This window comes from Stegodyphus dumicola, chromosome 6, assembly GCF_044657685.1.
Source record: "Stegodyphus dumicola isolate Sdum_Otavi_A_Nest chromosome 6, ASM4465768v1".
Taxonomy (NCBI): domain Eukaryota; kingdom Metazoa; phylum Arthropoda; class Arachnida; order Araneae; family Eresidae; genus Stegodyphus; species Stegodyphus dumicola.
In genome coordinates this window covers 193,023,747-193,095,835 of record NC_140773.1, presented here as the reverse complement: position 1 = coordinate 193,095,835, position 72,089 = coordinate 193,023,747, and the positions used below count along the sequence as shown (strand labels likewise).

The 72,089-nt window shown below is 32.1% G+C and overlaps 2 protein-coding genes across 5 annotated transcripts; both read left to right on the top strand.

Annotated features, from left to right (window-relative positions):
- Positions 1 to 18,567: 18,567 nt before the first annotated feature.
- LOC118199681 (uncharacterized) lies at positions 18,568 to 66,178 on the top strand. 4 transcript variants are annotated; one of them, XM_085819296.1, is made up of 2 exons: positions 18,568 to 18,698; positions 63,665 to 66,178. In XM_085819296.1, the coding sequence occupies exon 2, from the start codon at positions 63,751 to 63,753 to the stop codon at positions 64,234 to 64,236; it is 486 nt and encodes a 161-aa protein (XP_085675422.1). In that variant the 5' UTR covers positions 18,568 to 18,698; positions 63,665 to 63,750; the 3' UTR covers positions 64,237 to 66,178. The 4 variants fall into 4 exon arrangements, with proteins under 4 accessions (XP_085675422.1, XP_085675421.1, XP_035227476.1 ...); XM_085819295.1 differs by lacking the exon at positions 63,665 to 66,178 and adding an exon at positions 59,615 to 60,973 and having other exon boundaries at positions 18,574 to 18,698; XM_035371585.2 differs by lacking the exon at positions 63,665 to 66,178 and adding an exon at positions 48,058 to 50,759 and having other exon boundaries at positions 18,574 to 18,698.
- On the top strand, positions 38,002 to 67,304 carry LOC118199680 (uncharacterized). The gene is made up of 2 exons (XM_035371584.2): positions 38,002 to 38,044; positions 66,160 to 67,304. The coding sequence occupies exon 2, from the start codon at positions 66,177 to 66,179 to the stop codon at positions 67,299 to 67,301; it is 1,125 nt and encodes a 374-aa protein (XP_035227475.1). The 5' UTR covers positions 38,002 to 38,044; positions 66,160 to 66,176; the 3' UTR covers positions 67,302 to 67,304.
- Positions 67,305 to 72,089: the final 4,785 nt, after the last annotated feature.

Here is a 72,089-nt window from a genome sequence, read left to right as displayed (position 1 = left end):
TGCATCTTTTATCTAATGTAAATTTGACAGATAGTTTACTTAAAATATGATTGAAATTAAGTGATGCATGATCACATACACACACACACACACAAAAAAAAAAAAAAAAAAGAGAACAAAAGACCATGCAGTGCAAGCCAAATTAAAGCAAACTTGATTTGAGCATTCTCTAAGTGAGATGAAATCCCTCATCATATATGATCAGTTGTATATTATATATTTATGTATAACAAATATCAAATAGATGACTTAAGTCTTATTTTTAGTTTTTTATTATCTTACACTGATTATATTGTTTAAAAATATGCAGTGAACCATTACCCTCCAACAAATGCAAAAGCAATAAATCTTATTTCTGCCATGGTAATAAAATTATATGCAGTTTGTCACAAAAATCACAAAACACTTGTGATTTCTAAAAATATAAAAAGTTTTAAATGCATTAAACTGAAATTATAAATGTAATTGCTATCGAATTTGTAGCATTATAAGGTTTTTTGGGAAGAAGAGTACAGAAAATCATGCAAAGTTAGTTGTACATTTGTCAGAATTCAACCTATTTCTCTAATTAGCAGCCGAATTTGGTAATTATTATATTACTAGATGGGGGATTACCTTTTAATTAATTCTGAGTTTACTTTTTTTTAATTGCATTACTACTTATGTCATGCAGTTTTTGTAGTAAAATTTTATATGAATAAGAGCATTGCAGGAAATTTTATTATTATTTACTATCCTGCCGAATTAAAAGCATGGGGTATTATGTTTAAGAGAGTGTCAATATAAAAGTAATTTAAAAAAATTATGTTTCGTATTAATTAAACTATATCAAAAGTGCCACTTACACCTTCTACTGAGGCATGAAAATGCTTTCATCTGGCACTGATTAATCATACTGAAATGGTGCTCTTAATGATGAGGCACCATCAATGGCCAAATGGTTAAGACCGCTGAATACTGGGAGTTTGATGTCAGGTGAATGTGTCACACCTGCTATGGGTTCCTAATACTTTGTCAGTTACCATAATCATAAGGTGTTACTCTGATCTGTGCCCTGGTTTATCACCACCAGATCATCTAACCATCAAACAAACAGACACAAAATTAAAATGCTTCAAGTTTAATCAACCTTACCATTTTTAAGTGTTGAAATTAAAAATGTGCTAACATAAAATTACCAGCCAAGGAATAAGTTCAGCAAATTAAATCTAACTTAGGCTGGGATTACAAGATTTCCTAAACCACGACAGAATTTCGAATGCACACTTACCAAGCAGGATATAGTCTCTGTCTAACGTATTCCCCGCAAAAACAGCTTTAACATCGCCAACAACCTTTCTTTGATAGGTACGGCATCAAAAGCAGGCTAAAAATCTGAGGCTGTTTGTAAAATTCTATATTTTGGGCGTGAGCAAACCTCGTGGCGAAAAAAGGCAGGAAGAAAATAATTAAATTAGATAAAAATTTTGTTCCTAAAACTTGAACATAAATGCTACAAATTAAATAGCATTAGCATAGTTAGGCTGCATAGTTGGTTTTTGTCGTTTTTCCCATATGTAACGTGAGCACGAGCCTGGCTCTCTTGGGAAGTCCGAAAGCATCCTTCCTGTTAGGCAGATAATCCTCATGTGCTTTTCCATATTTCCAATAACCTAACTTAGTGTATTATTGAAGAGGTGCCTTTTGGGGGAGGCACATCTTGCACACACACACAGGCAGTCCTGCTTACTAGTTTTTAAATATGATTTTCGGTGCAGACAGACCATTTGTCATATTAATTGGACTGGATTGATTGGCCACTGAGGTGTCCGGCAAAAACATCGCGGACGGCTAATAAACTCATTCTTCGATATGACTCATAAAGTGTTCGAACTTACAAAGAATCAAAAGTCGGAATCATTACGCCGGGATAGCGTCTACACGCGGACACCCGTATTTGCGAACCTCATCGATTTTGCCTGAGCTGACGAAAATGTCGTGGTACAAAACATCGTGGGAGAAATTATTGTGGTAGAAAATATCGTGGTCGAAAATAAAGCGGTTCAAAAACTTCGCAGTTTAAAAACATCGTTTTCAAAAATATCATGTAAAAAAAGTACCTACAAATCATCGCATGACGATAAAATCGCACACATGCGTTTTCAGGTTTTGAGGTTTTGAAAGTTGTAAATGTACCAGGGCTATCCAGAAAGTAGATTACGTTTTGGAATAAAAAAATAAACAAAGTATAGGAAACAAATTTTATTATATACAGATGAAAGCCACACTCAAATACTACTTTTCTACATAGTCACCATACAAATTAAGGCATTTATCGTAGCGATGTACGAGCTTGGAAATTCCTTCGTCGAAAAATTCGGCCGCCTGCGCCTTCAACCACTTCGTTACCTCTTCTTGCAGCTGTGCGTCGTCATCAAAACGCTGCATAGCCAGCCACTTCTTCATTGCTGGGAATAGGTGGAAGTCGCTCGGTGCCAGGTCGGGACTGTACGGCGGATGAGGAAACAACTCCCACTTAAAAGATTCAAGAACTTTACGAGTGACATTTGCCGTGTGGGGCCGGGCGTTGTCGTGAATCAACAAGATCTTAGAGCTCAACATTCCTCTGCGCTTGTTTTGAATTGCTCTTCTGAGTTTTTGGAGAGTTTGGCAATACCTTTGAGAGTTTATTGTAGTGCCTCTTTCCAGGAAGTCCACCAAAATTACACCTTTTCTGTCCCAAAAAACAGTCGCCATCATCTTCCTTGCCGACATTGTTTGCATGCATTTCTTGGGTTTTTGGGGAGAACTTGTGTGCCCCCACTGCATTGATTGCAATTTCGTTTCACAGTTCACATGTTTCACCCATGTTTCGTCACCAGTAACGATGCGATCGAGTAAAGAGTGACCATCCTTATGGTAAGCGTCCAAAAAGTTCAACGCTGCAGCCATTCGCTGATTTTTGTGGTCCTCTGTCAAGATTTTTGGAATCCATCTTGCACAAAACTTGTGGTAACCAAGCTTTTCGCTGATGATTTCGTGCAACAAACTTCGCGAAATTTGTGGAAAACTCAAAGAAAGTTCCGTTATTGTGAAATTTCGATTTTCACGGACTTTAGCATCGACTTTTTCGAGAAGTTCGGCGGTCACTATGCTGGGTCTCCCACTTCGATCTTCGTCGTGAACATTGGTTCGGCCATTTTGAAATCTTATGACCCACTGACGCACTCCACCTTCAGTGATAATGTTGTCCCCATACACTTCACGAAGCTGCCGATAGATTTCTATCGGTTTACAGTTTTTTGCAGTCAGAAACCTTATTACTGAGCGCACCTCGCAGCTCGCGGGATTTTCAATTAACGCAGACATTTCAAACCGTCACAGTATCTGAACGGAGCACAGCACGAACCTCTCACTAGCACGGCTAGATGCAGACTGAGCTGCGCAACGCTCTGACCCCAAGATGGCCGCGCTAGCCCCGCCCCTAGCGGACACAGACGGAAACGTAATCTACTTCCTGGATGGCCCTCGTATGTTCATATAAAGATTATAGAACGCAAGAAGGAAAAAGGGATTCTTTCACTTTTATACTTCATATATTTGAACGAACTAGCAAATTTTTGCTGAAAAAAATAAGAAGGAAACTTAAGCATTTAAAAATTGAAAATAAGTAGAAAATTAATACAACTTAAAAAGCTTAATATACCTTAATAATTTATATAGTTAATTAAAAAAGGTCATTAATAAATTAAGCTTTTTTTAAAATAAAGTTTAACTTATTTAACTTTAATTTTAGAACTGCGATGTTTTCTCTTTGCAATGTTTTCTCCCACGATGTTTTGTACTACGACGTTTTCTCCTTGCGTTGTTTTCTCTGCGACGTTTTCGTCCTCGATGCTTTTGCCGCGATGTTTTCGGCTGTAACCGACACTGGTAGGTCAATGCAAAAATGAAGGTTAAAAATATCGAAGAAATTACTTAAAAATGAAATAGAAATAATTAATAGACATAGATAACTACCCAAAATAGTCATAAGAACTTTTTAAGAGAAAAATTACTTAAAGACTTGTTTGTTTAACTTCTTTCTCTTCAATAAATGCTTTTAAGCAGTTTGGTTATCTTTCTTTTCTTAATCTTAATTTAAGTGACAGCATTTTGTGCACTTTTTATATTTTCTTTTCTTAAAATTTCCTTTAGTCACACATTTATGCATCTAAATTATTCGTAACAGCACTGACGTTCTGAAAGTAATATTTTCTTTTCATTCTTTTGAATAGAAAATCGTTGTTACATATTGCATGACATTAAAAACGTAAAAAAAAAAAAAAAAAAAAAACTTTTAAATCATGAACTTATAAAATTTTCTTACATTACTTTCATTGTTTAATACGGTTCTTTTAGTTTTATCACTTCAGTTATGGTTCCAACATTTTGCGTGTTCTTGAAAAATGTATTTACGAATTGCTTTCTATGAGGTAAATAAATGAAAGCCTTCCGGATTGAACTTTCGGCTGCGGTTAGTGTATTCTATTGTATTCGTCGGTTGGGATAAAGATGTTTAAAGTCAAATCGTATTGCGTGCTAAGAAACCGTTTAGGTATTCTGAATTCGAAAGCACCTTATGTTAATGCTTACACATGCAAAACATGCTCTTGAATAATAGTCTGTTAGTGTGAAAAGTTCCATGATATTTCTTTACCCAACGACCTTTGAGCTCAAAATAAAGAGGGTATTTCCATTTTCCGTTTTGTTTAATCATCATTCCTCTGTAAATACGGTATTAGGATTTTTTTTTTTTTTTTTTTAATTTTTCTTTTACTTCCTTTTCAAAACAAAGAAAGATGAGAGCTTCAAAATTGAGTCAATAAGTTTGCTTATTTTAATTAAGTTGAAACCTACGAGAGCTATCTGCTAAGAAAGGCATTACCTTCGTAGATGGTATTCAGAGTAAACCCAGAGAAAACCACAAAATCGCTCATGCAACGTATTCTTTCATTGGGATCCGAACCCGGATTGAACTTCAAGTGTGGAGTGGCCTTATCCATTCTGAAACGGATCAGGCTTTTATATTAGTGGGTAGTCCCCCCCATCTTCTAAAAGCCGGATACTTGCTTATTAAGTATTCGTCAAAACAGCTAAATCCATCGGTTATTTAGCTTTTCGTTTCGCCGAAATGCCCATCAGCTGCCGAGTGATAAACGCGCTGAACACTGGTAGTTCGGTCCAGGACTCGAATCTCGGCGAACATGCTGGCTGCATGGGCGTTTGCGTGGTTTTCGCCATATATAACGTGTATACGAACCAGTTCCCCTTAGAAAGTTCTCCACGAAGGAATGCTTCTCCTTAGACAGATAGCCTTCGAGTGCTTTGTTATAATCAAACAAACCAAACGAACCGTTTCATCGAGAACACTGCCGAAAGTGCGTCACAAGGCTTGACCGATATTACACTTGCAAGAAAGGGAATAGGCAACTAGACGCATCTATTCCTTCTGAATTCGAATCCGTTCCTAATGATACAGTAGATAGCATCACTAATCATCATAAGGAGCATGGTCTAATACAGTGAAGCCCCGCCAGTGGCTACGTGGTTAAGAGCACTTAATACTGGGAGCTCGACCTGGGTTTAATCCCACGCTAACGGCTGGCTGTATGATTAGTTTTCTTCGGTTTTGCCATGTGTAACGTGAATACGAGTCAGTTTCCCTTAGAAAGTTTTCCACGAAGACATCGCCCTTCTTAGGCAGTTCACCTTAGAGTGCTTTGTTGTATTCAAATAACTTAATCTAACATTGTTAAGACGGAATCATTCCCTTAAAAGGCTGTATAGTCTTACTTAACTTTTCTAACAATTATTTTTATTTTAGAAACAGATTTCCTTTACTTCGTCATTTTCCTAGCTGCGCTTTCCTGCCAGAATGAGTTTTCAGTTTTACGCGTTATGCAGAATAGGGAAGAAACTATTATTTAAGCTGAGGTCTAAGCTACTTCAGACAGAGCGTATTCTGCTTTACGGCCACGTTGTTAGTTACTAGTTAAAGCTTGCTATTTTACGCCCGTGCTTATTGAGTGCCTGTTACTCTACGCCGGTGATTTTAGCTATGAGCCAACTGCGCGGTAAACAACTGTGTGCAGCTTATTCTACTTAACTTTAGTTTTTCTTCTTATTATTATTTAGTTATTAGCTACATTAATTAGCTTTAGTTTAGAATTACGTTTTCTATTTTTAAGTTCAAGCCTAAAGTGGTGTCTTCCTTTACGCCCAAGAGAAGCCGTCTTTGAATACCTGAGTTAAAATAAAAGGGTATTTTAATCATTCTTCAGAGTAATTACTTACCCAAAGCAGAACTTGGCGAATAGTCGCTTCACAATCGTACTAGATTCTAGCGTTCAAATAACTTTAATTTAACTAGAGCAGTACAAGACAAATAATTAAAATCTAAGAAGCTTTTAAAAGAATCATGGAACATTTTTATATAAGCATAAAAATAACCAAAAACACATAGAAAAGTCATTAATTTTAATATCATTGGCCCAATATTAGTGAAATCGAAAATGATAAGATTAAATATAAGTGCTTTCGACTTGATCGTAATATCATATTAGATAATGTTCGCTTCGATCTCAGCAACTCTAGAAACATAAAATACTTATTTTTTTTTATAATATCATTGATATAAATTAATAAACGGATTAACAACAGTTAGGAATTTCAACCAAAAAATTTGAAACTTTTCTTACATAAATATATTTAAGGATTAAAAATTATAATAGATTTCATACATAACAAACTGTTAAAATTACCTTTCCTATTTTGTATGAAATAATTTATATCGATTAGTTAGTTCATAGAATATGCTTTATTTTTATTTTGAAAATGAAAATATACTGAGCAATTTACAGTTTATTAAATTCTAGCCACAAATTAAAATTACTTATCTGTCAATATTCATAAGTGCAAATATGTTTTCTTTTGAAAATCCTCTACGAAGAAACCTTTCGCGTGTTTACCGTAATCGAGTTAACAAATAAGACAATTTTTTTTTAGATCATTGCTATTTCGCATGTTCATCCAAACTTCGTTATATTACGTGTGCAAATAAGAAATTTTGAAGATGCAATTATAAAGAAAGCTACCGACATTATAACGCAAGTAAATCACAAGTTTACTTTGGTATCGGACATTGTAAAGCAACACATAGTTATATGCCGAAGCCTTTCGCATTTTGATCAAGAAATTTAAAGTATCCGATTTGCATAGATAGTATTTTTAATCTTTTAAAGAATATATTGTGCATACTAAGAGTCATATATTTGTCACTTTGCTGTTATTTAAAAAGGTGCGCATGCATTAAAAAAAAAATCTGATGTGTACACCACATGACTTCCTTGTACGGAATATTAAATTATACGCTTTTTTTCGTGCATTTCATTTAAACTTATTGGATTGAACTAAATCTACTTCCGCGACAGCGCATAAACCACAATAGAATAAATGCATTCTTTAAAATTCACTCTAGCATTTGTTTACCATAGCGACACTCTGGCGCTAGCTTCACTTAAAAGCTTTACATTTCGTCCATATTATAACTTATAATGCACAAAATTTATATAATTTAAATAATAGAATTATCTAATCATTGCCACATGTTCTATTCAAATACTATAATAAAGCTAGAATGATGTATAAAAGAAATTAAGCAAATAAAACAAAAAAGAAACAGTTTTTCACAGATGATTGAATATTTCTCATTCAATTAATTCATTTCTCACTTCGCGAGAAGGCAAAAATACATAAAAACTCAAAATACCTATATTAAAAATTACGAAGTAAATCTTAAACATTTATTTCCTCGAAAAAATTCCAGAAAGGATTAAGCATGATTTAATTGGCAATAATAAATGAAGGCGTTATCTTTGTTGTTGCGAAGCTAAGTTTCTCTAGATTGGCAACAAATCCACTAGTCTGCTGTTTCAAATGTAAACAATCAATGGCCGTCATAAAAAAAAGGCTTAGCGGCACTTAAACAACTTTAAAATTGTTGATAATTCTAAAATTATTGCATATAGATTTACTAAAGACATAAAAACTTTAAACGGAAGATAAAAACAACATAATTCAATCATTTTTAAAGCAAAAAATGTACAATTTACAAACATATAAGAGTAAAGAAACTGAGATCACTGAGCCGGGTAACAGAGTGGATATATAGATAAATATATTTATATACGTTTGGTGCGCCCGATTGCAACCAAAATACATATACAAAATTTCAACAATCGTTTTTGAGTCAGGCGAGATACGCACGTACGTACATACGTTCGTACAGACGCCACGAAAAATTCTCTTCAGAATTAATTTTAAAGCAGTTTTATAAATTTTTGGGAGGAAACGAGTCTTTTATTCTGTTCTTACGTACAGATATCACGCAAAAACATCGTTAAATTGCATTCGATAGCGGTCAAAATGGATATTTTCGTTGAAATATGCTGCCTGAAACTTTTCGCGATTACAATACTTCCTTTTTACTTCATACAAAGAAGTAAAAAACACAGGATTTTTAAAAATTCCTAGCTGAACAGGGCAGTTCTATACAAAATCGAATTTTATGATGCTTTGCTTCAGTTTTATTTGAAGCAATTCAGTTGAAATTTTATTTTAACATCACGGAAGACTTTTCTTCTTTTACTTCAAAAGATCTCAGTTCAGGCCATTTTATTACAAAGTACAGAGGTCAATCCTAAAAGTCATCGTACCATCTTATGACAGCAGCTCTTTGTCCTTGCCGAAAAAGCAACGCAAACCTTTTTTTCTTGAAGCTTCTGCGTTTACGACATCAGTGTTACATCAACATACTGACATAAAGAACAAGTTTCTTTAACTGTCTCACAAAGTTGAAAGGTATGACGAGTGTAGTAAATCTAAGTTAAAAAAAAAAAAAAAAAAAAAATCAGTCAGCTGATGTGTATTCGAAAAAGCGTAAATATTAAGCCAGTAGGCGAAGTTTTCGAATGATACTGTACTAAGCAGATACTTTGCATTTATATGATAAGTAGAAACTTCACAAAAACAATATTAATAAATGGAAAATTGCTAATAACACTGAACATCAAATATCGCGTGATGTTCGTTTTCTTAGAGCAGTTTATAGCACGACATGAATAACGTTCTGTATTTTACCTGCTATTATGACGATACGATCGTTAATTAAATGTGGCCAACCAAGCAAAGGTCATCTTTTTAGGATAGATATTTTGAACAAGGCTTTCCGAAATTAATTGATTTGTATTCACGTCAACGTTAAGAGAATCCTCGGAAAGTCCACCAGCTGCTGAGCAGCAGCATCGCTAAATATTGGTAACTCGATCAGGATTTAAATGAGCTGGGTTCATGGTAGTTTTCATAGTTTTCCCCGCGTAAAATGTGGCGATGAGTCACTTTCGCTTACAAAATCCTTATGAATGCATCAACTATATGTATATATGGCTCTCAAATGATTTGCTATAATCTGAATCAAGGTTTCTTAAACTGAGGGTCGCGACACCCAAGGGGGTCGCCAAAAATTTTAGCAGTTTTGATATTTCTTTAACTTATTATAATAATAATTTTACAATTACCAAATATTTTTACACAATGTATCTGAAAATAGATAAAGATAAGACAAAGAAAAACACGAAAACGTTTCGACGCATTCTTTTTATAATATAAACATTCATTTTCCTTGCTTTGCACCTGACGCTGTCATTTCGTTTGCTACTTATTTAAAATTTTTACATTGTTCTATGTCTTAAAATTAGAAATTAAAGTTAATGACCTAAAACCGCAGTAGTATATTACAGTGCAAATGAAAAAATTGACAGTTTCACTCACGCGTGTGTCGGATTTGCGCATTACTTATGGTGTCCCACAAAATTTTTGTGAATATGTGGTCTTGGGGGTCGCGGAAAAGTCTCAGTGATAAATAGGGGTCGTGAGTGAAAAAAGTTTAAGAAACCCTGATCTAAATAATTTAATCCAGTCCTTGGAATTGCAACATTTGTTGGGAACCAAGTTCAGGATGAACTACCAATAGTTAGTGATATGATATACTCAAATTACGAAATTTAATATTTATACCTTCCTCCGGAAATGTTGAAATTATGAGTCCAGTACGAGGATTAGTAAAAAGCTAAAAACGTTTTAACCATTTTCTTACAACTATTATATCACCATAAATTTAAATTCCTTTAGATCAAACTTTAAGGGTATTCACGATTTCCGGATCAACAAGATATGTCAAGACTTCTTGAAAATGGAAATAAGGTAATTGTGACAGTTAAGTTAGTGATTTTCTTCCAGCTCAAAAGGTCTTTCTCAACATAAGACCACGATATGAATATTTTCAAAATGGAGATCTTGTTCATAGAATCTTATAAAACTAGTATTCTAGAAAACACTGGCAGGTTTCAATATTGGCACGTAGCCAATTCATAGCATTATTTGCAGTAATTTTTAATGAAAAATGTATTTGTAGTTTAATGAATTTTTTGTATAATTGTCTGATTATGATTCTAAAGTAATAAAACTTCATGAAAATATTAATGATGTAATTTTAGACTGAAAATTTATAAATTACTTGCTTGAAAATTCTTTGGTATGAAAATGTAGCAAAATTAAAGCTTAAACACACTAGTAAACCACGAAAGAACGTCACTGAATGGCTTTTAAGAGGGAAAAAATCAACTTCGAATTATTCTAACTATTTTAACGAATTTATTAACTGAATCTTCAAACTGAAAATGACGTTCCCCCCCCCCCAAAAAAAAGCCAAATTTTAAAAATTAAATATCTGGGTCAATTTTTGTCGCGAGGGAGACTTACCTTTTAATGTTTTACCTGCTATTATGTTACCTGCTATTAATGTTTTACCTGCTATTATTTGTAATGAGTTTAACATTTTCGGAGGAAGCATAAAATTTAAATTTCGTAATTTGTACATGACTGATTGTTTTTAAATTTAAAAATGTCAAAATATGAATATTTGTGGCATTTAAAACATTTTTGTATCTAGAAGTGTATATCTACCTCCAACGGTTGTGAAAATGAAGGTATGGTAAAGACTACTGTGGACTGGTGTATGTTATAGACGGTGCTGGTATCGGTTGTGTTATAGACGGTGTATGTGTTATTTATAAAAGTAATTACCGTATTTTCTGGCATATAACGCGCACCAGTGTATAACGTTTATCTATAATTTCAAGCTACATTTTTTAATTTTTTCGTTTATTCGCCGTATAACGCGCAACCAATTCATGAAGAAACCTAAAAGATACATTTGCAGTGCTCTTATCTTTTGAGGTCACTTATTCGAAGATTTGTCCGAGCTTCCGAACAATGGTATACCGCATCGACAAGCGATAATCAGTACACTCGGCGCGTATTCGAGAGGTCCAAGGTTCGAGTCCCGGCGAAAGCATTGCTCATTTTTCATGTCTCCTGCTTCCAAAATACCTAATGTCTCTACAGTGGCACCCGAAATAAAAATGGATGATGGTTCTCCACTAGGATTTGTGATCGGAGCAGCTCTCATCATCGACCACAGTCCAGTCCTGTACTAGATTTGCTAGTGATGCTGCTTGAACAGAGGGTGAGATCTGGCCAGCCCACATGATAGGTATTGTCAAATGTAGGTGGGGAATCGGGTGTATTTAATAGATGATTGGGTCCCCCTAATCCCCATCCGCCCTTTAAAAGGGGGAGTATGTAAAGTATTTCGCCCACCTTCTTAGCATGCCTTCGGGGTGTAGTGGTCAGCATACAGAGAGCGTATTCGAGAGGTCTGTGGTTCGAGTCCCGGCGAGGGCATTGTTCATTTTTCATGACTCCTGCTTCGAAATAACCTAATATCTCTACACTTTAAATGCTTGAGGGAGTAAATATTCCTGCAAAGAGGGTCGATTGTATTCAAGGCAAATGTCCAAAAGAACGCTATTGCTGGGTTCCGAGAAAAGAGGGATATAATTTGGAGTAAGAATGCATTTCCAACCTGAATGAATTCGTGGAATTAGGAGTTAGATGTTTTCATTTTCTATAGTTATTTGAAGCCGTTATTTTGAAGTGAAAAATCGAAGGCTTTAGCAAATCCCATTTGCTTTAGTTGAAATACTGTTGATCTACTGTTACTTTTAGTAATAATATGTCTCCCGCGAAAAGAAATAAAGACAGCGTTGGTTTCAAATACAAAGCCATTTATGAAAGGTGGAAGATGTTCGTGAAAGATGGAATGGGTGATGATGATAATTTATTTATGGATCAGAGTAACAATGATGTTGAAGATGAAACAGATTTCAATAACGGAAGACGAAGATGATGAACTTTTTATGTTATCCGATAATAAAAATTTTTAAGTTCATAAGATATGTCATTTCTTTTAAATAAACAGCATTTAGGTACATATAAAAATCTAATTTTTTTAATGCTCATTCCTTTTTTTAAATCTATCATTTTTATACCCGGCGTATAACGAGCACTCGTAAATTTCGATCTTACTTTTTGTATCGAAAGTTCGCGTTATACACCGGAATATACGGTAAAATATACAGAGTAAAAATTTTTATAAAAAATATAAAACCATTTCATTGAGTGTAATATTAATCATTATCAGGAATTATTAAATTTAACTGTTAGAAGGACGTTAGGGCTTAGCTGTTTTCACGAACATATGCTTTATGTTTTGTTTGTGAATTATTTATTTCGAAATACATCATTTTTATTCATAAACAGTTTTATGATTACTGTATACAATTATTTTTTACCCTACAAAATAATTGGTATTCTGGAAAACTGCTTTTTTACTTGTATTCTAAACATCACGACAATTTTAACTAAACATTTCGAGATTGCATCTGAAAATCAACGCATGTAAAAGCTGATCTTAAAACTGAGATTAGCCTGAATATTTTGCATCTTTGTTATCGTATTATTTGGTTCAGACTGCTTCTGAAATAATCTTAAAGGATGGGACATTTATGAAGCTTTTCGAAGCAGAAAACACACACACACACAAAAAAAAACCAGCTATGCCTTCGACAGGATTCGAACTCTAAGTCTTCCAGACATTAACTGGAAAAGCTGACACGCAATACAGAAGGTAAAAATTCCTTATATTCTCTACTCTCCAATTTAAAATGCGAGTAGGGAGACGAGGAATTGTCGTCGTCTCATATGGCACCACTTGTAGAACTATTTGATAGTTATGTGCGTTGTCTCATTCTAGGCAACTAGTAAACAAAAGATTGATTATTTCCAAAATAAAACATTACGTCTGATATTAAAGCTACCTGGCTCGCGAGAAACAGATAAAATTCATCTTTAATTGAAAAGTACTTGTACTCATGATTGTATACTAAACACAGCTCATAAATTCTTCGATAAAGGGAAAAGCTCCGAATTTCAGCACAAAAATTGTGGACCCTACTGTTGAAATTCTCAGTGTAAAAAGACCAAGAACTAACTATTCACGACAGCAGTGGTTGGTGAAAACTCATCTCACGTGTATATGATTTATTTAGCAGTTCTAAAGCGATTTTAAGTTATGGACTTCAAGTGTTTTAGTTTTGGAATATAAAATGTTTTGAACAAGAGAATTTCATGTATGTTTTGTTTTCAAATATTTCCTCAAGAGTTCATATTACATTTTTAAAGTGTATTAAATTAACGAATTTCAAGTGCACGTTTTCTTTCATATGCATTCTTCTATGTGCTCAATATTTGGCTTACTTTTCAAGCTGTATTTCGTGTTTTATTTGTTCAAGATTTGTATTTGTAAGTACATTCGATTACGGCGAAATTTTCAAGTTTTTTAGTGCCAATTAATCTTCAAAGCCGTCTCCAGCGCATTATAGGCCACAAAATGTTCAAATGCATATTAGATTATTGCTGCTTAATTAATCAATTTGAATCCAAAGCCTTAGGGCATCTCTGGAAAAGAAAGTAAATATTTTCATTAATAAACAATTACAACACCATGATATGTTACGATCTACAGCTATTTGGCCTTTTCGAAGTCAAGAAACTTGATAAATGAATTGCAGTCTGGCCGGAATTTGAACTCCCTATCTTAGATTTACTAGCCGAACATGCTACCACTCACACCACCATTTCACGCTATGGATTACACGAAAGTTCCTTATAAGGAAAATAATGACTAAATAAGCCATGGAAGTAATATATAACTTTTGTAAACAGTAAAATATATACTGGTATTTAAAATGGTAAATTATACATTGAATTTCTAATTATCTTCATTCAAGTAATTTATATGTACGTATTTAAAGTAAGTAAAGGAAATACGTATATATATTGCTTTAAGGCATAACGACTTTACTTATCAGTGGCACATAAATTATTATTACAATATGATATGCTGAAAGGAATATCTTTTACTCTAAATTTTAGGTCTCTTTCTACTCCTAAGTATTAAATGATTTTTATTTGTTAGATAAAATACACTACAAGAGTTATGAATTCTAGTATGGCAGATGTATTTTCTTAAAACATTCATTATTAAAATTTAAACAATTTTAAAACTGAAGCATGGAATACATGGGGGATATTTTAGATACAATTTAGCCTAAATGAAGGAAGAAAAATCTATCGTTTTTAACAGAGAAATCTGAGACATTTTCATTGAAATAAATAAACTGGTTGAATAGTCAATGTAAAAAATTCAAAAACTTAAATGTGCCTTTTGATTTTTATTCATTTAAAAAAAATTAATGCACTTAATCCTTTCATGTTTTCCTTTTACATTTAAAAAAAAATCATTACATCAAAGTAATTTATTTCGTAAGTAACGCGCTACTACGCGATGACTACTATTTTATTTTCAGAAAAAGATTTCTTGCATCATAACTTTACGATTTCTATCTAGATTTAATTCTAACTAGTTGCCTTTTTTTTCTTCTTACTATTGTTAAATCGGTCAGCTACACTTTCAGTTTATGAGATACTGAAGTCACTATTTAATTTCACAAGAAAATATTAAGACTATAATGTTATTTGCAAGTTCGGATATATTGTATTTCTGCTTGGCCTACTTTGCGTAGGAAAGAATGATAAATTCCATGCTAAAAAGTCAAGTTATTTATTTGACTCGGAAGTCGTTACTCTATCTGAAACTGTAGTAAAATAAATTAAAAAAACATGTAAAAATTTTTTGTGGGTGTGTTTCATACTTAAATTTAGTAACAAATATTACATAACATACATTTTCTCAAAATATTAAAATATTAATTAATAAAAATACAATTGTATAGAACGGAGCAAAAAATGGCTCACATAAGTGATGGGACACTTACTTTTCCATCAAATATTTATCCAAAAATTTTACTTTTTAAATGTTTTTAATATTTTGTTGGATTTCCTTTTACTTTTAAAACATGATTTAATCTTCTTGGGATGGATTTGATTAATTTTTTTTTTGTGATTTCTGGAGTGATTTTACCCCATTCTTCTTGAATCACCGATTTTAATTGTTGTTTTGAAGAAATGGTGTGTTTGCGAATTCTTGATTCCAATTCTTGCCAAATATTCTCTATGGGATTTAAGTCTGGAGATTCTGGTGGCGTTTTTATTTCAGGACAGTTATAGAGCAGCCAGAGTCTAACGTTCAAAGCAGTGTGCTTGGAGTCATTGTCCTGGTAGAATTTAAAATCGTTATGAAGGTTCAATTTTCGTGCTGAAGATTTCAAATTTTGATTTAAAATGTCAATATACTTGTACTGATCCATTATACTGTCAATAAAAACAAGATTACCAACTCCAGCGGAGGACATACACCCCCATACCATAACTCCTCCTCCACCATGTTTTACTGTTAGCACCAAGTTCTGTTTGCGAAATTCTTCCCTGGGTTTTCTTCACACCAACATTCTACCGTCAGAACCAAATATATTAAATTTACTCTCATCAGCAAATATAACTTCATTCCAGTAATCAGAATTCTTATTTATGTTGGATTTTGCGAAAGCCAGTCTGAGTTTTCTATTCTTTTCACTTACGAAGAATTGTTTTTCCTGGCTGCTCTACGGTGATATCCAGCAGATCGAATTACTCTTCTAATAGTCCCAGGATTAACAATTACTCTATACAATGCTTGTAAATCAGCAGCAACTTTAGGAGCACTCATTCTTGCATTTTTTTTAATATTTCGAAAGATAATTCGCTTTATTGCATTGGATAGCTTTGATGGTCGGCCAGGTCTTCTTTTATCCTGAAACATATGATTCTTTTTATATTGTTTAATGATATCGAAAACTGTTGAATGACTCAAGTTACCTGTTTCAGCAGTTTCTCTAATAGATTTTCCACGTTCAATATGCAAATTAATAACTAATTTTAGAATTTCAGGCAAAGTTTCTTTTCGTTTAGCATTCATGGCTGCACAGAGCTAAAAAACACGAAAATTCCGAAACAAACTGGAGAGGAATACTGCAGACAATTTTATTAATTATTGCCAATTGCTTTTGAGTAAAAATAAAAACGAAAAAAATATTTTTATTGTAGTACTTAGTAGTATCTAATGGTGTCCCATCACTTATGTGAGCCATTTTTTGCTCCGTTCTAAACAATTGTATTTTTTATTAAATTAATATTTTAATATTTTGAGAAAATGTATGTTATGTAATAATTGTTACTAAATTTAAGTATGAAACACACTCACAAAAAATTTTTACACGTTTTTTTAATTTATTTTATTACAGTTTCCTTTTGTAAAGCACAAGTGTCCCATTACTTTTGTGAGACACTGTAGGTGAAACATAAGTACCTTGCAATCGATGGCGTATATTATAGCAAAATAACCAAAGAAGTTCTTGTTTAAATAAGTGGTAAGCTGGTTTTTGAGTGTTTCCTTACATTAATACTTGACATTCGATAGAATTTGAGGTCATATCAAAAGAATTAAAAAATATTTCTCAATATGTTAAGATGGATTTTCTACCCTCGGGAAAAATATTCGGTATAATATAATACATGCATAAAATTGATATTTTTTTAAGAATATCAAGAAAAACTAGAAATTTGGGAGCAGAATGGAAATTGTGGTATCGAATTTAGGAGTGGGAGTTTTAGTATTAATTGTTTTTTATAATTCGATAACGATTCAGTAAACAGTCCGAATGAGAACTATCCCCGTCCCGCAGCAGCATTTTATTAACATTTTCTTTAATATTGGCTAATGAACAAATGTAAGGCTAAAAAAGTAATAAGAAAATAAAATCTCAAAGGATTAACATTTTAGAGTAGCATCCCAAAAAGTTTAAAGTTTTATAGTCCTGTTGAGCTCGCAGTTTATTATATCTTTTCTTGGACTCTCTCCTGTTGACACAAACATTTTTTGTCTTTATTATTAAACTTCATTTTCTTCGCACTTATGCCACATAAAATTCAATAGCATAATCACAAAACTTTTAAGAACAGCATATCTTTAAAAATTTACTAAGTGACTTTTCTGAAAGGTAGAATTCAGAAAATAACGTAGCTCTTACATATTTATTAACAAAGAGATTTTAAGTAACTTTTAAACTGACACATATTTATTATAAATTACATTTTGAATCAACTTATTTAACACAACAATGCAGAATGTATTTAAACAAATATGCCGCTTAATTTACGAACTTTCATGTTACGAATTTTGTATTTAGTTAGATTTTTTAGTAGAATTACAATTAAAATTGTTGTGTTTCTCCGTGCAATGCAGCGCGAGATAAATTTTAAGAAAAAGCTACGCCGGAAAAGTAAAAATATAGGAGCACATGCATTCAACATTGAATAAATGGATATCTCTTTTATCTGTATTGAAATTGAATAAATGTAATTGACTACTTTGTTAGCTGTAACCGTAATTCCATCCTCTTGCTGGTTTCCAGAAATCTCAAGAAACAAAGAAATTACTAGAACTCTCTCGCGATCGATTGAAAGCTTTAAAAAGCCGGATAGAGACATCTCAGCTCAGTTGTTTGGTTAGCTGCTGTTGTTATTGTTTATCGGATTATCTTTCTCTGTGCTGTGCTTTGCGTTCTTATTAACATTTTTAGTAGTTTAAAGTACAATTACTGGTTATTACTGCGTGATATTGTGAACACTTGCACAAATATTGCGGAGAAAAATGCCAGCGTTCTTTTATATTTCTTTTGATAAGAATAAATTTTATTAACCTTTTATCGGACTTTTGCATTCAGTCTGTTAGGAACCCGCAGGCATGCAACAGTATTTGCTAATAAAGAGATTTTAAATAAGTTTTAAACTGACACACATTTATTACAAATTACATTTTGAATCAACTTATTTAACACACCAATGCAGAATGTATTTAAATAAATATGCAGCTTAATTTAGCAATCAGGGGAAATGAATGGATATATTTTCAAGGTATATAACGCAAACTTGTACGTTTTGATACCGTTTGAATTAAGTTTTAATGTATGTGTATGTCTGATATTCTGCGTGATACAGCACGAGTTATAATTAAAGCAGAATTCTTGGCTTCTCGCCATGAAAATAATTATGCAAACCTTTTTCCTCCTTCATATTTTTATTCTTCAATGGAAATTCAAGCCGGGATTGTGTCACCGCGTTTCACAGATGCGAACTAGATTGTTAATCAGACTTTTATCATAGAAGCAAAAAGCGCTTAACCACTGGAATTATTGAAACACTTGTTTGTTCTTTTAGAGGTAAGGCAACTAAGGTATTTGCTTTTTCGTAGTCTTAAGAGAAACTAAAAAAATGTCAAAACTGAAGAATATAATAATAATCTGTTACTGGAATTTAAAACTACTACTTACATGGTGAAATTGTAACCCCCGGAATTTAAATGATTCGCAAATGAATTTCAACAAAACATGCAAAACATGTATTTTTCAGTTACATTATTTATATATATATTTTTATTCAGTAATATGTGTATATATTTTTACAAAACCTATAGATATAATAATAAGATGTTTGTGTAGATGTATGATTAAAGGTCATTTAAAGAAAATCTTAATGATAGCAAATTCATGCCGAATGAATTAACATTGTAAAATGTTTATCTGAAATCAAATAGCATTGTGCAGTATTCATCAGCATCAGGTAAATTATGTTAGACATATATATTGGTTTTAATACCTATGCGTAAAATTTAGAATTATTTATATCTAAGACTTTAATTTGTGCCCACCAGCGACCGAGCGGTAACGTCGCTGAACACTGGTAGTTCGGTCCGAGGTTCGAATCCCGCGAACGGGCTGGCTGCATGGGCGTTTTCGTGGTTTTCCCCATGTGTAACGTGTATACGAGCCAGTTTCCCTTTGAAAGTCGTCCACGAAGGCATCCCTCCCTTAAGAAGAAGTCCAACCTCTCTTCGGAGTAGGCTCTGGCAAACATTATTCCATGTAATATGGACAAGACAACAACTTTAATTTGTAGTAGCCTTAAAGGTCTGTTTTTTAATGTGCTTATTTCCCTTTTACATGATAAGGAAATAATTAAATAATGAAGAATCTGTATGAATGTATGTATGTTTCTCACATGTATGTATGCATGTAAAAAAAAAAACAGCGGTACCTAGAGCCATTAAATTTTGAATAGCGTAGTCCTGCACCTAACACTATAACCTGGAAGCGCGAATTTGGAATTCGCTTTATTAATCTATTTCATATTTATGCAACTTTAACGAATTTTTGATTAACAAACTCAAAAATTTCAAAGCGAGCAAACACCGTACGAAATAAATCAATTTTGTCTCCATTTTTGTCAGAGAGCGAGACTGTCTATCGAAAATTCTAAAGATATGTTGTTTTTAAATATTTTGTGATTTTTCTGTTGAATCGAATTTACGTGGCGTAATCGCTAAGAACAGGATATTTAATAAATAAAGTAAACACAGGAAACGTTAATAATAAAAAGACAAAGAGAGTTTCGTAAAGCCATCTTACTAAGGAAACTGAACATTGATATTGTTACGTTTTTCTCTTCTCTGACACCAGTTGTTACGTTATATCCTTCCTTCACGTTCATACGGGGTTCGTAGATTTGGAGTGAATAACGACGACACTTGATGAAGTATCGAAACACACTTTATTAGTCAGTATTGTCAGGACAGCTCCAAAACACGTTTTACAGTCGTCGATGAACTACTATAAACACGCTGGAACAATCAGCGACACAGTCTTCACACTGTCAGGCAATAACGGTGGAGACAGTTTCCTGCAAAGCACCAGAGTACAGCTCCTGACTCTGCTTGGTCGTTCTCAGAACTCCACGTACTCTCGAGACTGTCCACGCTACAACTCGCGATGCACTCGACGACACACGAGCACAGTTCCTGACTCTTCAGTTCAGTCGTTCCCGGAGCACAACACGCTCTCTCGACGATGCACTAACCGCGATACACTAAGAGACTCCTTCGGTGCACTCGACGACCCACTCGCTGTCAACTCAATCGATTCCGCACGGCTCGCTAGACGAGGCACACTCTCTGAGACACACTGACTGCTGACCAACAGGGTTTATATAGCTTTCGGCTTGTGTTCGAGAACATTCTGGGCTAAACCATAGAGCTGTAATGTACTAGAGAGAGAAACGGCAACCCTGAAGGGGAACAGGAATGCGAACCACGTGACATTTGGAACATTTCCCAGATCGTATTTCCCGCGGATCTTCCTTCCCATTACAGTTCTATGGAGAATTTGTGAGAAGCAAATGTTTTGCGTATACGCGCATTGTTTCGGACTTCAAAAATGGTACTTTCGTGCTCCGCATATAGATGAAATTCCAGATACGTGAAAGGTGGAGGAGTAACATTTCACAGCTGGGCTTTTTCTAATGTTTTAAACGTAATTATATAAAATGTAGAGGTTTTTTTATCCACTCTACTTGCCGTTTTCTAACAAAAAATAGATTTTCTAATTTTATATAATATATGCATACTTGAAATAACATTTAAATAAAAGTATCTTAATATATACGATTGTATGTTTCTAATAACTGTGTTCCGAAAAAAATGTTAAAATTTTAGTAATACAATATAATTTTAATTAGTCTAGTATTCTGCTTTGGCGACATTTTTCATACGCCAACAGACTGCTTTGAATGCGTTTGTTTATATATTCTTTGTATGCGTTTGCTTATGCGGACATGTGCGAAGTAGTAATGTATGTATTTAATACTTGGTAATGTTGATGTAACACTGTGTAAGAACTGCATAAAATTATGTTTTTTTTTGGGGGGGGACATGAATGACTTTATTTTATCCCCTTTTCTTGCATCCAAATATAACAAATATGTTTACTTTCAATCACGTATTTTCTTTCTTATATCATGTTTCTGGCATTTATTCCAATATTAAGAATTCGTTAAGTATTAAGAAAATAGAAATTATATAGCAGTTAAATTTCAAAACTTTAATAGTTTTAAGTTTCTTTTTAAAAATAATGAACATTATTTAAATTTTACCTTCTAAAATTATTTAAAATAAGTGCGACTACATTGTGCAACGTGCATAATATATATATATATATATTTTTGCTAGTAAAAGGAAGTCTTAATTTACCACCTTTTAGTTTCATAATTTAATTATTTACCACTCTCTCTCTCTTCCTTTTAACTTATATCTGCTATATTGACATTCATTTTTAGTTCAATTAATTTAATATCTTTCTCACTTTGATTCGCCTACTCTGTAGTTCTCTGTAATACACCGTATTAACATTAAATTTTCTTTTCGTATTAATATTAAATTTCCTTTTTGTACTATTTTCTGTTTTCACTCATTTTTCTTATGTTATCTATTTTTTTTTTTTATTCTGTCCTAAGTACTAAAAAACCTTCTTTTTTATTTATTTATTTTTTAGTTTGTTATTAGTTTATTATTTATTATTTAGTTTATTATTTATTATTTAGTTTGTTCTCTCCAGTTTTTATTATTTTATCTTAAATTTTGTAGACGCCGAGGAACATATTACAAAATATTATTCTACAGCATGAGAATTATTTAAATTTTAAAAATTAAAAATTTAAAATAAAGTTAAATTTTAAAATAAAGTGTCCAATTTTAGGGAAATTAATAATTTTGGCTGTTTATCGATCTAACCTCTTCTGCAAATTCAACGGCAGCTTCTGCGAAATGACGTCTTTCCAAGTCCGCATTTCGAACTAAGAGAAAAGAGAGGAAAAAATCGCCAGCCGTGGCGATAGTACGCCAAAGTCTGGGTTCAGTTCCATTTCATGCCCAAACTCCTGCAGCTCATTCCTGTGCTGCTTTTTCACCCGGTTTTGAATGGCGATACTCCGTCTAGTATATAACAGGTCTATGGGCTAAACCGGTAAGAACTCGTTCCAGAAGGTTCTCCATCCGTCCAAATGTGTCGCCAAATGGGCGTTTTCTCGCCAAATGTGGCAACCCTGCTTTCTGTTGCCATTTTATGGCAACCCTAAAACTGCTTTTCGGGGAAGCTATCTTACCACGCTTGTACATTTCGTAACAATATGATGAACTGAGAAAAGACTAAAAAAACCCCACAAAAAATATATGCCAACACTTAATGCCGCATCAGGAATTCTAAACGTATACTGCTATTCTGCTTTCAGAATTTTTGTAATTTTGCTATTGAATTGTGTTTGGCGTAAGTGCGAAAGAAATTATGCTTAATAATAAAGGGCTAAAAAAAAAAAAAAAAAAAAAAAAAAAAAAAAAAAAAAAAAAGATCAGCTGGAGTAAGTGTAACAGCAGGCTGGACAGACAGCATGCTTTTCGATACAAGCGCTTTTCTATGAAACATACATTTACCATGTTTTTTTTTTTTTTTTTTTTTTTTTTTTTTAATTGGGAAAGATTTGTTTGACTCGGCCTTAAAGTTCACTGTGTTTTCATATCATGGCACGAGCTCTATCACTGCGCACCACCAGACAATTTTTCCACGAAATATTGTTTTCCGTGACGTAAGAATTTACCAATTTAAAAATTCCTTCACCGAAGTAGGCCCACCAGCGGCCGAGCGGTAAAGTCGCTGAACATTGGTAGTTCGGTCCGAGGTTCGAATCCCGGGAACGGGATGGCTGCAAGGGCGTTTTCGTGATTTTTCCCATGTGTAACGTGTATACGAGTCAGTTCCCTTAGAAAGTCCTCCACGAAGGCATCCCTCCCTTTAGGCAGATAGCCCTAGCGTGCTTTGGCATAATTAAATAAACCAAACCTTCACCGAAGTTCTTTATATTTCCTTGCAAAAAAGAAGTGTTTAGCGAGTTAATTTTTGTATCATATTTTGCAAAACAAATAAGTTGTGCAACGTTTTGTCAGTTGGTAGATTCATCACAACTGAAAACGGAAAAATTTAATTTTTTTAATTGTAATTATAAGTTTGCTTTCCACATTATTTGCCATTTCTTATCTTCTGCGATAAATTTTTGTATTGAAGAGAGATATTTGATACATTTATTGCTGTTCCTTTTTGCCAAACATGACGCATACCATATGTTGGGCTGCTGGAACAATTAATTCTTCAGCAATTGTGTGCGGCTTGCCAGTAGTTATCGGTAACAAGATATTAATGTAATCAGTAACAAGATATTAATGCTTTTTTTTTTTAAATGTTAATACCGGTAAAAGTAGACATAAAGTTTTTTGCTTGCATTTTATAGCCCTATTTTGTTTTCTGAAAAAATCCAGTGGTTTTATTTTTGGATTCTATGTGTATGGTTTGAAGATGCCTCTGCAGTTTATTTGGTTTCAGTGACTTGTTTGACAATACTACCAGGCACAGAATGCATATAGCTTTGGTTTATCATCTTCAGTACATACAAAAGCGTATTTGGCTCTTAGTGTAGAATTGGGTGCCCCTTCGATTAGCGACATTTTTTAAAAAATTTTGGCTATGAACCCTCACTTCTGGTTACCATGATAGTTTTAACTTTGTTTTAGCTTCTTGATTTTATTCAAGTAAAAATAGATTCATGTGTACATGGACAAATTTAAGGCAGAGCGCAATGCCTAGTTTGTGCAATTCTAGGATGTTTTTAAGTGAAAACAGATCGATGTGTGCATGGACACAGATGTGCAATTCTTTGACTTATTTTGGTTTTGTGTAGCGGCCATCTTGAAATTGTGCCTTCCTGGAGCCGATGTTGGCGTCAAAAAAGAATCGCCAAGAAACAAGGGGCACCCAATTGTAAACTTTTAACGCGTATTTTATAAACTCATTGTTAAACTTACGGTCTTGATTGTTTGCTTTTACTTCTTTATGTCTCGATTCTGTAGAGGCAAAAACCTCCAAGCAGTCTGTTTAACGCAAATACTAAGTTAAATACGATATTATACACCAATAATAATTAAACTTACAAATGAGTCATGATGACGGTAAGCGGAATATGCTGTCTCATCATTTGTTTATGTGCACATCCTTTGAAAACGACTGCTTGAGATTGCCATAGCCACAGGGTTAGTATACTTCAAGTAGGGTTGATCCCAGTGGTTGGCCGCAGAAAAGAGAAAGTTCAGAAACAGTCAATTCTTCATTAAGTGGCCAAGATGGCAAACTAAAAAGCAATTCTTCAAGATACCTCTGCCAAAAATGGGTTAGAGCTCGTTTCTATAGTAACAGACAGCTGCAGACTATCTGTCGAAAGCTGTTCTTGTTATAGACAAACAGTAAATGAAGTCGTCCGAGGCATATCCGAACCAAACTAGATTTTAGAACAACGATTTCAGAGACCATCTCTCTGAAGATGGAGTAATCTTTCTAGAATTTAATAAAATTTCCCATTTTAAATACCAAAATTTTTTCTCGAAAGAGTTTCGACCCATGGTTTGAATACCACTGTTCTAGAGCCATTCTTTTGGGATGTGTGAAAGCAAGGTATAGCCTAAGCTTGTTGATATATGTTTTAAATTAAAATGACCAACCAATGTGCTTGTGTTCTGCCCAACGTTCAATCTTTGTTCTCAGTCCTGAATGATCTGTCTCCAATAATTTTCTTGATGCGTCAAAATTGATGTTAACCCGTCGAGAGAGATCTAAAATTTTTTGATCAGATTATTTTTAATTACTCTAACTTTTGAAAACATTGCTTTTAAACGTAATCATTGATCAGCTGAATGCGTTTGCGTTGCACGCATTTTGTTTTCTCTTGGCCATTTTTTTTTTTTTTTTCTTCGCCATTCTTTCCTCTTCACTTTTTTGAATTATATTAACCAAGACGCTGATGTGAGTACTCACACTGGAAATAGTAAGCAAAGTATCAATAAATAATAACTAATGTCATAAAAGCTTATTAATCTCATAATCAAAACAGTTCGCGGAATGGAAATCATAATACTAAGGCTTGTTGGAATCTTAAAATTCCCAGTTTTAAATATAAAAAAAAAAAGAACATCTTCTTACCTGTTTTCCAAATTAAAAGCTTCGAAATGTATGATTTCATTTTAAGTTGCTAATGTACGAGGGCCATCCAGGAAGTAGATTACGTTTCCGTCTGTGTCCGCTAGGGGCGGGGCTAGCGCGGCCATCTTGGGGTCAGAGCGTTGCGCAGCTCAGTCTGCATCTAGCCGTGCTAGTGAGAGGTTCGTGCTGTGCTCCGTTCAGATACTGTGACGGTTTGAAATGTCTGCGTTAATTGAAAATCCCGCGAGCTGCGAGGTGCGCTCAGTAATAAGGTTTCTGACTGCAAAAAACTGTAAACCGATAGAAATCTATCGGCAGCTTCGTGAAGTGTATGGGGACAACATTATCACTGAAGGTGGAGTGCGTCAGTGGGTCATAAGATTTCAAAATGGCCGAACCAATGTTCACGACGAAGATCGAAGTGGGAGACCCAGCATAGTGACCGCCGAACTTCTCGAAAAAGTCGATGCTAAAGTCCGTGAAAATCGAAATTTCACAATAACGGAACTTTCTTTGAGTTTTCCACAAATTTCGCGAAGTTTGTTGCACGAAATCATCAGCGAAAAGCTTGGTTACCACAAGTTTTGTGCAAGATGGATTCCAAAAATCTTGACAGAGGACCACAAAAATCAGCGAATGGCTGCAGCGTTGAACTTTTTGGACGCTTACCATAAGGATGGTGACTCTTTACTCGATCGCATCGTTACTGGTGACGAAACATGTGAACTGTGAAACGAAATTGCAATCAATGCAGTGGGGGCACACAAGTTCTCCCCAAAAACCCAAGAAATGCATGCAAACAATGTCGGCAAGGAAGATGATGGCGACTGTTTTTTGGGACAGAAAAGGTGTAATTTTGGTGGACTTCCTGGAAAGAGGCACTACAATAAACTCTCAAAGGTATTGCCAAACTCTCCAAAAACTCAGAAGAGCAATTCAAAACAAGCGCAGAGGAATGTTGAGCTCTAAGATCTTGTTGATTCACGACAACGCCCGGCCCCACACGGCAAATGTCACTCGTAAAGTTCTTGAATCTTTTAAGTGGGAGTTGTTTCCTCATCCGCCGTACAGTCCCGACCTGGCACCGAGCGACTTCCACCTATTCCCAGCAATGAAGAAGTGGCTGGCTATGCAGCGTTTTGATGACGACGCACAGCTGCAAGAAGAGGTAACGAAGTGGTTGAAGGCGCAGGCGGCCGAATTTTTCGACGAAGGAATTTCCAAGCTCGTACATCGCTACGATAAATGCCTTAATTTGTATGGTGACTATGTAGAAAAGTAGTATTTGAGTGAGGCTTTCATCTGTATATAATAAAATTTGTTTCCTATACTTTGTTTATTTTTTTATTCCAAAACGTAATCTACTTTCTGGATAGCCCTCGTATTATTAAAATCTTAAAATTCACAGTTTTAAATATATAAAAAACCAATATCTTCATACCTGTTTTTCAAATTAAAAGTTTCAAAATTTACGATTCCATTTCAAATTACTTTACAAATCGTTGCCATCCTCAGCTTCAAAATAAAGAACAATAAATTAAGCATTTTGATATTTTCCAGTCTTTTCAAATACTGAGTTAGTATTTTAGTGAGTTAAAAGTTTTCATAAGCTAAAAAGTTGTCGTTAAAGTTAAAAGTTGTCGGAAGAGCCAAAAAATTAACTAGGAATTTTGAGCATCAAGCTGTAACATTTTTACAGATGAAGATATCCGAATATCTTCACCAATATACATCAAAAATTAAAATACTATAACGAATATGTAAAAAAAGCAACACTTAAAACTCTGTAAATCTAAACAATAATCAGCTGAGTGCGTCCATATCACACATATTTTTTTTTCTCTTCATCTTTTCTAATATAAGATTATATGAATTTATGATTTGATTTATTCCTATTAAAAGTATGAAAAAATGTTCAAGGGTTACATTTTTTTTCCATCACTTAAATTAAAAAAATTATTACAGCTATTTTATAATTTAATATATTTATGCGTGCATGCGTGTCTCTCTGTGTATGTGTAATATAAATTTCATAGATACTTAATAATGCTTTATGGCGTATAAAGAATGATAGAGTTGCGTAAATTCGTAAGATGTTATTTGTAGACAGACAAGACAAAAATAACACATTAATTTATTCTTGGACATTCTTGATACATATCATTAATTGCACATAATTTTGGATGCGATATGTATCCCACAATCCCACAGTTTTTTAGGGTATCACATTTTCTAGACAATGGACGACATAGAGAACATAGCGATGCAGCAGCACATCTTAGCACATCGAGAGGATTGCGCACTTCAGCAAAGGGCATTCAGCATTTCAGCATTTATAGAATGAATTCCTTTATTTAAATTTTGGACGGTGATTAGACAAGAAGTATCAATGCTACTGTTACTAATAGCGCAACGCGGATTAATTTTTAGATGATGCACACAGGAAGGGACGTAACCAAATTAAAATAAGGAATTAAAAGGGCTGTCGGGAAATTAAAGCTAGTAGTTTCCTATCATATATACTGTGTGTTTATGTTTAACATGGATTTAAAATTATTTAAATTATTTATAAAATTATTATAAAAATTATTTAAAAAGATTTAATATATATAGTGTATATTCATGTCAATTAATTAAATTGCCATTGGTTAATTAGTTTCTAATACAGTGAGAAATATGCTCGTTAAGATATTAGTTCCACATTTCGTCATTTTATGCATTTCAAACTCTATATTTTAACCTCATAACTATAACATAAAGTATTATAAAGAGAAAAATTAAAAGATTGTATAAAATTTTCTTCTTAAAGGAAAGATCTAATCAAAATGCTTTTAGGTTTCTAGGTAATGCAACTTTTAGGTGATGCATTCACCATTTTAGGGCATGTGCCTGTTTTTAAGCTAATTCTGTAGATACTTGATAAGAAAAAGAGCATTTAATTACAAAGGACAACTCATTCTGAGGTGCTCTTTAATTTTATTTTCTCATAATAGTTTTAAAGAGTATATGCTTAATAAAACGCAGTAGAATGCGCTTGTTTCATGTACTTCCTTTTATAATAATTTAATAGAGAAGTAAGAACATTATATGCATTATAATGACACCTTAAAAAAACATTTATTATAATACTCAAAAGAATTATTTTGTTAAAACTATACGACATGAAATAGAAAAAACAAATATTTGTGTAAATTTCGTGAGATAATAAAATGTTAAATACCCATAAACATGCAAGGTTAACGAAATTATAAATAATGTAAAAGTTACAGAAAATAATTTAAAACCTTAAAAAGAAATAATTTAAAACCTTAAAAAGCTTTCAACATTTTTTTACATAACATGCCCTTTTGAAAATCATAATTTAAATCCTGTCTTGGCAATTACATCCACCAATCGACCCTCTTTAAAATCAGCAGGAGTCATGGAAACGTAAATAAACATCAATACTAAATATACTTCTTTAAGATAACCGTCTCTAGAAATAACGAAAATCACTTGGAACCATAATAAATTGTCGTTTTAGAGACAGTCTATTGTATTTTAATAATTAAAATATTTTCTGAAGTGCTAATATTACAATTAAATACATTTTAAGTAAACGACTTTAATATATTGCTTTCTAAAAATATTGCTATAAAAATAAAAGAAACATTAGATTCCAATTCAAACGGCTAATGGCTTAAATACCAAAACCTAGATATTTGTAAATAAATAAATAAATAGATTTCAGTTCAAAGTATATTTGGGAAAAACGTATTATGAACAACAGATATGAATTCAAGATGAAACTTAGTAAGATATTTTCACACGTTTTTATCATTGATACCCATTACTTAACATCACTAGAATGTTACATTAATGCTTTTAGAATTCTTGCGCTTTAATGGGACGTAGTATCTACATTTATAAGGTATTGCTCTCGCCTTCTTAGCATACCTTTGTGGTGTAACGGTTAACACATTCGGTGCGTATTCGATAAGTCCGAGGTTCGAGTCCCGGAGAGGGCACTGCTCATTTTTCTCATCTCCTGCTTCCAAAAAATCCTAATGTCTCTGCAGTGGCTCTTGAACTAAAAACGATGGTGGTTGAGGATTCTCCACCACCAGGATTTGGCGATTAGGTCCCCTAATCCCCATTCGCCCTTTAAGGGGAGTATATAAGGTATTTCTCCCGCTTTCTTAGCATGCCTTCGTGGTGTAATGGTCAGCACGCTCGGCGTGTATTCGAGAGCTTTGCGGTTCGAGTTCCGGCGGGCACTGCTCATTTTTCACATCTTTAAAATAACCTCTTTCATTGATTTTAAAAAAATCTGCAAGGTTTAAATTTTGGTCGTCTCTGAAGCCTTTATTATTAACTATTACAAGAAGTTTAAGTCTGCATTTATTCTCTGTCTAAAAGTAAATTACTTTATTTCTCGCCAAACAGTGCGCATTCATCTTTGTCAGAAGACTTCAATGATAAATTCATTATACCACAAATAAAGAAGAGTTTGAAACAAAATGTTATGAGTTACTAGTATAAAACATTTTGTATGAATTTTGTTGGATAAATAATTTCAATATCACTTTCTAATTTTGCAGTTATTTACTTCACTTAGTTTTTTAGAATCATATGATTATGACATGGAAAGAGTAACTATAAATAAATTTCTAATTTTAGAATTTTAGAAATTTGAATGGAAATTTCAAGTGCTTATAAGGTATTTTCTCCCACCTTCTAGCATGCTTTCGTGGTATAACGGTAGCACACTCGGCGCGTATTCTAGAGTTCCAGGTTCGAGTTCTGGTGGGGGTATTTGCTCATTTTTCATGTTTCTTGCTTCAAAATAACCTAATGACTCCACGAACTAGTACAAATTAAGATTAAAAATTTTTCTTACATATTATATATACTGTGTCTCAGAAGAGCTATTACTATCGAACTTCACTTTTGCGTCGAATCATTTTCATTCTTTGTTTCACTTTACATAACTAGCCACTGATGCCGATTGCCTAAAATAGTTACTAAAAATTAGTGAAAAAATATATAATACTTTTAGTAAATTCAGTTAGTGTAATTTCATGGATCCAGCTATAGTAATTAATAATAATGTAAACAAAGAACTGCGTTTATTACTTTTAAATTGCTCAGTTTGTTAATAAATAACTGATAGATTAAATTTGAAAAAATAAATAAATAAATAAATATCTTAGCTTCGCCAAATGGCAACAAATTAGTCCGTGGAAGATTAAAATATTTTTATACCGGGTAATGGCAACACATTTCTATTCAACCTTTGAATTTTCTGATTTAATTTGAAATATAAGCATCTACCGCTTTGCCGACAGGCAATATGTTGCTTGAGTCATCAGGTTTAATCAGAATTGCATTAAATTAATTTAAAAAATGAAACAAATAAAAAAAATTCAAAATTCGTGTTTCGAAGTGCACATATTCGGCTGGAGGACTATGTATGTTCAAAATTTGGTGATTCTAGGTGCCGCTGTTTTTCCACAATGCGAGGAACATGCATACATATTCTTCATCTCTTCTCTACATATAATAAAAGAAAGAGTCTGTCTGTGTGTGTGTGTCTTTCGTTCGCGCTGATAGACCCACGGCTACGAAATTTGCTACATAGGTGCACCTAGAAAAGAGCCAGTGCACTTCGAAACGATTTTTTCGAAATTCGAATTTTTTTTTTTTATTTTATGTTTTGTGACGAAATCGCGTTATTTTGAGACATAATGGGCTATAGGAAAGCGAGATTTTACACACTCCATTTTCACATTGTCATGAAACGTAGGCACTTAGCTATTTTACGAACTTAAAATAAATTTCGTATTTCAATAAATCGATTAAATACGAATTTGTTTAACAAAGGGAGCTTAACACCTTTTCAACGGGATTTTTCTAAAAAAGTTTATTTTTAAAAATGTACAGTTTATTTTTCTTTGATTTTTGGACACGTTAAACTTTCATCCTTGCGACTGCTTTTACAAAAAGAATTTTGGAAAAATGATAATACTTTGTATTTTAAAAAAAATGTTTAAATGAAGCTTCCGAGTACACTTCTCACATCTCAAATCTTTAAAACCGTTATTTTGGCAACAATTTTCCTGTCTTATTGTTGTTGATAGATTTTTGATGAAATCGCATCATTTTGAATAGTTTCATTCTTTTAGAAATATGGATATGGCAACAATTTTTCATCGTATTTCTTATGTCACTGTTTTTAAGAGATTGGTATATTTCATTGTCGTTTATATATATATATATATATATAATACATTTCTGCGCGGAATTTTATGTTGAGTTGCTTTCATGTTATTTTTTGCTTATTTCACTGTTTATAAGATATTGAAAAGTTTTGCAAGATTTTTTTCCTTTAACGGAAAGTTGATTAATTTTTTTATTAGGATAATTAATATTTGCATTAAGGGATATAGCTTATTTGATTGTAATTTTTTTCTCTTGAAAATATAAGATAAAATATCATTAATTATACTTTGCTTTTCAGAATTTTTTATTTTTTGTATTCTTTTATGTTATTTATTGCTCATTTCACTGTTTTTAAGATATTGAAAATTTTGAGTGATTTTTCTTTAGGAAACAAAGTTCTTAACCCCCTTTATACCATTTGAATTCTTAAGATTTTGCAAACGGAAGTTGGTTAAGTTATTTGTTAGGATAATTAATATTTGTATTAAGGGATATTTCTTATTTTATTGTAATTTTGTTATACGTAATAACTTTTTCTTATGAAGTTGTTCTGCAGAGTACAATTCTACGCAGTTTTTAAATGTAACGTTTGGTGTTCCCTTCAGCAATTTTCCCGGTACATTTAAAAGCCAACGAAGGCTGGAGCGAAGCTGCTAGTTATTTAATAATTCACTTACCCAAAGCATGAGAACGGATGTATACATGACCACGGTTAGTCATCATTTTCTACTGCATAGGAGAAATAAAATAATATTAATAAAAAAGAGAAGTCAGCGAGAGTGAATCAAACAGCAAACTAATGAACCGTCACCATAACGAAAGCACGTAAAAACTTAATTTTTTTTTTTTTTTTTTTTTTCTGTTTTTACGACAGAAATGGGATATAAGCATACTTAAAGATCTTTAAATGGCTGTTACAAATAAAGATTAATTTTTTTCCTCACATATATATCGTACCCCTTAACCAGTAACGATAAATTTTTTAGCATTAATACTGGCTTTAGATTTCTTATAGTCCGTATAAAATCAATAAATAAAGTTTGCGATAAAATTGCTTTATCGATACTGAAACTAATTTAAACAGAGCATTGAACATTTGAAAACAGTTTTAATGAAAATGAAGAGAAAGAGAAAAGTGATGCGAAGTCTAATAGATTTCGTGTCTTTAGTTAGTTATTGCGAGCTCCTTCTTCTTATTGCATTTCGTTTTAATTCACATATTGTGTTTTACTTTTACTCATACTTTTCTTTAAAATTTCACAGATTTTAAAATGTGATTTTGAATTTGCTTAATATGACAAAGTTTTGTAATATGATAAATTATAAGTAATTGCTGAAGAAGGATATGACCTGTTAACCTTTAGTACAGACTATTGTCAGATGAACGAACTGCTGGTAATCTGTACTGCGGCATCTATTGCTTCATTACCATATAGTGACTTCATACCGAATTTAATGTCGAATAGTTGCTATTTTGTTAGTTCGCTTTGGATTAATAGTTTCAATGCTATGATATCAAGAGTTGAAAATTTTAGATTATTCAAAGATCTTAGAACGCTTTGACACTCAGAGTAGATAATTATGGTTCTTGCTGAATCTTAGAATTAATCATTCACCCACTACTTATCAAGAGGTTTGCTTTTAAAATTACAGCCGACTTTTCTTTAAAGACCATGGCTGAATTATCTAGTCTGTATTTGTGTTCCTTTATAATGTCCTCCGTTACTGAAAATCATTTGAAAAAAAATGTTTCTTTCTGCTTTGGCAAATCAATGAAGATCTCGATACCAGAATTATGCAATAGATTTCTACTTCATGAAACTGTTTTCTTATGAGCTATATGAGCATTAAATTGAGAAAATTAATTTACAATAACTTGACGTCAAAGTTCAAGATCACGTTTTACTATAGTTTCTTTACAACTTAAAAGCCTAAATATCGCGAGGCCTATCAACGGCCTCTGAACAATGATATCGATTGGGTTCGAATCCCAAAAAACAAGCTAGCCGCATGAGTGTTCCCGTGGCTTTCCCAATGTGTAATGTAGATACGAAGTCAGGTTCCCTTAACATCCTACACGGAGACATCCTCTTTAGGCAAGTAGCCCTTGTATGCTTTGCCATCTTAAATCTAACCAACCAATCTAAATATCTTTGGCTCTCTTGAGATTTAACAGACGTGCTTGCTAGAATTTTTAATGCATCTATGAGTGTGATTACAACTGCAGAACACTGAGTGTTGCGAAATCATTGTATGTTCACATAACTATGCAACATTTAGGAGGTACGATACTTTTCAGAGGTTCGATACTTTTACTATTACCAATATATTACGTCAGAGACTCTATGAGAGCAAAATGGTAGGTTAAGATATTCTTATAGCTGGCAGCCTTTATATTTTATGAATGAACAAGCCTTTAAATAAACCATTAGTTAAGGCTCAGTTATAATATTGCAAACAACAATTGATCATTGTCCAGCTTGCATCTTTCTTTAATACGCGAGTCTATGCCTTAATTAGAGTCATATTAGAAGCATAATATTTTCAACTGTCCTGATATAGTTGAAGTGTAAACTAATATATTTCATGATAATTCATCATCATCTAAGGTTTAACTTAAGCTATAATTCTAACAACTTCAAATAAATTTGTCCTTTCATTAAATTTTCTGAACTTCTTTAAACATTCTAAAGGAATATGAATAAGATAATATATTAGTTCTCAAATGCTAAATTCGAGAACCTTTAGTGATACAAAAATTTACTCAAGAATATTTTCTCCGCCAGTTCTTTTAATTTTAAATTTTCGCTTATTTAACTGGCTTGTAAAATCTCAAGTAAAAGCAAGGATATGAATCTTTTTCGGTCAATAGCAGACATCTAAAAGGAAACAATTGTTAAAAACAGTATGCGATAGAAAAAAATATCTCTCAAGATAATAATAGACACAATCTGCTGGACCAATCCACTTGATCTGAAAACGGCCGAATTCATTTGGGTCAAGAAGGATTTTTGCAAAATAATTTTTAATTAAACCGAATCAAATGCACGAGAAACACGCTAATGTAAAATTTAAAATTAGACAAAAGAGTAGTCTTAGCTTGGCCTAGCTATTGAATAAAATTCTATTGATTTCGAAGGCGAGTAGAAATCAGAAGCTTCTTTCCCTGTTGGTTTGCCAAACTAAAAAACAATCTACGCCACACTAAAACTGTGTTTTGTTCCAATTTTAAATTAGCTTTTAGTGTTATAATATTTTACTAATTCTTGTTACGATATGAAAACTGGATTAGATTATTTAATTTAAACAAAACACACATATTACCACCTGAACTCCATCATAATTATCACCGATAACACTTTTATTATTACCACTGAGAGGATGTTGTGCATTTACGTAGAGCAATTGGAAAATCTCCGTTAAGTCTTAGATCCCGCTATGGCGGAAGGTCGACGGTGGCAGATCAAGGAACATATATTGAAAATATTCTACCTGTGTTTCCTGTGCTTGAAGCTGATCCTGCCTCAAGAACGTTAAGGTAGGAGATCTGCGTTTTTCTCCGGATTTTTCTAGTTCTTTCTCCAACTACTACGATAAGAAAGTCATCGGTGTAAGCCTGAGATATGATGAGCTACGTTGCTAATCACATTTAGTGTCGTGTACTTAATGTTCTATAAAATGTGCTCATCCTTCTGGGCTCATTTAGTTGGTCATGCGCTCGAAGGGTTTTCTGTCTGCGGTATATTACATTAATTTTTCGGAAAGATGGCCTGACAACGAGAAACAGCATAACTTGATCTATTATAAGATTTGCTAATGGAACGAGTCGTAGGCTTCTTTTATAGCTAGTGAGTGGTGGTGTTTATTAGCTTCGCTGTTATAGTATAATATAGTACGTTTCTAAGATAATACAGAATGTGTTCAACTTCTATAAAGCCAAACTGCATTTTACTCAATCCATATAATTAATTTTTGAGTCTCGTGCTGAAGCCTTTCTAGGACGAGATTTTTCATCAGTTTTGTAAGGTGGAAAGGAGGTAAAATAGGTCGATACAAGGAGGGCACATTCAGAATTTCACCCTATAGCTTGGCTTCGTTCCAGTCGTTCTTATCTTATCACCATATTCTATCTCGTTCATTTGCACTTAGGCAGCTGAAGAATTTAACACATCGAAAATAGTCCTGAAAATCTAAAAACATATTACACTGGTTTTTCTTATTCAACTTCTTCAATAATTTCAGCCTATTTGAGGGCAATCACTAACTGTGAGTTAACTCTTTTCAAAGGAAAATTCTAAATTCTCAACGTTTATCGAGGAAGGTGTATTGAAAATGAGGGAATGCTTTATGGACATCTATCAAAATTATGTTATTCAAGCCGTCTGGACTTGGAACTTATTTCTTGTTTAAATAAAAGATTACAAAGATTTCTTTGTAAAAGAACAGACAGCTGTCGAGGCGGACGGAAATATGCAATTCTCTTTACCTTATCCCAACTTTGATTGCTGCAGTATCATTGCGAAGGACGACAGTATCTCGAATAAAAAAGAATCGACAGAAGACTTGCTGCAGGGAATGATGCTCCATTCATGACTATTTTGTGAGCCAAATTAAAAGCGGTGGTGAACTGACATTTATATCATTGGGGGGGGGGAGGAAACTTCCCATATTTATCTTATGATTCTAAACTATTTTTAGACCAAAGGGGCAATTTGCTCAGAAGGGCCAAATTGCATTTTACTTCATTTTGGCATTTTGCGTCGGTTCACTTTTCAAATTGTTGTCAGCAAACATTAGAGCCCTGCATTATATTTAAAGAAATTAAATAATGAAGAATCTGCATGAATGTATGTATGTTTCTCGCACTGTGGAAAAACAACAGTACCTAGAGACATCGAATTTTGAATAACGTAGTCCTCCATTCGAGTCTCCATGCGTCTGGAAGCCCAAATTTGGAATTTGTTTTATTATCTATTTCATATTTTGTCAAACATTAAAGAATTTTTGATTAACAAGCTTAACGATTTCAAAGCGACACTGTACGGAATATATATATATATAATTAAAAAGCTCAGCATGCGAGACTGTGTTTCGGAAACTCTAAAGATATGCTGTTTTAAATATTTTGTGATATTGCTATTGAATTGAATTTTATGGTTTAAGTCATGATATTTAATAAGTAACATACAAAACGTTAAAAACATCCCTTTCGGCGTAATATAAAATCTGGAAGCTTTCAGATTATTGTTGTTTTTACTATGCTCTTGCTCGCATGTTCTGGAGAAAATGGGGTTTAACACCAGTTGAATGAATCTGTGTGTTCAATATTCCTTTTTCTTTACTATTAACCTCTCTAGAAGATTTTCGAATAGACATATTTTAAATGCTTCTTTTCCACAATAAGGCAGACGTAGATAACCATGTTCTCATTTGTACCTTAAAAATGTATGCAGTCAGTTTCCGCTGTTACTAAACCATCCCGAAAGGCTAACGTTACAAATGAAAACTATCCATGAAAATCTGTGCAAATATTCCTGATATAAAAATTCAATAATTGTTTTCATTTATTTCTAATTTTTTTTTATATATTTTATTAAATTTCTTACTCTAGCCATTTATTTTGTCGAAAATATGGGGAATTATCTCAATTTACACATCTCTCAGTTAAAAAAAAATATTTAAAACAATGTTTTACAAAAAAAAAAAAAAAAAAAAAAAATCTTAATTAAATTTGAAAGAAAAAAAAATAAGTTGTAAAAATTCAATTTGAAATCATAACGTAATTACAGAATACATCGCCATGTTATCAAATTTAAGACTTTTCAATGGCGCTGATTATTTAAACATTTATATTTACGATTTTTAAAACATTTGCGATTTATTTTAGGAAATCAATAAAATTTTGATTTTATATTCTCTTACAATAATACAATAAAAACATAAGTGAAAGGTTTGCTATTAAGAACACTAAGGAATTAAGGAGGAATAGAGAACATTTCTGTTGAAGAAGGGAAGTGGATAGCTTGTTAGAATTGAAATTTCGATTTCATTATTCTAGCTTTCTGCATAATAATAAACGGGTGCGTCCTGTATATTATTTCTGATCTTGAATTCTGTGACATGCTCGTGCTAAAGCATCGGCGCGTTCAGATGGGCCATTCAAAGAAGTCGAAATTTGTCTTCTTTTTACTCTGAACAAAGATGTCGTGTGCCAAGGAAGTGTCGTCCGCCTTTGTCCATTGCGGCGTAACATCGTGATGGCGGGAATCTTATTGTGCGAAACCCATTGTTTGGCTTCATATTTCGATATAAATTATGCCCCAGGAAGAAGACAATTTGACCTGACCATTGACTCCAAGAAACTCACTTATATAAAGCAGAACGTATGGTTCCGAACTCACTTCGCTTTCACATTCCAAACCTTGATCTTGATCTTTCAGCTTATTTCAAGCTAGCAGGTAAGCAGACTTCCAGTTTAATCCTTTACTGACTGTATCAGTATATAACTTGTTTGAAAAAGGTTAGACGTGGTTAAGAAATGAGTATAATAAATTACATTAAACCTCTATAAGTATAATTATTTTTAATTAAAGATTTATAATGTTACAGACCAGGTAGTCAATTATCTAAGACATGATCTATCTAATTTTTTGCATTTTTGCAGAAAAAAAAAAAAGAAATATTAAAAATTTGGACGAATAGTTATTACTTAGTGATAAGTTTATTTGAATTTTAATAACACATTTTAAAACAAAGAGAATTCAGTTATAGTATAAGATACTTAATTCTAAAGTTTCATTGAAAATATGCGTTGGTGTAATGACTTTTAAAGAAGTAGGAAAGAACTAGTTATTTTAGTTTCTTTCTCAACGGTATATGGTTTTAAAAATGCCTTAATTAAAGTTTAGAAATATAAAGTTTTGTAAATAATAAGTTATTTAGTAAGAACATTTGAAACTTTCTAATATTTATTTTAAATCGAAATTAAAATATCGTTCATACAGAAAGAAACAAAGCCTCAAATCGAAGTATAAGACAGCAAGTAGTTGGTTCAAATAATACATATCAGCCTTCGCAACGGAAAAAAAAAAAATTAATTCAAAGTTTGAGAAACCTGACCTATATGTATCAGCTTATGTAGTAGCACAAGTAATTCATACATACAAACTTTAGAGAGAACCAAATATTATGTACTTAAAGAAATCGGGAACTAAAACTAATGATTTAATTGTCTGCCAATCTAAGATAAAGTAATATTTCTTACTGTGAATACAAGACCATTCCCTTTTTCGTGAAATATTTATGGTATTAAAAATTTCTTACTATTTTCATGTACTAGCGTTTTACTTAACTAGATTCAATATATATGTAGAAGGATTTGCAGAATTTTTAGTTTTTCATGAATTAACTTAAAAGTGAAAGATTTCTAGTTTGTACGATTATTGTAAAATTATATTAACCTTTTATCAAAAAATGAAGCTTCAGAGCCTATTCTAGTTCAAATTCCAGCTTTTATACATTTTTATAACAGTTATGAACCGTCTCAACTTTATAAGCTAAATAAGTATATCTTTCTGGACATGATATCCAAGTTTTAAAATGATCGTGAGAAGAATAAATGAACTTCATACCAAATTATGCGCTTCTAGTGCAGAAAATTTTAATGAAAAATAATGTTTACAACTGTAAAATAATGTTTTTAACTGTAATTTCATTGTCATTATTATTTTCACTAATAGAATAGACGGCATTTGTCGATTAAGCAGTTCTCAGTATAATAAAATTAACATATTTATTACTTCTTAGCTAGTTATAATTTCCAATTTGCTTCTAAAATAAGACATACAATTCCTGAAATTTCCTTAGCCAGCTATAACAGCTAAAACAATATCGGCAAATTTGGCTGTTCACGCTTCATGTACATATACATATAAACCTATGAAATATCATCTTGTAATATTTACAATATCATATTAATAATTTTATTAATGTCATTTTAATCAAATAAAAAAGATTTCCTTCCAAACTGCTTGTTCATGCATATGTAATTTGCTATCACGATCCCGTAACTTTTGAAATTATTCCCCTGCGAGTTATTCCATAGAAGTTTAGTCCCAAATTTTAATAATTTTTTTCAAAATGCCAGGGACAAATCGAGAAATAGCAATGAATAAATATCCTTCGTTAAAAAAAAAAAAAAAAAAAAAAAAAAAAAAAAAAATAGTTTCTCGAAGATTAATCACGGTTACACAAATCAAAGGTGAAGATCTTGGGTGTCTTGTGATGTTATGCTTATCCACTACTGGCGCTAAATCGTACTCAGACAATTTTTGTTTATTGATAATAGTCGGCAGAAAAATATATGAGTACGGATTTTTTAAAAATTATTTACATGATTCTAGTAATTAATGCCTTTAATAACTTAGCTTTTTTTTATTAATTATTTAGATTTTAAAGCCTTTTTTTACAATCACTTTCTAATAACCAATAAAAAAGCTACTTTTTAAATGCTAATATTGCAGAGATATTAGGCATTTTTTGGAAACAGGAAAGATGAAAAATTAACAAAGCCTTCACCGGGAATCGAATCGCGGAACTCTGGAATACGTCCCCAGTGTGCAGACCACCACACCACGAAGGCACGCCAAGAAGGTGGGAGAAATACCTTATATGCTTTCCCTTTTAAAGGGTGATTGGGGTTTTTTTAGGAGACCCAATCGCCAAATCCTGGGTGAGGAAAATCATCATCCAACACTCTTTTAGTTCGGGCGCCACTGTAGAGACATTAGGTATTTTTGGAAAGAAGGAGAAGTGAAAAATTAACAAAGCTTTCGCCGGGAATCGAACCGCGGACATCTGGGATACCGGCCCATTGTGCAGACCGCCACACCACGAAAGCACGCCAAGAAGGTGGGAGAAATACCTTATAATATAATTCACTTTACTCTAGTGCAAGTTACAGATAGTTAATTATTATTTGATTTATATGATTGAATGGGTATGGGAGGAGGCCAAAAAATTCACGACGTTTAATGAACAGTATTTTGATCAGGGATATAGATTATATTTGCACTTTGGAGTTGATTTAATATATCATTTTTGGTTCAGTTAAACATCTGTGAGGCTGAAAAATGCTTTAACATCGTCGGCAAATTTTTCTGAAAATACTAATTTTCATGAACTACTTAATTTCCTAAGTATCTAATTGCGATCTAATTGTATTTAAGATAATGTAGTGAGTTCAAAGTAAATGTACTTTAATGTACTTAAATTTTCAGCTTTCTCAACTTGGCTCTCAAATTATTTAAATCTCTCATGTTTACCTTAAATTTTACAAAAAAGTAATTAATTCAGTTTTAATTTGTTTGGAAAGGTGTAAAATATTTCTTTAAAGTAACAGCGTTTAGTTTAGTCACTTGCTAGCATTTTCTTCATAATCAGCTAATAATAATATATAGCTTTATAATCATACTATAGCTAAATCCAGAATCAGTTGTTCGATTATTGCATGGTTTAATTAACTGAGTTGAAATGCTAACTTTAGATACAACTATTACAGTAACTTTAGATACAACTATACAGTAAAAAAGGACTTACATTTGCTTTTATTATTTTTGTTTTTAGCCGAACGGCTAATATTCTTATGTAGTTGACAAAAAACTTTAATATAAGCAAAAATTTTGTAAATTTTCTTCACTACTTTCGAATTATATTGATTTCTTCCTCCATGTCATTTACTTATTTTTAAAGAGAATATTTACGAAATTCGATGTTCAATTATTTTAATTTTTTTAACTCTTTTTAATCTTATTTAATATGTTATTTTGTAAGGAATGGAAAGAGAAACGACTTAAAAAATGAAACTTTACGTATTGCCACATCATCACCCAAAGATGTGAAAGTTACTCACTTATTCAGTTTGAAATGAAATATGTTAAAAAGGAAATATGTTAAAAATTTATAAGACGTTAAAAATATAATAAAAACTTTAAAGGCAAATGCTTTATTTTTAATCAATTCAAATGTAAGCTTAAAAACATTCCTCTATTTTAAATACAGCAGATAAAATTTGTATAAAAATTACATGAGAAATAGAGGAAATTATTCAAAGCATTCTTTGTTTGCGAATAAACAAACAAATAAATAAATTGAACAATCAAAAGAGAATTTCAAATATCGAAATTTAAACAAAATAAAACTATTCTTCTCTAAATATTAAATAACAAAATAATAATAGTGAAAACTGATTATTTACAATACACGTTTCTCTTATTTACTATTCATAGATTTAAAATTTATATATGAAAAGGAATATTTGAAAAGAAATTATTTTCCTTATTTGATTTTAATTTTGAGAAACCAAATTTTCATTTTTGGTTTTCATGATAATAATTATTTTTGTATTAACAAGGTTTAATATAAAGCATAATTAACTTATTATGCCAAATATAACCACGCATTTAGAAAATTCCTTCTTTAGGCTAATTGTCTAAGATACACCAAATATTTAGCAATTATATGGTCTAACGTAGCTGAATTCTAAAGTTCTGAATGGGAAATGATATGAATAGGTTGAGGAATGCGTCAAAAAATTTGTCAGTTTGTTCATGTAAAATCATTTTACCTGGTAAAAACATTAATTTAATTTAGGGAAGATAGGTACAAATTAGCACGATTTTTGAAACTTATAAAGACGTTTTCCGAAGAAAACTGGAAAAAAATATCACTACTCTTTATAATAAAAGAACATTTTCTTGATCAAAATTTTTTCGCTGCAATCATAAAAAGAATTAGAGAAGTTACAGATGATAGAAAATATGAATTCTAATCATTCAAAGAAAAGTCGGATTCATAAGTTGGCTTATTATTTGATTTAAGCCAAATTCTAGGCAAGATTTAAATGTTTGTAGACATAAATGTGTAAGTGTTTATACAACGCATGGGAAAACACATGCCTGCAGATTAAAAAGTTCTTTAGAATAGATGGTAATTACAGGAACACGTTTTAGCTGTTAACGGTCACGGAACACCAAGGGGCTACAAAATAGATTTCATGACGTGGTAGTAAAGCTCAATCTAATTTACAGAAATCGTTCAAACATTCACATAAAGTGAAAGATGTCTGTGCAAAATGCGGGATTTAATTTTTAGAAGAATTTGAGAGTCTTTTAGAGAACGACATTTAAAATTCTTTGTCAATAACAATAAAACGCGAGGTGTCAGGGGCGCAGTGCAAGGGACTTAAAAAGAAGAAAGGAAGGTGCATTTCCAGGCATTCATCTGCAAATAAAAGAAAAATATGGCTGGTAGGTAACGTGAAATATGGCTACAAGAAAATATCAGGACTCAATTACTCATAGGAAAATGATTGGCAAGCTTGAGGAAAGGTGTAGTTTGACATCTGTTGCCCAAAATTTTGGAACTGGTAAAAGTGTTGTTTCTTGAGCTTGGAAAGCAACAAATAGAACTGTAAGAAAGATTGGTTGTGGTCTGCCAAGAGAAAAAACGGTGACGGATGACCGATTTATCGCTCTGCAGGCGAAAAGAGATCGAACAACATTGCTCGCGGCTATCTGACGGCAGATGTTCCGGTTTATTGTAGCCAGACGACTTCATAAAGGTGTCCTATTCGCCCACTGTCCTGAACGCTGCATGCCATTGACAGCAGTCTATCGGCAGTAACGTTTATTGGTATAGAGAGCAAAAAGACTGAACACCTCATCAATGAATTCACATATTTCCTACCGATGAGAGTCGTTTCAGTCTGATCAAACGGTTCTTGGCACCAGGTGATATGGAGAGGGGTAAAGACATGCTTTCATCCCATTTAACATCAGGGAAAGTGACCACTGGCATGGTCCTACCATCCTTGTATGGGGAGGCATTTCGTTGGACGGACGGAGCTCAACATTTTCTACAGAGATTCACTTCCCGGAGATGGTTATTTTGATGAAGTTATCCTTTCCCCAACATGCGTCTTTTCCGAAGTGCCATTGGTCCTCACTTTATTTTTACGAATGACAATGCACAACCACACATGACTCCTGTTGAAGAACTCCTGGAAAGTGAAGATATCCACAGAATAGATTAGCCAACGTGCTCCCCTGATTCAAATCTGATTGAACATGCAAGGGATACATTAGAAGACACCTGGCGGCACGATCGTAACCTCCGGAGAACACTAGACAACTGAAGCAGATGCTCCTGAAAAATAGAAGCTTTTACCCGAAGAATTGTTAGATAATCTAGTGCTGAGAATCAACAGACGGTGAGACAGTTTTTTGTACCGACGCCATTCTATAAATAAACCCCTTTTCTATTCGTTCCACGCTGTATATGTTCGATTAATTTCTTTTTTTCTTTTTTTTTTTTTTTTTTGCTACTGTACTTTCCTCATTCTTTAAATGGTACGTTGTACCTCCATAGAATGAATTTCATGTCTCCCAGTTGATTTTTTGCAGAATTACAGCCGAAATCTGAAAAGTTGCTAAGTTTTGCATACTAGAGCATTAATTGTTAAACAGCCTCAACTTTTGTTTTCTTTCGATTTGCTAAATATTTCCTCCAAAGCCGTCTTTAATTTAAGTCGTAATAAGCACGTGAAAATGATCTGAGTTAGTATATTCGTCTTTGAATAATTCATTCATTTCGAATTGTCGAATTCATTCTCCAAGATTTTATATCTTAGAAGAATGAAACCTTTTGTTTTAAATTGATTTAAATATGACGAATATTTTACAAGTGAAAACTTGTGCGGCGTGAAAATCACATAGAAAAAAATATTTTTTTTATTTTAATATATTCAAACCAAAGCATTAAGGTAATTTTCATAAAATTGTGCGCCATTCTTAAGAAACTTTGTAACTGAAGCGGTACGTCTCAGTATTTAACAAAATAATCCTGTCTCCATCTTTAACGACTTCTCTGTATATAAAATATCTGTTTCAGTTAGGTTCACATTTATCTTTATTGTCTAATGTTACCTACATAATAATTTAATAATTCGAGTTTCGTGTTCACATAAGAATTCATTCAGGCAGTAACATTCCGCGGGGGGGGGGAGGCGAAGTGATAAATTTCGTGCTGTCTTCAGTTTGCGAAAGCAATATTTAACATGAAAATAGGAAAAACAATGTGACCGTAACAACGCCTTGTCGGGTCAGTAATTTTTGATTTACAGTCCCGGTAATTGTTGTTTCCCGTGAAGCTCTAGTTTTCGTATAATATCCGAGGGAAAGAGAAATATCTGTTCACATAGATGACACTGATTTTTGGCGGCGGTTTTACTACCACTGTGAGTAATTCGATCTTTTCGTGAAATCAATATTACAGTTTAAGATGGCTAAAGAATATTCATTTGAGGTAATAAGATTTTATTTCCTAAATATAGCAATTATTACAAAAATATAAGTTTGTAAATTTATTACATAAAACTCTGTTAATTTTTATTAAATTTATATTAAGCAATTCCTTTTTTAAAATTTAGCAAAATAAAGAACTATCTGTATTATGAATTATCTATTGCCGTATGTTTATTGCTTATTCTTTGAATTTAAGAAAATAATTATGCGTTATTACTTTAAAACTTGGTATTGTATAATTTAAAAAAAAATAAGTTTCGATAATAAAATTGATAATCACTTTAAGAATTTTTAATTAATACCACTTCTATGCTCATTGCTAAATTTTTAAAAATTATATTTAGTTAAATAAGCAATGAAAATTCATATCCTGTCGAACATATTTAACATAATGAGATTCGAGCTATATATATATACTATACTCAAGTAAAGTAAAATTAAATAATACGTAGCTAGCGCAATAAAAGGAAAATAGATACATTCCTAATACATTGTCCTAAATTTACTGCAGATTATAGCATTAGCTCAAGTACAAAAACTATCGGAATAAAGATCGAAAAATTGATATATTATTAATTCATTTTTGCAAATCTTCATAAAAAGCTCTAAAACAAATATACAAATTTTAAATACAGTAATAAGAAAACATATAAATTTCGAGGAAATGAAATTAGTAAACAAACTAATTTTGTAGTTTTATTTTAAAAACTTAAAGAACTCATATTAAAATGTAATTAATTTATTTATTACTTTTTAATTTTTGAAAATTGCTTCCCATCGCATATTTTAAAAACAATAGCTCTAAGTTGCTCAATATATAAATCATTAGAACTAAAGATTTTAATTCGGAAGCTCTAAAAAATATATATACATTATCAACACCTATTATGAACGATGACAATTTTAAAAGGAATCTTAAACCATGTTAATAATTATTAAAGATGTCTCAAAATTCTCATTTATTAAATTAAAAAAATATTTAGGAAAGATGCATTTTAATTAAATATTCATAAAAGATATTCAGAACAAAACTTTTGAAACACCGAGTTTCTAATCATCAATTAAGTGGTAAAAGAATTATGGATTTGCACATCAAGCTTGAAAATGCATAAAATAAGGAATAAAAGTGCTCACAGCAATTGAGAATTTGTTATTTTATTTCAGAATTGCCAAAATTGTCTATTGTGAGTGCTGTTAATATTTGCCGTTTTATTAAGTTACATATTAGGACTAACTTATGAAAGTAATGATTTAAAATTTAAATATAAATTATTGCTAAGGAAAAGAGTAAAAGACAGAAAATGCAAGCGAATATTTTCTTAGTATCCTGATATTAAAAACTAAATAAAAATTGTTGAATTACCTCTACACTATTTATTAGTATGCTGAATTATAAATACTGATCAAAAGAAGAATGTCTTCAAGGCTTGTGTTTTTTTGCATTTAAAATAGAATTGGAAATTGCAGATGTTTTGAAGATCTTATATACACTAAATTAATAATATTTGACGTTTTTATAATATTAAAATTACTAATAATATCACGTACATAATAACAGTTATAACACTTGTATATGAGATCTTATTATTTGGGATTAATAGTTTGATTTATTTTACAATTTTATTTTCAATGGTATTTTTCTTTCAAAGGTCACTAAGTTTGAATTTTGATGGAATGCTTATTTCAGGCGTTCATATATTTTAATATGCTGAAAAAATCATCTTAAACTCTATAAAAATTTTGGATGGAGGAATAAGTGAATTGTGTCAGGAAAGACAAATTAAAACTGTCAAAATGAAAAAAGCAATTAGCAGCATAAAATAAACAAAATGGACGCAGATAATTTAGTTTTTTTATTCATCTGTTACTAATTCACTATACACCTACTGTTACAATTCTCACAAATTTTACTTTTTAAGAATGATTCATCAAGAAATAGACTTTCAAGAATAGGAGATTTTTGATTAGATGTTTAGACATGCTCATTTTACTCATATTACTGCTCATATTACTTCAGCAGATTTATATACATTTTAAGAATGTTTCTTGTGTTTGAAAGACGTTGTAGAATCAAGGTTATTTTGAATAAGAACACCTATCCTTAAAAGCTAGGTAATAATAATAAAAATTGCCGTTAAGAAATTTAAACGAATCACTGATAAAACTTAACTTTAAATTTTAAAACTATGTAGTTAGGATCGTTTTAGTAAAATTATACAGTTGAATAAAAATCTAAAGAAAGTAAGATGAAGTAAAATTCATTTTGATATGTCAAATGAAGTTCTGAAATCCAATAAACGAAAATCAGGTTGTTTATAATTAAACATAGGCTAAATAAAATAAAAAGGTAAAAGTATAGTTAATATATTAAAAAGCACAAAAAATTACTTATTAAAAGTAAAACTGATAACAAGGCCATATTTAAATGCAGTTTTCTTAAGTTACGTATAAAGTTCATATCTTCTTTTCAAATAAAAAAGTTGTTAACATAAGTTTATGTCCCACTCGTATTTTGTTTGACTTGGTTTTGTTTTGCATGGAGTTTTTTTTTCGAATACGAATATTTAAAAATATGATGCAGGATAACAAATCTAGATATCTTTATAAAAATTGTAAATTGTAGAGGTCCTTTTTATAGTATTTGATATCATTTGTTACTTACGTAGGAAACATTACTTTAAATATAAATAAATATGTTTGAAACCAGATCTTTTTTTCAAAAATTAGGTTAACGATGTTAACATGGATTAGTTTTCATACTATGATAAAAATAGCTAAATTATTAACAATGTATTCAATGCAAAATGGGTATAATTTTTTCCCGCGTATGGAATTTGATTGATTGCATATTTAAAATATTTAACGCAACGAAATTTTGAAAAACATACATATGAAGAAATCGTTGAATTTAAGAAGATAAATGTATTTTGAGAGTCTTTCGTAATGCATTAGAACGAACACAGAAGCCAAATATGTTATAAGATTGAGCAACAGCGGTGTCGTATGAACACTGCGTCGACAAATTTTGAGGCAATATGATGAAAGTATAAATAATTTTCATAGAGACATACGAAGACTGCTCATTGGAGACATTTTCTGATCTCTTCTAGAAAGAATGACTCCCATCCGCTCCACCTGGATCTCTGCTCTTTTGCTGCTAGTGCTTGCCACTTCTGTTCATCAGCTCCGACAGGACAATCCATCATCTTCTCTGAAGAAAACGCCGCCGCATCATCCTATGATGGAGGCATCCCAACAAATCCAGGCTCGTGGCTATGATGACGGGGGTTGGAAACCAAAACCTGAAGTTCTGCTCATTTCCGAGAAGAAGCCAGATGCTGGAGGAATGATGAAGGACTTGACACCTCTGTTAGCTTTACTGGTACCTTTAATATGCGCCTTCATGCTTTTTGCTAATAAGAATATGATGATGCCTCCAATGATGATGCCACCAATGATGCCACCGATGATGATGATGCCCCCTATGATGATGATGCCGCCTATGATGCCACCAATGATGCCTCCTATGGCAGCAAGAGGAGAAGGAATTAATGACGAAAAGGCTAGATCCTTAAATGGAGAACCTAGTGTGGCCGATCATATTTTAAACCTCATAGATAAATTTGAGGACGCTATAGAAGGTAAAGAGGGCATGTAATGTCATGGAATCAAGGCACAAAACCGAAATTTAATAAACATCGGACTAGATGGAACCTATGCCAAAGGAGCTAATCCTTAGTAAACAGGAGTCATGACACACGGAATGATGACATCCTCAAGGTTCCAGATTTAATAAGACGCTCGGAGTCTAAATATACCACATACATCATCATATTTTTCATATCTAGCATGGTTTAACAGAGCTTACTGGAAATAAGGGAATATTATTACTAGCTTCTCATAATAGAATGAAAAAAAATTTTGGAACTTATCTGGGAATGTGGTGAAGGATATAAGCAAAAAAACTTCAGAAAGCATTCTATGTTAAATAAAAAATATTACAAATCCGATAACGTAAATTTTAAGTGAAATTTAAGATAAAAAATGAATGTAAAAGTAGCAAGTTAAACTACAACGGTATAAAAATTTAAGCCATAGAACTGTAAATGAACTGAAATAGTATTAATTGTATTTTCCTGTTTATTATTGGATTGAAAGTTTTTGCTTAATTTTAATTCGATTGAATAATTAAATGGAAAATTCAGCTGAAAATACATATTACCAATATTATGCGTACGTGCTTTAAAATTTATGAAAACTTTTCCAGAGAGTCGTTTGAAAATATGCTATTTAAAACCAGCTAACTTCGGGCGTTTTAAATCCTAACGCACCATTTTTTTTTTTTTTTTTTGTTTAGTAATTTATTAAGTAGTGATAAAAATTACACTGCACCATATGTCTTTATTCTAAACTGCTATTTCTGTATGTAATATTAAACGGCAGGCTAATTTTCATTCAGCTATTATTTATTTTTCATGTGTACATAGCTACTTGAAAAAGCTATTTTTTAGAATTAGAAATTCGTTTAATTAGAATTTGTGCTGTAGTTAATGCTCTAAAGCATGTTTCCAACATTATTTCGAATATTTTCGATTATTCACATAAATGCCTATGTTAGATTTAACATTTATTTTTTATAAAAGAAATTGTATTTTTAACTAATGGTAAAAATAATTCAGGATTACTAACACTTATTTTCTATGAATATTTGCGATAGAGTCACATTTTGTCGTTTTTCCCCTCCCCCCGATGTTTTTCTTATAAATTATATACATTTTAAAATCTCGCGTAGCAAAACGAAGATGAAAGCTGAAATGTATGATTTATTAAATCAGCTAGTTAAAATAATTATTTTCTACAGTGGGAAATAATACAAGCAAGCAGTCATTGCTAAGTACTTGATAAATGCTTTTACGCTGATAGTGTTAAAGCAAATAATCATGGCAAATTCAGAGGCATTTCCGTTTGCTTTTAATTCTATGTATTGACTGTCTATGGGAATTAAAAGCTTCTTGGAGTGGGTGTTTTAATGACTGGAACCCAGCATAGATTAATATTGATTAATTACAGATATTTGCCAATATAATATATGTGAACAATAGTTGAAGGAATTTGTCATTTTAATTTTCCGATATATAAAAGGCAATTAAATTTTATTTTCGGTATATTATTTAATCATACAATCTAGTCAATAGAAGATACTTAAATTCATGTCGTTTTAAATCTTTACAAAAGAACTGTTGTTTATAACACTGGTAAAATGAATAATGGAGAATATTTTTTCGATTATTAAAATTGAGTTTTTCACTTAAATTTACCAAAATTTCATTAATTTTTAATTTAGAACTATAGTTAATTATTGCATTTATCCTTGCTGCATAGTGACGCTTTTCTGTCTAATGCAAATGACATAGTATTTAATTTGGATAAACTTATCCAAATCAGTTAATGAAAAATTACGTGTAGTTAGGTAATGCAATATGTAAAAAATAAGAAATAAAGCTAATTATTAATTATAGGCAAGCACTTTCGAGCTTAATATTAGTATTACATAAATAGATGCTTCTGAATGTTTAAGGATATCTGACAAGAACTGCACGCAAGCGCAGTTAATTCAAAAGAAAATATGGGTCAATGAAAAATAGTAAACTTTAATGATTACGAACACTTATACTAGAGCACGTAAAAGAATATATTAATGCATCAAAATTAGGCAACTGAAGACGCTTTATAAAGCTGACCTGGAAGTGAAGAAGACACGCTGATTGGTTATTTTGTGCTCTTTTTTTAGAGGAACTCATATTTTAAATCATGTTCGAAAGATGGGCTCTAATCCTCTTCTTACTGATGATACCTGTCGCCTTCTGCAGTCCACCCGATGAAGATGCTGAAGATGATGATGAAGACTACGATCCCGAATTTCGAGGGTTTCCTGACTACGAAGGATGGAAACCTGATGCTCAACAATCAGTTCCAGAAGTCATTCTCATCAAACAGAAGGATCCAGGGTTGTTTTCTGGTTCTATCAGTTCAATGGTAAAAGACAATCTACCCCTACTAGCTGTGCTAGCACCTCTTGTAGCCGTTGCCGTGTTATTACCCTTAAAAGCTTACTTAGGGCAGCCTTATGTAATGTATCCTCCCGTTGCACCTCCAGCACCACCAGCTCCTCCAGCACCTCCAGCTACCTTAAGAGACCGAGTCGGTAAACTAGACAATGGTCTTATCGAAGAGCAAAATTTAGCTGCACAGATACTGAGAATGATTGAAGAGATGGATAAAATGTACGGAGATATGACAGTTAAGGACCGAAAGTAACATGCTATAAGCTTTGGCGATTTTCACGGCTGAACTTAATTTTCACGACTGAGTGAATAACCACTCAGCATTTTCACTTTAAGGACACTAATTTCATTGCTTTTGGTGATTAAGAAGGTTTTCTTTGGTTCATAATACAAACTTCGAAGTGCTTCCTTGCTTTGCATTTCACAAGATGGAAAATTAATCAAATAAAGAAGTGGTGTAGAATTTGAAATTTATTTCATGATAAAAGACTGCAGCAAGGATAAATGCCTTTAAAGGTTTACAATTCATCGAAAAACAAGGTGCTGTTTTTACCATAAGTAAACATAAAAGACATGAATTTAATTACATTTAGTACAACAGACCGTAATTTTCTTTGATATTGTCAAACACAGCCAAAGTTAAAATTTCACTCTAAAATGCATCTTTAATTTGATGCATGATGAACTTATCTTTGTAACTTACGATGTAAAAGTAAAACTTTCTAGTCGCCTAAAATGTACTTACTTTTAAAGTATTTGAGACTTACAGTTTTAAAACATTATGTGAAAATTAAATGTGTAGATGTTTTGCTCAATTTATCATTGGCCTACAGACTAGTTGAATAATTAAATATAAATAAATGTCTAGTCCCAATAATGTGCTACTTACAGCAATTTCTGGTGCTAATTAGTAACTTTATGTTCACCGTTTGGTGCTATTTTACAAGAACTAAAGTTAAATAATTTTTAATTTTATTTGACAATCACTAGTCTTATTGTAGTTTTCTAGTCGCACTGCTATCCTTCATGTATTATTATTATCTCGTCCCCTGTATTTTGAGCAGATTTAGCAAAAATTTTCAGAGTGTAATTTTCATTTAGATGAAATTCACACAAAAGTTTATCTGTTAAGAATAAATTTTTGCTTCTGTTTCACTAAAATATCATATACGAGTCATATTATTTATTTATACTTTATTTATAGACTATTTCATTGTTCATGTAGCATCGTTTTATGTTTTTGATAAATAAAGTATTCAATGCACGAAAATGTGTGACTTTATTTTGCTATGACAGTTTTATATGTTAATAGTTGAGATTGGGATATAAATTTATCAAGTTATATTGGTTATTTTACTCAAAAGCATTCACCGAAATTTTAGCAGTGTAAAAGATAGACATTGAATGTAAACCTTTTTTTTTTCTCTTTTTAGGAATTAAATTGTTATGTAATCTATACACAAATACTAGTTATAGTACACGTCATTTTAAATAAAGTATTGTTTGTTGTAGTCAAAGTGCCAAGATGTATAGGGGTATATTTGTTACTGCTTTGTGGCACATAAGTCAGATCTTTTCCTGAGATACCATTTGATCCCAGATAAGAACCTTGAGAATTACGTCACATGGAATAGTTAATACAGAGAATTAGAGGAGCAAATGTTTCGTCATACTTACATTTAAAAAAAACATACTGCAATAAAAAATTAATTTAAACCTTAAAAAATTTCTTCAGCCAGTTATTCCTTCATTGCACTCAAGTTTCTTCAGATTTTTGCATTTTTACATACTTAGAATAATAATTGAATACCTGGCTAATAAACGTTAGATAAAAACCGAGCTTCCATTCTTCGAATCTTCCGGGAAGACAAAAAAAATCAGACATAAATAAGATTTTCGAGATATTAAGTCTTCGGTTTCTGATGATTTTAGACAAATAATGCATTAAAAATTAAAGGCAAGGAACACACGTTAATAAAAATGTGAAAAGTTAACAATATGCAATTTTCATTTCAAGCGTTTAAACCAAAAATGCAAGATTTATAAAGGTTTAATGATAGTAAAATACATGAAAAAATTTAGCTAACTATGATATGCTTAGTGAAAATAATTTGTTAATAATGTCCGATGCCTGTTTTCTGGATTGGACAGCTGTGTGTAAAGCAATAACTCATAATGCATATCAGACTTACTGTTTTCAGATAAGTACTGAGAAAGTATGCATAGCGTTAGCAGCTTCTTTTATCATCACATTTGTATTATTTTTCTGTAATTCTGCTTTACCGTAGTTGTCTGACTACGATTCTATATCCGCAATAATTTCGGCATCTGGTAAATTCTCTTATGTCGAAATTGAAATACCCTTTTAAAAAAATGAATTTCCGCGAAAAAGAAGAAACCAGAATTTACATCTCTTTTCGTACTTGTTCATTTCAAAATTTAAATTTTATTACTTCATATGATTTTATAAATCTGCTGTTGTTTTAATGTTTGTTCAGCAGTTATTTTTACCTTTGTCTCACTTGTATCTTGGAAGTATCAAGCATTTGTTTGGCGCATATAATCTTTTAGGTTATGCGCCAGAAAATGCATTGCCACCATTACATCTCTTTAATAATTCCCTGTTGTTGTATCAGAGGTTAAAAGACCAAAAAAAAATTCCCTATAGGGAGAGCTGTTCCAATTTTTTGTACTTTTAAAATTATTATAACATTATTTCCACCGGCATAAAACCCAAAGAATAAGGACGAAGAAAATTTAAGTTTACTGGGGACAACTCAATGTTTCCAGGACAAAAAGGGGGAGAGCTTCAACTAATTCGTAATTCTGATATACGTATTGAAAATTTGAGATAATTAGGTTTTGGAAGACAATATTTTGAGGTAGCTATGGAAAGTTAGATTGATTTAATGCTGAAAATTGAGGGAATGATTGTTTTCGACATACCGAGGGATTCGAAGTAAATATGTTTGAAATATCGAGGTTTGACTATACAAAACATTTGCTATCATAGGGTAGAAAGAAAACACAGTTTTTTCGTCCGTTTGTTGGTTTTTTGATAAAAATTCATCCTCTTCTTGTGAAGAAATACTATATATATATATGCATCATCTTTTGTAGCCAGTTATCAAAAATACTATAATTAAGATTATTTGCACCTCCTAATCATTTCATGCATTTCGTAAATTTATGGAAAACTGTATGTTTATTAAACTTGCGATATATAAATGAAGCTCTCATATAATCAAAGAAAAAACCATGTGAATTCCTCAGAATATGCATAGAATATCTAAGATAAATACAGAAAACTTGTCATTTTAATAAAAATTGCAACAGTGTCAGTTTATTTAAGATGAGATTTAATTTCAAAATTATCTGATAAAATTAATTTTAGAATTTATTTTCTTATCCTCCATAACGCTAATCGCATAATCCGTGGACTATTACAAAATTAAGAGTTTAACGCATATTATGCAAAAGGAACTCAGTATAAGATAGGCTATAAAAGAAATCTTTAATAAAACGAAGTGTTGAGCTCAACTAGCTGTGGCACAGTAGTTGAGCGAAAAGATTCAAAAATATGATTTTCGCACTGTAAAATGGTTCATATAGTGAAAATACAAAGTAAATGCAAAGAATACATTTCAGTGTTAGAAAATGATTAATGATAATTTAAAACAGAGAGATACTGTTTAAGTATGGTCTTTATGAGAAAATATTTACAGTGCTCAGTAGGAAATGTAATAAGCAGATCATTTTATTGCCTGAAAACAGGACTTGCACATTAATAAAATTGAAGCATGTAATAAAATACCTCATTTGAAAACAGAGGAAAAGGGATAATTTCTATGAGCCTTTCCTGATTTGGTTGTCAAATATAAAAAATATAGCAGTGTCAACACATTAAAAACTTTGGAAGATACCGCTTTATGAAAATAATTTGAATGAATTTTGATGAAAAAATATGTTAGTTTAAAAAGAATTGACCTAAGGTTTTATTAACATATTTTAGCTATAAAAAATGTAAAATGCTTCTATTGAGGAATCGGGCAAAATTGTGAAATTAATATAATATTAAATTTTAAATACTTTGAGAACAAAAGTATTTTTAATATAGGACCACATTTTTAACAACAAAGTAATTTTGATGGACAGTAAGTATAAAATTGATTTAATAAATGAATATTTATAGTATAAATATAATCAAAGATTAAGTCTAAAGCAGATTTGTATAAATATAGAGATTAAAATCAGTAAGCAAGAATATTATCAAAAATATATTTGAGCTATAAAGATATTAATTGTAGAAACGTATATTAAAATTAGACCCTTTTTATTTTATAAAAGTTCTATTTTAAAACAAAATGCTAGACAGTTATAGCCAATGTCCGTGTAACTAGTGGTAAAATTAAAAGACACGTTCTCTCTCTCTCACAATCAGCTTCTCTAGCCAAATGCGTCCCGAAGAAAAAAATCAGCTTAGAGGAATCAGACACCAAGAAGAAATTAGTTTACAGGAATTAAATGTAGGCAAAGCATTTGTTGTCGTCCCGTTGCTGAATGAATGTCGCCCAGAGGCCCGATGTTGATGCCGATGAGTTCCATGCCTGTTACACTTGGTAAGTCAAATCAGCAACGGTCCGCGCTGGTTGTGGATAACGCTGGATTTATCGTCTAATCATGTGCTATACCTGCTCGAAGAAAGACTGGATAATCTTTCATATCAAGACAACATACCGGCGCTCTGTAAAGCACGCTTGGCGATAGAAGCGGCATGAAGGCGAGCGTTATTCTGTTGATAAATGCCCCCTGGAATATTGCTCAAGAATGACAGAAAAACCGCAATCACCAGTCTGATGTAAATATTTACTGTCACTGTTTTGGGGATAACGACAAGAGTGTTTCTGCTAAAGTAGGAAATTGCTTCCCAAACCATAACTCCTGCTGTAGGTCCAATGTGTCTATGCTGCAGGCAGCTTGGTTAAAAGGAGACTCATCTGGCCTTCTTCTAACGAGTATACGACTATCAGTAACACCAAAACAGAAGTGGGCTCTCATCTGAGAACACAACAGATCTCCACTCCGCCTTCCATTGCGACCGAAGGTAAGAGATGACGGTAATTTGGAGTTAATCGTATATGGTCGTTACAGTGCATCTGGCTCGGAGTTATCCCTCAAGTTACATTTCGCTGTGTCACTCTGGTGCCAGCAAAAGCTCGAATGTCTGCTACAGAGGCTGCGCGATGAGCCATTGACATGCAGCTGTCTTGAGTGACGGCATGTGTGTGCAAGACCCCAATTTTCTTGAGTACCTTCTCGTGATCGCTGCTGCCAATATGCATGCACAGAGGATACATCACTGTGTATCCGCAGTATCGCGAAAAGAAAAACCCACCTTCTCGTAGCATATTACACGCCCTTGTTCAAATTCATTAAGTTGCTGCCTTTTTCGTTTTCTCACGCCCAATCCGGAAGACAAATAAAGCAAAGTTTAGATTGCGAATTTAGAGCAAATGTGATTTGCATGTTAATAGTTGTGCTAACGTAGCGCCATTACTGTCGGAAGCGGTATGAGTGCCATACTTATTTGTCTCAGACGGAATCTTAATAGACATCAATACTGCACCTTGAAAAAAATTGTAACTTACAGAAAGTTGAACTCGAAGAGCAGCACCTATTGACCGCACGGTAAAGCACTAGTGCCCTCGCTCTCTATCAGCTATCAATTGATGTCATCTATCAGATATGCAAAACGCGCCTCCCAGATTTCTTTATATCTACCTTTGTTATTATTATTCTTTTTATCTCTTTGTTCGTGCTGAGATTTAATTTTCCTCAATGTATTTCAAATTCCATCATTTAGTGGCTTTTTTGATATAAAAACAATTGCAAAGATAAATAATTTTCATAGTATTTGTACATTCTTGTTTAATCAAAACTGAACCTTCATTAATAACAGCTTAATAAACTTTATCTTTACATAAAAATTTAATTTTAAACTTTTCATTGTGATCATGTGCACGGTTTGGTCAAAAATCAAATAAAAGTTACAATTCTTGAAATACACTCATGTCCATAAATTAAGGATAATTCAGAGTCACGCGGAAATCGAACTCTAAGATGAATATATTACCTGTAAAATCACTACATACATCTTCAAGAATCATTTGCAAATTTCAGGAAGTAACCAGATGACACCGATGGTACGTCACAGTGACGAGAGTGTAAGAGAGTGATTTATAAGGAATACAGGCAAAGAAGTAAAATTGTTCGCAGGCGCTTTATAAGCATTTCAGTGCAATAACCGAATAGTTATGACACAAAGGACGCGTTTGGATGATTTTTTTACATGGTAGAATTATCGGCCGTCTGGAATGTGGGCGTACCCAACTGGAAGTATCTGACTAACTTAGAATTGCCCAGATTGTCATCTCCAGGCCTTGGAAACGATTCCAAGATGATGGTAATGTGAGTAGACGTTACAGCACAGGTCATCCCAGAGTTACAACGCCGAATGAGGATCGGTATTTGGCAGTTACTGCCAAAAGAAACAGGCGGAGCACAGCCTCAGATCTGTCTCGTCATCTCTCTTCAGCCATTGGTACGACAATTTCAAGGCAGACCGTGTACAGACGCTTAGGGCAGATTGGTCTATATGCTCGTAGACCCGTCAGATGCGTTCCACTTACTGCAACTCACTGTCGCCTGCGGTTAGCCTGGAGTAGAGGGCATGCATTGTGGACCGGCGAGTCCAGGTTTAGCTTGCAGACTGATTCTCGCTGGACTTTCATATGGAGAGCTCCAGGTACCCATTACCACCAAGAAAACATCATTGAACGACACCGTAACGGTGGTGCAGGAGTGCTCGTTTGGGGTGGAATTATTCTGGATTCCAGAACTGACCTGCATGTTCAAATTGGAACCATGACAAGCCAAATCTATCGGGACGTCATTCTGGAACAACACGTACGTTTGTTTCGGGGCGCCATGGGCGCACAATTTGTGTTTATGAATGACAACGCCCGTCCTCACCGTGCAAACATCGTAAGCGAATGCCTTCAATCGGAGGATATCACCCGTATGTACTGGCCTGCATTCTCACCGGACTTGAATCCAGTAGAGCACGTGTTGGACATGCTTGGCCGACGAGTTGCAGCCCGTCAACCTCCTCCTACATGTCTACCGGAACTTCGGAGAGCATTGCTTTTTGAGTGGTGTAATATCCCCCAAGATCAGATCGATAATTTGATACTCAGCATGCTTAAGCGTTGTACGGATTGCATTGCATCGTTTGGGAGACATCCAGTGTATTAACAGTCATACCAACCATGTAATATTTGTTTTTTGTAAATAGGTTTTTTTTTTTTTGTAATTTGCTCCAGAGAGAAAAAGTCGCTAATTGTTTTAATAATATCAAACATATAGTATCTTTTTATGCTCTTTAACTTTTGTTTAATAAATAAGCTTTACAAATAAGTCAAATTTGTTTTGCTTCTAACTCTTCCTTTGCCTGATTTTGCATTATCCTTAATTTATGGACATGAGTGTAGTATTGTAATCTAAATGATAAAAAGTGTTATCACATTCTGGAAAAAAAAACAATATGATAAGCTAGTTATGAATAATATGAATAATCAAAGATATCAAGTACTATATGAAACAAAAAAAAAAAACAAAAAAAAAAAAAAAAAAAAAAAAACGCTGAAATTTAAATATATTATATAGCATTGTTATTATTCGGTAGCAATAAAAGATCTTGGTAATATGTAGTAATAAATAAAATTATGAAAATTAAAAATTATACTTTTGAAAAATTCATTACCAGTTATGTGGTTTGTTTTGCAAAACCTGTTTCTTTACCCATTTATTGCTATAAATACGGATAAAGAAATAATGTCTAGACAAAGATTCTAAATTTTAATCTGTGATGTAAATCTTAAATACACATTGAAATCGCAGATCATACAGAGTTTTAGTCGATTAATGTCGTATATTATCTTAGATATTAAGCGTAAATTGCGAAAATATGTATTTTATAATAATAAACAATGTAATTAGAAAATTTTTTCCGGATTAACTTTCCTAAATTCATAACTAATGTCAACTTGCTTCTGTTAATGCGAAGACTAAATAGACTTGTTTGTATATCATTATCACCTCAAAATGGATTAGAATAAAGTATATCAATTTCAGAATTGTAATAAAATTTGCTAAATTTCAAAAATTTTAACTTTGGGCAGATTCTTATAATTTTCTAAAAATGTCTAAAATGCCTTGTTTAGCATTGTTTATGTTTAAAATACCTTAACTATTTTATACTAATATTTCTCATTTAACATAATTCTTCGATATGCTGCATGAGACTCTTTCATTCTGTTCAATGGCCTCCAAATATTCTGTAAACTACAATTCGCTGTCAAACACGTAAGATCATAAGCGCGTAACGATAGCGTGATTTTTCACTTCAGAGGTATCATTTATGAAAGCATCGCGTGAGTTTTAACGTTTAACAAGAGCAGTGACTTGTTTTGAAAAGGAAATCTATGTATTTATGATTATAAAAGATTGCAAAGAAGACTAGCATCTATCTTTTCTTTACCAGTCCTGCTTCAACGAATATGAAAACTTTTGCTGTGGCGGCGGCCGTGACCTTCGCACTTGTTATGGTGAATGGAGGAAGTGAAATTATTCAACCTCGAGGATACGACGAAGGACCGTGGAGTATGATGAACATGCAACCAGAGGTCCTCATCGTTAAAGAAAAAGGTTCTTCGACTTCCGGGAATGGTTCCAGCATGAAAATGAAAGACCTGACGCCAGTAATTTGCCTCTTAGCCCCGCTCCTATTAGCTGCTATTTTGCTACCAGCGAAAATGACTATGATGATGAATGGTATGACGGATAATGGGAATGGTATGATGATGATGAACGGCATGATGCCAAATGGAATGATGATGATGCCAAATGGAATGATGATGATGCCAAATGGAATGTTGCCTTTTACAGCAATGTTAAACAATGGGATGGGAAGTTCAAATAATTTGGGACTTCCCATACGCTTCAAAAGTAATTCTGAGTCAAAAGAGTTTACAGGAAAAGATATTTCAACGGAAACCCAGAACATAAAAGAATTTTTCAGACTAGGCTTAGTCAATCAGAAGAATGATCAGAATGTTTATAATAAATATGAAGCTAATTCAGATGTTCCAAAAATCCATTCTTCTAACTCTCGCTCAAATATAATGGCAGTGCACGATATAATAAAAGGAAATAACGTTACATTGAAAGCGAAAGCTGATGAGAAAATTTGGTCAAGTAGAATATGGACTTCGGATCCAAATGACTTGTCTATCGCAGATCAAATAATTAGTGTCTTAGATAAAATACAGAATGTGTTTGATGGAATATCATTCGAAAAACATTCGTTTTTAGAATAAATTTCCTAAATTTAAAACTCATATGCTACTAACCCGAGTTAAAATATAATTCTTTCTTTCAGCGTTTTTCGAAACGTATTCCTTTTAATAAATTTTTCTAAATCATTTTTACCTTTGGTTACCATAAGTAACTAAGAAATAAAATTAAATAGCATCCAACGAAACTTTTTTTTTTTTTTTTATAAAATTAAAGGAAGAAAGCTGTGAATCTTTGAGCAAATCTTCAAGGTCCATAACAAAAGAATTAAGATAGTATTTGAAGAAATCAAGCAATAAAAAATAAGAAATTATGAAACAATTTATGTTACATATATGATTTGAAAAGACTTTTTAATACAGACTTTTTTAAAAAAAAATTTACTACATTTTAAACTTTTTTTTCATAAAATATAGTGTAAAATTTCCTTAACGAGCCATTCGATCAAATACTTATTTTTTTTTAACAAGCCATTCGATCAAACTTTCCTAGACGAATGTAACTTGTTATATTTTATATAATACTATGAAAATATTTGATATTTCTGAATTTTATGTATTTCATTCCAGTATTTTGTAATAAAAAGGGAATAATAGGATATAAATAAGTCATCATATATTTTGCAACCGAATATTGTAAGGAGCTGCATGATGAAAAGAAACCTATTTTGAAAGATTCGGTTTAAAACCTTCAAAGTGAATTTTCCTTTTAGATTAAATCTATAATTTTATATTAGTAATTGCCTTTCAATGACAAATTTGATAACTTTTTGAAATCATTAACTGAAAATATTCTATCACAGTTTTAATTCTTAAAAAACATAATCGTCTTATATATGTAGCTTAATACTTTAATATTATATTAAGACAATTTATTAACAACTTAATTTGCATTTTGAAAGTGTCATATTTATTTAGGTTTACATTAAATTTTGAAAACTATTTAACTAACTTTTTTGGTAAATCATATTCAACAAATGAAGTTCATACTCGTATCTATGATGACGACATATATTATATATAGTATATGTGATGTATCAGCTTTAGTCGTAGCTTAAATAATCAGACGATAAGTTTAAAAAACCGGATCCATTTATTATTATTCAGGAGAAATAGCAGTTACAAAAATCAGATATCCGGAGTAAATAAAAAGAATTACTAATAACTTTTTGTATGAAGTTTACTGCATCGTGACATTTAAGAAAAAGCCCCGATATTCCTTTTGCGAGTCTTTTTATAGCCTCTGGAAAGGCGGAGCTTCAAAGAAATGACGTCAGCCTCGTCAGCCAATCCAGTTCTCTTTAAATACTTCCAGAACATTCTAAAACTGTACGTGTAGAAAAGGCGGGAAAAACAACTTGACTACGGGGCTGTGGATTTAATTCCACGTACTTTCAAATAAGAGAACGTCGCCATTAAAAATGAAAAGAACATACAGTTAGAAATTTAAGTGCATTCTTGATTATAGAATTTTATTATTACATATATATATATATATATACTCGAGCCAATGCGGTACTTTTTTCAACCTTTGAAAACGTGACCAGTTTCAAAAATCAAATGATATTGAAAATTTGTTTCTTTCCTTGCAAAGCCCGTACTAAAAGAACATTTATACTGAAAAACGTTCCTCTTTGAAAAAAATCATAAATATATTTTGCATACGAAATTATAGAAAGTAATAGTTGCAAAGTCCTGACGGTAATATAATACATTTAATCGAAATGATAGCTTAAATTTCATTTCTTATAACTCTGATTTCTAGATGACTCATTTTAGGGTTGAAATTTTATTCTTTAACACTTTTTCATCTGCTTGACTGACATGAGATTTCATATGTGTCTGCAGGTATTTTAAGTTAAACATTAAAATTATGAAATACATTAAATGTAGTTTGGCAAAAATAAGTTTAATGCTTTTGTAGTAGTGCAGCAGAGGTAACAGGATTTAATACAGGATTATTATGAAACAAGTATACAGTTTCAATAACTTTATGTGAAAAAAATACAACAAATGCATATCATGATAAAATCCACGTGTGGACATATAATTTTTTCCTCCAGTCATTGATGTTGCATACGATCATTTCATGTCACATAATTCAGTTATCGAAAGGGTTACATCTGCAGTGGAAGAAGGTTTACCTTTTTTCACCAAGTTCATTTGTATGGAATGAATTTTGATCTCTTTCACGAAATGTTCCTAAGTGTAGACTGTGGAATAGAAAGTTCAAGACTCTTCAAGACATTTAATTTCCCTGGACTGGATGGAAGCCACTGCGAGCACGTTCAACTTCAGTTAAGTGAGGTTACCAGGGATTTTTTATCTTTCCACAAACAACCCATACTTCTGAATTTTTTGCGACAGCTATAACGAGATTTCTGCTTAGAAATGACTATCTGGAATTTGCGTTGACTACAGTAACAGATTTCGTTTTGCTAAATTCTAAAACATAAATTGTATTTTTGCATTTTCCTCTGCAGACGTGATCGTTTCGTCTACTGAGTCATGCCATACAGTGACTGAATGCTTGCTAAACTATATACTTCTTTTCTAATAATTCTGTGTTACAATGCAGAGGGTAACTAATTCAGGTTATATAAGTGTCATTAAGATAGTTAAATGCAAGAAAATTAAATCATACATTATATCGAGTAGAATAAGCCTCTGAAATATTAACAATAATTACATTATTAATAAATTATCGATTATTAATGAGATATTAACTGCTTGATGAATACTTGAATGATTGTTTCACTATCGGTATTCTGTGAATTGTTTGCAAGATTTACTCCATTTCACAACGCTAAGTAATTAATGGATAAAGAAACTGAAACTCTGTAAAATTTTTTTTAAAAGTTAAATATATAATTTTTCCAGTTTTGAAGAATTTAAAAATATGAAATTCATTTTTTATATTCAGTCATCATCTTTATTTTCTGCTTTGCAAATCTAAATAATTCTTAAATTCATAAGTTTACAAACTATTACAAAAACGTAATTCTTATTTTTGCCAAATCTTTCGAAAAATATTTAGAAAATTTTAATATGCAAGATTGTAAATGTATTGAATTTAAATTATCTTTTTTTTTAATTCTATAGCCTTAAACAACATTAGTGAATTTGAATTTTATCAAATATATTTTTTGTCAAATATATTAGCTACACATTCTTGTTGATATTTAATCTTGTTAGGAAATGTTTGTGTTTGAAAGGAATTATTTTATACTTCCAACCAGTTCCTGTTTTGAGAAAGTCAAAGTTCCTGTTTTGAAAAAAGTGCAGTTTCTGATAAGCGGCACCAAGGAAAACCAAAAACCGAGGAATGAAAGTGGCAGTACTAGTTGCCATCCTCATTGTGACTGATGTAAGTTCGGTACTTACGAAGCCAACATTCAACATTACAGTTGTTCCTCAAATTACAAAGCGCTTACAAGAGCCACTTCCCCCACTTCCTTCAGAAAACAGACAGCGACCGCCAGGATCCTCAGATCGTCCAGCATGGTCAGGGCCGCCAAGTGTGCAATGGATAGACGATCCACCTATGGACGCTAATTTGCATCTTCTACCAGTACTTTATTTGATGGCACCACTTGTTGTGACAGCAATGTTGATGCCGGTAGGAGCTACAATTATTGCTGCTATCGTTATGTTGCGTAATCAAATGCAGAATGGACCTGTGAGATACAAATCATTATTCCTACCGAGAGACGATGACATAGCTCCAATATATAGAATTCTGGAGCAAAATCTTCTGGATTTTTGGCAAAAACTTGAAGATGCCGTCTTAAAATATGATACAGCCTTGTGACCGTTCATAGAATTTTCAAACTGTAAATTAGCAGCAGTCATATTAAATTCAGTCTTCTTAAAAACGCGATCGTTCTACTTTATGGCTGCAAAGCTTGAATCATCTGAGTTTCACGACTGATATGAAACAGAGTTAAATCTTAAATGCCTATCCTCGTTTAAATGAAAACCTTTACATATTGAAGCAATCATATTTATTTACATTTTCAGTGTTGTTTTCTGAAATACGATGTTATGCCAATTAATGTGAATTTAAACATTAATAAACAAATTCTGCACTTACGTGTATAACTCGTCGATCGTGAAAGCTGGCTACCATCAAACGATGAAAATTGGTGGAGATCTCGCAAAAATTACGCCAATCTTTCCTGTAGAATTCTGAAGGAAATGACGCTTCATTGTTTAGTAAATATAATCACACAAAACAAAAACTTCAAATCCAGCACTAAAAAAGCTATAGAAATATTAAATCAAGCTTTTAGATTAGTAGAGAAATTCAATACAACCTGCGCCAGTTATTTCGGGCCCAAAAATTCCTAATCGTATTCAAAATAGCAACGAAATAGTCATCCTCCGAATTTACCAGAAGTTCTACCTAAAATACTATGAGTAGAAACTTACCTCAGGTAATTTTTCCAGTCCATTACTAATTTTTCCAGTCCATTACTAATTTTTCCACTACATTTAGCTGTTCTTTTCTCCATTCAATAGCTGTTAATTGTTAATTCTCTCGATCAGCTAGATGGCTGGATTGGAATCACAGATGTGATTCTACGGGTCTCGAACCAAATTCCTTTCCGAATGGATATTTTCTTGTCATAATCTTTCATGTTGCATCACGACAGTTTATCTGTTAATGCAAAGTTTTTTTTTTTTTTTTTTTTTTTTTTTTTTGAGTATAGCCCACATTTTAATAACATTTTTAACCCCAAAAGCAAGGAAAAAATCTAGCAAAGTTATTTATATTATTGTTCTAAAAAACAAAATTTCGACTTATTTAGAATCAATTCGGGTTTCAGTAGAAAGCACAAATGTTATGAGCGTGTTGTGACGTCATGCTCATTCATAATTGACTCTAAGTCGAATAGCTTACCGACAGTTTCACGGTCGACGGGATTATATGTAAGTACCATAAATTCTTATACACCAGTACTCTTGATTGTATTTTTCATCATTTGACTGTGGACTGATCTTGTAGGTAACTAACTAATAATTATTTTACTTAATCGTTATCTAGAGTCACCATAGCATCAAATAAGATCTTACGCTCTTTCAAAAGCGTAAGCATGTTTTTAATATGGCTGTTGTAACTGATTTGTTGTTGATTTTATAGCAAAGGTTTTCACATGAAAATTACTGAAATATCAAAGCTTGATTATAATTATGTACAATATTTTACTGCTATCATTTTATATATGTTAGCGATTGTATATTTTTGAATTTTTTTGAGGAAATATAAATTATGAGTGAAATTGCGTGAAACCGATTATTTTATTAAGCACTGCATTTTATTCGCACTGGGAATTTTATCATACATATAGCTGAAAATGATTATAAAAAAATCATTGTAAATAACATTTTAAAGTCTGCATAAATTGTAATTTCCTTTAAGCTATTATTTAAATAAATAATATTATCAAATGAAAGAACTTCATGTCCTTCTTAATACGCATACGAAACCTAAAATATTCAACATAAAACAAAAGGCTTCAGAGAAAGTTCCAAAATCTATGTTTATCTGAAATCAATTTAACTGAGAAAATATAAGCATATTTCAGCGCTTCATAAAATTAAAATATTTTTATATGAAATAAATCTTAGTTTATTTTGTTGATATATTATGAGAGAGAAACTGATGTTCACTCGTCGGACTTTATCTAATCTTCGAAATGACTGATGACGTCATTTTCTTTCTCTTTAACAGTACCATCGCCGAAAATTATGCAAGAGCCTCTCCAAAAATTGATTTTCTTCTTACTTATGCTATGGCCAACATTAGCAGTTGCAACAGAAGAATTTGTGGATCATTGGGATACTTCACTTGGTGAAAGAGGAAAGAATGAAACTCATAGCTATCTTATGACAGAACCAAAGAACATGGCAAATAAAACATGGAATGAATCAAATGTTATTAGATACAAAAAGTATTACCATCACAAGCGTAAAGACTTTAGAACAGTGGCTGACAATCAAAGTTTTGTACCTTTGGATACAGCCAATAACATAAAATTCATCGAACATAACAGCGGCAGATCTGCCTCTGTGCATAATTCTTTGCTTAAAGCACAGAAAGAATACCACAATATCACAAAATATAACTACTGGCTAGGATATGTTAAGCGAAACGATAAACATTCCAATCAGTATCAAAGAGCATGGCCTCTTCCAAACTTGAAAACTAATACATCCATATTGCAATCAGATGAACTGAAAGTGCTTCCGTTTAGTTCTTTGCAAAATTATTTAGAGATGTCAAACCAAACTGTCGAAATCAACGTACAAAATTTGCCTTCTGAAGACTCACCTAATAACACTGTTCCCGTTTGTGAAAACAGTATATCTCCTTGCAATGAAACCACAGGCAAAGACATTGAAAATGGCACATTCTACTCAAGACGGCGTTCTGAAAAAAGCCACATAGATGAATCAATGGAGACTGGTGTAAGTCGAGGCTACCAGAATGGGGGAATGGGTGGAGGTGGACAACCAATTCTTCTCATTAAAGATAAAGGTGATAATGGGGCAGAAATGGCAAATGGCGGAATGAATGGCAAAGATAGTGTAGGGCCCTTAATCATGATGCTCACTCCCTTAATAATGATGTGTATAATGATTCCTATGATGATGAGCATAATGGGAGGGATGATGAGCTTTATGAAAAATATGGCAGGAATGATGATGATGATGACTTGGCCGCCAGGTGGTCCAGGTCTACCGCAAGCTATGCTTAATAAGCATAGGAAAACAGACGAAGATGATCTGTCACGCGGTAGAGTTTTTATCAGCTCATTGATTCTTGAATTAGCTGAGAAACTAGAAGCAGCAATTAGTAAATATGAAAACTAAAAATCTATTAGTATTCATGCATATAAATTCCTCAAAATTTGGGAAAGGAGAAATAAAGGAATACGCACAGCCTTTTTAAGCACTATGGTTTTTAAAGGACGCACAACTTTACATGTAAAAGTCTTTTTAGTTTAACAATATACTCAAAGAGTGAGTAGTTTTTTAAAATAGGTGTCAAAGAAGTGAAAAATATTCAAAATATAAATAAATGTTTAATCCTATTTTAAAACTAGTTGCTTGTATGTATTTGTTCACGATGTCAGTCATCACGATGAAGTAACGGATTTGTATTTTATCTGGTCTTCTATAGTACAATGAGAAAATGGAATTTCTTGGCTATTATCATCCTCAGCGTATACGTGGCGGAAGGGACAACAAACAGTAAGAAAAGATCCTTCAATGATTGGTCTACAAAGTTGCCACTGAGAAGAACAGGCTGGGAAAGCATGGGAGGAGATGGTTGGGTCCCTGCTCCTATGCCACCTTCGAAAATAATTCTGATTGAGAAAAACGATGCTTCGGGTGGAGATAAGAAAGAAGATAAACTGGATATGTTCTTGCCTTTGGTGATGACCCTTGGACCCTTGATTTTGGCAGCCATTATGATGCCAATTTTCATGAGTCTACTGAGCGGAATTATGGGTTTTATAAAATCGTTGCTATCTATGAAGATGCCAATGATGCCTATGATGCCCGTTAATATGATGTACGGAGGAATGATGCCACCGGTAATGCCACCAGTGGGTCCTGCGGCAGCTTTTAAGAACAATGCAATAACTTCTGGCAGAGATATTAATGTCACTGCGTTAAGCACTTGGGTAAAAATGGAAGATACAGCATTGCCTGCATTGAGTACTCTTAATTATATCCGAGGGTTTTAAGAATTTGCACTTTAGTTTCGAGATCACTAATTAAGCTAGTAAAAAACCTAACTTATTAACGATCAAAATAATTTAATTTACTTATTATTGATTTAGAAGTTAAAACTAAGCATGAAACTTATTGAAAATCGCTGTGCAAAAAGATTGACCTTAATAAACAAACAAGCGAACATACAAAAAAACATTCTTGAGTTCTTATAATTTGCATATTTATTTTCTGCGTATGTTTAAATACCGGTTTAAAGGTTGGAAAAAAATCATTAGTGAAGAAATTTTAATAGTTAAGAAAACACACAAATATTTTTTCCAAATTAATTGTTAAATCAGTACAATAAATGACTTATCTTTTAATTATATATTTATATAATAAATAAAAAGTGTGAACAAAGAGCCTGCGAACAATTTTTAAAATTTTTAAAATCAAACTTTTGTTATTTATGAATTTTTTGAAACCTACATTGCAGTTTATTAAATGATCAACTGAAACGTGCCACACCTGAAAATTTTTATAAAACAGACTTTGAAAAACAGTATTTACAAAAAAATTAAATCGAAAATTAAAAAAATGTAATATAAAATATCATCTGTAAAGCTCAGTAAAAATTTACTATTTTAATTTTTAACATCTTAAAAAATCGAATGAATAATTCAGATTCATTTGCAGTAGAAAAACAATGGATTCTAATCATAACGTTTCAATATGGTCAATATAAATGTTTTATAAATTTCTTATGCAGTTAAAAGTGTTTATGATTTAAATTAACAAAATATTATGACTATTTTGAATTAACAGATGTGATCATAAATGACAACTGAGAAATGAAACGATCACCTGAAAACTGTCTTTTTTATTAAGTTTAATAAACAATGCATGTTCTATGAATGTTTTACTCGTGATATTATATAATCATATCTTTCTGCGAACAAATTTTTTTCATTATATTGCATTTATTTTTACTTTTGTTGGTTCTTGTTAAAATTTATAATTATTATTTGTGGTTGAAGGTACATTATTTTATTTACTACTCTTTATTTATATAATTCATGTAAGAATTATTTATTACATTTATTTATTTATTTATTTATTGTAGTATTTATTTATTGTATGTATTTATGTATTTATTCAGGTTTACAACATATTGTCAATTTATATTAATAACCTGACTTCAAGAAATAAAGTTTATTTTAAAAACTGTGTTCTCATTATTGCACACATTATTGCACTTCAGAAACTCCATACTCGAAGTAAATACTACCTTCATTTTTAAAATGTTTCTACCATTCAGGTTATATAAAAGCACGTATTTAATGTATAGCAATTTTTCATTCACATAGTTCTGAGTTCTTTTAGTTTAGAAATTAACTATTTATTAAAATATTATAAGAAAAGTTTGCTAAATCTCCTATCAAAACTTTTTAACTTGACTGATTTTAAACTCAAAATGAATTTAAGACCTGCAGCCTAAGGAGTTAGACTAAAAATAAAATAAAAAAAATGCAAACGTATAATTCATTATTATTACATAAAAGTGTGTATATACCTAAAAATATGAAAGCAATAAAACTTAAACGTATTAACTTACTTCTAATCCAGTTTTTAAACTTAATTTCAAATTAATAGATGAATGAAAATAGCAACATCGCGGAGAAAACTTCGCAAGAAGAAATTGTCGTGCAAAATACAGTAATTAAAAAAAGGGGGAAAGGGGAATGAGAAAACTTCGCAATTCTAACATATCGCAGGATAAAATATCTCGGTAAAAAATAAAATGCTGACAAAACTGTGAAATATGAAAACTAGTATCCTGGTAAAAAAATAAAGCAGCTACTAAATATCGAATGACTAAAGCATTTCAGAAATATGCGTTTTATGAGTCGTAATATCCTCGCTAAAATAAAATTCTTTATATGCTAGAATATTGAAGAACTGCATAACGACTATTTGCTGAGCTCCTGTTGCTTAAGCAACAGTTGGATTAACAGTCGGCAGCTCTCGGGTGAACAAGAAGCCTCCACTTGGGCTTAAGCCCAAAACAGAAAATATAAAACTAACTAAAGCTAAATAAATTTAATCAATCGGAGCTGCACAGAATAAATCTCGCCTAGATTGTCCTTATTAAGAATCCCCGGCGTATACCAGCCGGTACGAATTAAGTACGGTCGTAAAATAACAAGGTTAAACTAATAGCAACAACGTGACCGAAAGGCAGAACACTCTTTCCTGAAGTAACTCAGTTTCAATACTAGTTTCTAACCTATCTACAACAAAAAAATAAAAATTAAATTAAATTAAAAAAAATTAAAAAATAAAATATAAATATAAATAAAAATAAATAAATAAATAAATAAATAAAATAAATAAAAATAAAAATTTGTAAAATTAAAAACTCATTCTGGCAGAGACGCGCAGGTAGGAAAATGAGAACGTACAGGAAAGGCTTGTATTAAAATAAAAATAAATTAGAAAAATAAAGGAAACCTTACAGAGCTATTTTCAGAATTCTATGAAACATAAGCTTTGCAAGTGCAATATTATTTCGAATGCAATGAACCCTTTCTACTACGACCACCCATGGTTTCTCTTGATTTTATTTTTCACGCGATTTCAATACACTTCCCATTTTAGCTAATTCGTTTACTCTATTTAAATTTTTAACAGATAGGACACAAATCATGCACAGTCTTAAGCAAATTCGTATCTTGAATTGTCTTCATCAAATGTTTATTACCAGATTAAAGAGTTAGCATAAGCTACATTAACACAGGCTGATTTCTTATTTAGACATTGATAGCTTCCAAATGTTTTCCTGTAGTGACCTCTGAGTAGTAATTATTTACTTAATAATTTATTAATAATGATCATTTATTGAATAATTTTTTATCGATCTTTGAAGTACAAACTCATTTTGCCAAGGTATGTGCAATGCTGTTTGAAACTGCAGTCAAAAAGATTTACAAGCTTTTTCCAATTCTGTCGCTTTTCTTCCTTTAATCGATAGAAGTGAATTCTAATTGAATTCAGATCTTATGACTTTACTTACTTCATCTTTGATATTTATATCCTGAGTTCAAAGAAAAATTTCTGAAACTGAAACAGAAATCCTGACATAATAACCATTCTAAAAGGCACCCTTACCTTGTGAGTTATAAAAGAAAATTCTTGCGAGACATTATGGCTCAATGAACCGTTCGAGAGCTCAGTTTTTGTTCAGATTTATTTCAAGATGGATCAGTGGCTGCAAAATAACCAATAAACATGTTACATAATTATGAAACTAATCACACTTGACTGAACAATTGATGCTAATATGATGGGTGCGTAACCTCACGTTGCTGGCACGTATCGAGACACTAACGGATTATAAGATAAAACACGATTTATTCGATTAAGTACAGTATTTTAACATTCAGTTTACATGCAACCAGCAGACGCTAGCAATCAATCAGATTTGAGCTATCATTCCTGACAATTAAGGCAATTGTCCTTAAATAGATGCTATAGGTGAATAGTTTGTTTTGGCATAACTAAGCTCAACCATTTGTATTTACGCATTATTATTTATGTTTATAGAGTAAATTTTCTTAAAAAGAATTCCTGATGACGCGAAAAAATGTGCGATATCTTTATCAATTTTCTATATTACACTGAACAGCAGATTACATTAAGTGCGATGTGATGATTTTTCTTTACTGAGTAACATATAATGGAATACTTCTACAGTTCAACACTTTGCAGCTATTTCCAATTTTCCAAACAATTATTTTCATTATCGCAAATGAGTTTTATTACACTGATGTTGTTGATAATACATCCCTGCTGCTAACAGCCCGAGATCCTCAAATTTTTCTCACATCTTTTTTATTCTTCAAAATAGTGAATTTTAGTTATTATATCTGAAAATTCAGC

Bases quoted from the DNA above. Each gene is read 5' to 3' on its own strand.
- LOC118199681 (XM_085819295.1), top strand. From the start codon at position 59,631: ATGAAAACTTTTGCTGTGGCGGCGGCCGTGACCTTCGCACTTGTTATG.
- LOC118199680 (XM_035371584.2), top strand. From the start codon at position 66,177: ATGCAAGAGCCTCTCCAAAAATTGATTTTCTTCTTACTTATGCTATGG.